Source organism: Helianthus annuus, chromosome 6 (genome assembly GCF_002127325.2).
Source record: "Helianthus annuus cultivar XRQ/B chromosome 6, HanXRQr2.0-SUNRISE, whole genome shotgun sequence".
In the NCBI taxonomy this organism is placed as follows: Eukaryota; Viridiplantae; Streptophyta; class Magnoliopsida; order Asterales; family Asteraceae; genus Helianthus; species Helianthus annuus.
The window spans coordinates 106226018-106298106 of NC_035438.2; the positions used below are offsets into that span (position 1 = coordinate 106226018).

Sequence of the window (72089 nt, forward strand, 5' to 3'; positions counted from 1 at the left end):
TACCAGGAGGGGTAAAATAGGAAGATCCAAACAAAGGTGCACATGCTAATCACATGCCATTTCCCCCCATCATATTTAAACTTAAACGACAATAACTTTTTATACGTGATTTTTTCGAAAAAAAATTATACCATAAAACTCAGCGTTTTTTATCTTTCCAATGAGTATACTATTGATATACTTTTCGAAAAAAAATTAACTGGGTTTTATGGCGTTTTTCTAAACTAGATGTTTTATGGCGTTTTAGACTAGGTATTTTCATGGCGTTTTTCTGAACTAGGTGTTTTTATGGCGTTTTAACTAGGTATTTTGTTTACACTTGTTCACACTATAAGTTACACTTTGGACACTGAAAATATAGTTTTTTTTGTTATGGTGTTTTAACTGGCTTGAAACTAATTAAATACTTGTGTTCACACTTGTTTACACTTGTTCACACTATAAGTTACACTTTGCACCCTGAAAATATAGCTTTTTTTGTTATGGCGTTTTAACTAGGAGCTGGCTTGAAACTAATTAAATACTTGTGTTCACACTTGTTTACACTTGTTCACACTATTAGTTACACTTTGGACCCTGAAAATATAGCTTGTTATGGCGTTTTAAATAGGAGCTGGCTCAAAAAGACTAATTAAATACTTGTGTTCACACTTGTTCACACTATAAGTTACACTTTAGACCTTGAAAAATAACAAAGAAAACAACTAATTAAATACTTGAGTTCACACTTGTTTACACTTGTTCACACTATAAGTTACACTTTGGACCCTGAAAATATAGTTTTTTTTATGGCGTTTTAACTAGGAGCTGGCTTAAAAAATGGATTTTTTGAGCTGTTGTAATTTATAGCTCAAAAAATAGCTTTTTTTATGGCGTTAAAAAAAAATGGTTTTTTTGAGCTGTTGTAAATTATAGCTCAAAAAAATAGCTTTTGAATGTTTTATGGCGTTCAAAAAATGTTTTTTTTTGAGCTGTTGTGTGACATATGTGCCTCCACGGCCATCAAACAAATACCAAATCAATGAAATATTGTATTTCATACTTGGGATTTGTATAAATATGTGTATCATTTGCACATATCAATTCTTGTTCGATTTCAAGCTCTAAATCGCTTTCTTGAAATTTATACGCGAACTGATGCGTAAACGTAATCGATTTAATGCGATAAACACTCCGGAAGAGTGACATAGGCTTAACATACCTTAAATAACCTTTACATAACTTAGAAGAAAGTTTTCGAAGGTTTGGTGTGTCGAAATCAAGTTTATTCGCTTACAGGGACTAATTTCGACAAACTGCAAAAGTATGCCGATTCGTACTGTAACGAACATTCCAGAACTTGATCATAAGTTAAAAATTCCCTAAATATCCTTTACATAGCTTATAAATAGGCTTTGAGGGGTTCGGTATGCTAAAATAAACTTTATTGATCAATAGGGACTAAAAGCGTCAAAAAGTGCATAAGTTTGCATTTTCGCGCATATTTTACGTATTGAATATATCCGGACATCCAAAAATTTATGTGATCATTAAAATATTTTATTTTAGTGATCAGCATGATAAAATTCCATTCGTCGCGTAATTTGGATCGTTTTTCGCATCCGTTCGTGTTTCGTCGTATTTAACCGAACAACGCAACCGTACGACCAAACGAACTGACAGCCGAGATGTTTTTGAGCATATTTTAAGTTCTCTATACCTTAACTTCATTTTAGAGCCTTGAAATGGGGTTAACGGGGCTTAAACGTGTCAAATATGCATCGAAAACCAAGTTTTAGGCTTGCAGGGGCTAAAACTGTAATTCTGTCAAACTTCTTAGGCGGCCCGCGTAAGCCTAAGCCCATTTCTTACGCGGGCCGCGAGAGCCCATCAGACAGAAACATTGAATCTGGCCTCCCAGCTTGTTTTTGATGGTTTTGTTCATGGTTTTTAGATACCATCTGCTGGATTTTGATAGTTTTACATGTTCCATTGGTTTCTAATACCATGTGCCCACTTGGATGGCCAAGATTGATCCCCCTTTTGCAAGAAACGATCCTAACGGTTTACCGAAAACTATAAATACCCAATCCCTCTTTCATTTCTGCTCACCCTTGATTAGGCGTAGTGGCGAGTCGTAGTTTCGTTCAAATGCGTATTTATGCTTATTTTGTAACCAAACTACTCTTGGGTATCAAAACACTTTGTTTTGATATCAAAACCTGTTTTCTAACTTAGTTAAGCATGTTTTAACATGTTTAGCTTGTCACTTTTAGTTTAGTGCTTGTCTAGAGTCGTAAGTCAAGTGGTCTAAACCACCGCTTAGACTTTCGAACTTGACCCATTTGGTCGATCATTAGGATCCGACCAAGCATGTTTAGTGACCATAGTTGTATAGGGAATAACCTTCCGAGGTTATACCTTATGGTCACATAGTTTAAGTAGTTGTATGATAGGTAGTTTATATGCCTTAGGAAAATGACCAAAATGCCCTTTTCATGCATAATTGGATTTTAAGCATATGTAACCTAAAATTTTGTCACTTAACTAATTATGCAACATATTTAAACATGTTTAGGTATATAATACTTGTCATAGGACTAGTTAGACGTCTTGAACGCGCGTTTTACGCGAACGACGCGTTAAAGTAGCGTAAGCTACCTTAATGGGTCGTAACGGGTCGAAAGCACTTAGGTTAGGTTTCGATTTAGTATGTAGGCTTTGTTAAACCATGTCATATTAGTTCCAATACTCATTTGGTTTACAAAACCTCATCCTATCCAATCTTTCGACTTAGGTCCGGTTTATTTATATAGTTATTAGGTTGCCAATTGATTCCATGCTCCCTCTAGCTTTGCTTAGTTGTTGTTCAAGACTTCTAAGCATTCTCAAGTGAGTACATAGTTCCCCTATTTTACTGTTTTCGATTGTTTTGGGGTGATTCATATGTGTTAAATGATTTCGATGTTTTAACAATGGTTTCGAAAATGATTAAAATGGTTTATATCAAATTAATAATGATTTCGATAAAGTGAATAAACTTGTTGGTTGTAATTACATAACGAATAACATTCATTAATTTTGGCCGAACCGACCAGTATTAGGTTATGGTACCATAGGATCTGACAAATCCCGTTATCAGACTGCACCCATGGTTATGTGTGGGTTAGGTAGGTAGCGACCGAATCTGTGATTGTTAACTTACCCTTTGGTGGTTTAAACCATTGCGAGTTTCGAGATTGTTGAGTCACGAAGGTTTGGATGTTATTAGCGAGACGACCAAAAGTAGTTTTCACAATTAAAACGAGAAAGATTTAAACGATTGAAACGGTTTTGACGAGTTAAATGAATTGGATAAACGATTGGTTTTTGGGTAGTGATTAGATAATGGGACGGGTGTGATGTGATAAAAGCATGGTAGATACGCCGCTGGTACATCTTATATATAAGTGTTTTTATCATATTACATTCCGTGGCCTTATTTAGTTCACTTGGTTAAACGATTTGAAAACGATGTCACATAATGATATTTTCGAAAGGATATAAACCATACGAGTTTTACTAACGAGTTTTTACGAGATGTTTTACAATTTGATTTAACTAAATAAATGTTTTGGGTTAAGAATCATGGCTACGAGATTTTATAAATTATAACCAACTTGATTTGAGTTGGTTAATTATGTCGCAATACTATACTTTTCAAAACAAGGTTTTTAATTAAGTATTGCAACATGTAAACTAGCCATGAATCCGACACTCTCATAAAACCTATGTGCTCGCCAGCATTTCCTTGCTGACTTTGTTTTTACATATGTTTTAGGTGTTGATTGCATGATGTTGATTGCTAGGACGCATGTTCATATAGGAACTGGACAAGGCCTTAGTGACTTAATAACGATGATAGACGATGTTTAATTTGTTTGTTTGGTTTAAGACAATGTAAATTACTTAATGAATCAATAAAACGAAACTTTTAATTACCATGGTTGTGAAAGGATGATTTTGTTGCAACACTCCCCGACGTTTTCGCCGCGGTTTCTGTCACACCCCGACCACGTAAAACAACAAAACGTGGCGGAAACGTCGGGGAGTGTTGTAACAGAATCATTATTTCACAACCATGGATTAAATAATTTCGTTTTTATTGAATTATTGAACTCATTGTTTTATTACAAATCAAATAAATACAAACATTGTCTTTCAAGTTTTAAAGTCACTTAGGCACGAGCCCATCCTATGTGTATCATGCATCAACAATCATCACAATGCAGCACCTGAAACATATGTAAAAATAGGTACGTCAGCATAAAAATGCCTGTGAGATACATAGGTTTTATTGAAAATAGGATTCATGACTTGTAAGTTTAGAAGAATGTTTAACAAAAATAGTCATGAACTTTTATAATGTTTTCTTTTATAAATCATATAATAAGTGATGCGAAAACAAATGATATAAAAGAAAGATGCATAAATAAATAATTAAGTAACATGAGTTTGTATAAAATATGTTTTGATAAAAAGGTTTGTAGTATACATGAAAATATACTTTGGTTTTAAGAAAGTCGAATAAGTAATATATCAAAATATATTTCGGTTCCAAAATGGTTAAACAGATAATATATTAAATATACTTTAGTCGTCAAAATAATCGTTTTCAGTAGTATATCAAAAGTGTATATTGGTTTTACAAATAATCTATTAAACTATGTTTTAGTAATTAACAAAATATATGTTGTTTTGTACAATATCACACATAACAGTATATCAAACTATACTTTTAGGAGTATAACAAAATATACAATAAAAATGTGATTTAAGAATTCAACCAAACCTTGGTGCATCAAAATACACCTTTGAGACTATAGAAATACCACAAAGGCAATCCCTATTTGGATAAAATATTGGTTTCTGACATTCCATAAACAACAGGAATGGGGTGTCAAATCCTATAGCTGCTATATCATACTACCAATCGGTCTGGTGAACGTATAAAACAAGTACAATCCAACAATTAATTTTATAATCTTTGAAAAATTAGTGTTTAAACCATAGACAATTATTCAGTTTGTCAAAAGATAAGTACTAACATGTATAATCAATTTATACTTTGAAATCATGAAAATAACAGGTAGGTACACATGTTTCACCCCAAAACATTTGAAAACAGTAAAAGAGGGGATTATGTACTCACTTAAGATTGCTTAGAAGTCTTGAATAACAACCAAGCAAAGCTAGAGGGATCACGGAATCAAACGGCACCTAATATAGATAACTATGTAAATAAACCGGACCTAAATCGGAAGATCGGATAGAATGAGGTTTCGTAAACCAAATGAGTATAGGAACTCATGTAATATGGTTAAACAAATCCTACATCCTAAAACGGAACCTATCCTAAGTGCTTATGACCCATTACGACCCGTTTAGGTAGCTTATGCCACTTTAACGCGTCGTTTGCGTAAAATAAGTTCGGACCGCCTAACTAGTCCTATGAAAAGTAATATATGCCTTAACATGTCTAATAATGTTGCCTAATCAGTTTAGATGTCAAAATTTATGTTACATATGCTTAAAATGAATTTATGCGTAAAAATGGCATTTTGGTCATTTACCTAAGGCATATAAACTACCTATCATACAACTATTTAAACGAAGTGACCATAAGGTATAACCTTGAAAGGTTATTCCCTATACAACTATGGTCACAAAACATGTTTGGTCGGATCCTAATGATCGACCAAACGGGTCGGGTTCGAAAGTCTAAGTGGTTGTTTAGACCGCTTATCTTACGACCCTATATAAGCATAAATCTAAAAGTGACGAGTTAAACATGTTAAAACATGTTTAACAAGGTTTGAAACCAGGTTTGGTATCAAAACAAAAGGTCTTGATACCTAAGAATAGTTTGGTTGCAAAATACGCAAGAACACGCATTTTGACCGAAACTATGACTCGTCACTACGCCTAAATAACGTGGTAATCAGTAGGTATAGTCACAAGAGACTATAACCATCGTGATTACGCTCACGTTATGAAGTTCAAACGAACTTCCGGTTGGCTATTTACTGGTCAAAGTAGAAAGTCAAACACTGTTTGACTTACCCGCTTAAAAACACATAAAAGAACGAAAGAAGCTTACAAAGGGTCCAAGCTAGGAAGAACTTGATCTAAATACTCAGGTATGAAGCATAAAGCTTCAACTTAGAGCATTAAATCAGATCAAGGTGTGAGGAAAATGGAATGAGAGCTTGGGTATTTATAGATTTCGGAGAACCGTTAGGATCGTTTCTCGTAAACCGAGCTTGAATCATGGCCTTCCATGTGGGCACATGGTTTTCAAAACCATGGGAATGTTGAAAAACCATCAAATAATAGCCCATAGTATCCAAAATCAGCCATTAAAACCTATCAAAACTTCAAAAATGGACCAGATTCAATGAATCTGATCTGAGTTTCTAGAAATGTCAAAATGGTTCCTGCATGTTTAAAAAGTCAGTTTTCAGCACGTTTAAGCCCCGTTAACCCCATTTTAAGGATCTAAAATGAAGTTAAAGTATAGGGAACTTGAAATGTGCTCAAAAATATCTCAGATGTCTGTTCTTTTGGTCGTACGGTTGCGTTGTTCGGGTAATTACGACGGAAATCGTAACGGACGCAAAAACGGTCCAAATTAAGCGACGAATGGAATTTTATCATGCCAATCACTAAAATAAAATATTTTAATGATTACATAAATTTTTGGATGTCCGGATATATTCAGAACGTAAGATATGCGCGAAAATGCAAACTTATGCACGTTTTGACGCTTTAAGTCCCTATTGATCAATAAAGTTTATTTTAGCATACCGAACACCTCAAAGCCTATTTCTAAGCTATGTAAAAGATATGTAGGGAATGTTTAACTTATGATCATATTCTGAAATGTTTGTTACAGTACGAATTGGCATACTTTCGCAGTTTGTCGAAATTAGTCCCTGTAAGCGAATAAACTTGATTTCGACACACCAAACCTTCCAAAACTTATTTATAAGTTATGTGTCACACCCTGGCTTTGCGGAAGCGTGGTTATTTTTGTGTGACTTCTTAATACCATAGCTTAACCATAACAAAGCTATATGAAATAAAACCATGCAAGATCATCCATAGGATTAAGTTTTAAAACAAACGTAACACAACATTGTCTTAACGGAAATTTCATCCTAACAACATAAACAGTGTTCAAAAGACACAAACCAACAAGAAATAAACACAGTTTAAGAACTGTGACTCGTCCAGGAAAAAAAGTCACATGCCTTAAACTCGGATGACCTCGAAACTAGTGCAGCGGGAAAACGTGTCATACCGCGCCAGATCCTTTAATTCCCTGAAATACATGTAAGTTGAAAAATCAACAATAATGTTGAGCGAGTTCATGTGTAAGTGAGTAAATAAACCTTCGTATGTATAAAAACCATGGTATGTAGCAAATAAGGAAAAAGAGATCACCAATGGTATGCAAGGCCATTGATATGTGTGAAGTGCAAGTAGGAAGACTCAAACCTAGCGGATTTATGCGTTGGGCACAAAGTCACCCCGAGGTCCGTACTGTTGGGCCTTGGGCTGGGCTCGCTACACCCAAGTAGATCTACCGCTCCTGTCCCTCGGTCCTACCCTGAGGATTAATGGCCTCAAGTTTCCGCCTACCCACTCACATGATCTAAGTAGTAAACCTCCTTTTTTTGGGTAAATGGTTACCTCGGTGAAATTTTATATCAACCAAATAATAAATACAGGGTGCATCGAGTCACCGATACACACTACTAGACTTGGCATACCAAGGCTAGGAAAAACAAAGCAACAAACCCTACAAGCGTCACAAGCAAAACAAAACGGAAATACAAGACAAAACACAGCCCTAAACAAACACGCACAAGAAACCCAAAGGAGCCTTCCTAGCCGGGTTGTTCTTCAAGATCAGCGACCTATCCAAAATCTTCTTTTGTTTCGGGTCTCTACCAAACCGGAACCCCATAATTCTAAGACCTACTTACGCTAACCATACCATGTATAAAGTATTCGTAAACATTGTAACATGTATTTCACCCCCGCAGTTTAGAAAACTGAAAATAGTTAAGAGAAAAGGGGGGACATGAACTCACAGTGGTGCGTCTCTACCAAGTATACCTCCTGATCAAGCAGCGGTGCGACGACCTACACGTACTAACTCTATTAGACGGACGGCCGTGCCTTAGCTTTATGGTTTAAGTTTTTGGGAAATTGTTAGACAACTATTTCGTGTTTACATTTTGTAAATACTTGGTAATTATTTTTCCTTCCCAAGGATGGGGGATTTAATACATGTGCGTTCGTATACTTCGGAATATATTATTAAGTCTCACTTAATATATATTTTACTTCTTACTCCAAAATATAAATATTCTTCCCAAAAATATTATATTTTAATACATGTGATTTTCCCAAAATAATACCTTGTCAAAAATACGCGTTCATAACTATTTTTCCGAAAATGCGTAAGTTACGTTTTAAAGATCGAGTGGTAATAATAATTACCGGTGTAACTTAAATAATTATTGCGAAGGCGTTCGTATTATTTTGGAGTCGTTAACACGGTAATATTATTTTTACCCTAAAAATAATATTTGTATATTTCACAAAATAATCATAAACATCACAAGTGTTGTTATGAAAATAGATATATACTAAATATATATTTATCAAGTTTTGTTTTGTGAAAATCCCACCTCCGATATTGTGTAACTAAAGTCGTGGCGAAATCTATAATTTGAAAACAAGTCAAAATGTATTTCTAACACTTGTAGTGAAAATATTTCTAAGCGTTAGGTTTTTGGAAAAATTTCGCCAGAGTCACCCCTGTAACTGGAGGTGGCCACGCTTTCAAGCGTATCATTTTCTTTTATAAATCAAACCAACAATTTTCTCATTCAATCAAAACAATGTTCAGAGCATCCTTAGTTAGTAAATATGTAAATCGCAAGAATCACATGAACTTGTAGTTTTTCCAAAACTATGAAGTAAATTCCATTACTTTTAGTGGATCTTTATATAAATCAATCCGGTTTCGTAAAAACCTCGCTTTTAAAGAAATTCTAACTTTACAACTTCTTGTAAAAATTGACAAAACTAGTTCTTTGTCGAAACTTAGTGTTACACAAGTGTTTACACGCTTGTGTGTTTTAAAAATCATTCTTGTTAGTGTAAGATCCGGTTTTAGAAAATAGATTTCTTTGACACTTGGTCTTTTGAAAATACCGCTTGTAGATCCGTAGATCTACTAGTTTTAAACACTATTTCATAAGTAAAATCGATTTTACACAAGTTCATGTTTGGTGTGTGGTAGAGTTTCATCACTTAACCCTTTTTACACTAAAACAAACTCTATGTCATGATCCATGATCATGACCAATCTGGGTTAAACGATGATCAGAGCTACCACATCATAGATCGGCACTAACTAGTTACACAAAACAAATCTTTCAAGATTTACACAACAATCTAGCTTTTAACCATCATTTTTAGCATTTTTAGTAGACTTTTTCATATCATTTTGTATGTTCATGAATTTTAACCGTCATATACCATTTTAACCACTTCAAAATAGATCGAGAGTGTGTTTTAAGCAACTTACTACTAGCTCGAGGCTAGGGAAGATTCTAGACGCAAAATGAGTGGATAAAAGCAATGAGATGAGGTCCTTCGCCTTCCGAATGCACCAAGCCTCCTCGTATGTGATCCTTAGCACTTGTAGTCACTTGGAATAGCAAGATCAAGATCGAATGATGGATGGTTGAAAGAGGGGTGTTCGGCCGTGAGTTTATAGAGAGGAGAGGGAGAGTTTTGTTGAGAGCTTAAGTGTGGGAATGTTATGTTGTGCCAAGTCTTGAACTTATAGACCATTCACAAGTTCATTAACCATTGGATGTAATGTCTCTTAGATATTAGACATAAGTGAATATAATAATCAAGATTAGGACAAGAGTGGGGTCACCTAGTGACCGATTCGGTTGGGGGGGGGGTAATCTAGTTAGTTTTCAACTATTTAGTTAGTATATAGTTAGGTTAGTTAAGTTAGTTTAGGGATTAACCCGGTTACTAGTGTGTTGTGCATTACAGTGGGTGTTAGGGTGTTCAGGGACCCTAACTGGCTCAGAAAAAGATAAACAATGTAAATGGCAATATTTTCATGTTCCGGGTAAAGTCCGGTTGTTCGGTTGGATAGTAATCCGTTAAAACGCTTAACAAAGCTTTAAAGTGTCGTTATTATTAATTTTAGTGACACAACTTATTCCCGACACTTTGGAAAGTGTCTAGTAATATTTTTCTCATGTTTTGGCACTTTATTAGTTAGCTAGAAGCTGAATTTTTAGTTAAAGTGCTGAATTTTTTACTTAGAGTACGTTTTAGGCACATCCTGTCACTATAACTTATTCCTAGAGACGCAGTTCTACAACCCTTGTATCTCTACACTCACTATTAGTGTAGTAAACTGTTTCTGGCTCATACAGGCCTTAGAGGCAGTGTCTGCCTGATGCTGGCTATATCAGCATGTTCAGTAGGTTATCCGTTCATTGTGCTACTGTGCTTTTGTGCATCATGTTTGTCACTAAGGTTCAGCATGTAAATAATGTAGTGACAGTAAATAAAGTATGATGCAGGTATGTGCATGTATCAGAAATCAAGTAGCAGTTTATCCACAAGTTCAAGTAAGCACAGTAATTAAGCAGTAATTAATTATTAATTAAGTCGTACGGACACCTGGTTTAGTGAGGGTTGTCACATTCTCCCCCCGTTAGAAAAATTTCGTTCCGAAATTTTAAGTTCTGCTTCTAGAAGCAGGGTTCTTGGGAAATAAGTGGGGGTGCTTCTCTTTCATCCGGTCCTCACGCTCCCAGGTGTATTCAGGACCATGTCTGGCATTCCAACGAACTTTGACGAGCTTGACACTGCTCCGGCGGGTCTTGTTCACCATAACCTCAACAGGTTCTTCAACGAAGTGGAGCGTGTCGTCAACATGAATTTCTTCGGTGGGAATGACAACGGTATCTTGCGTTGGACTTTTCTTCAGATTTGATACATGAAATGTATCGTGAACTCTATTCAGTTCAGCAGGTAAGTCCAGCTTGGATGCTACTAGCCCAATTCTTTCCAAAATTCTGAACGGACCAATATACCGCGGATTCAACTTTCCACGCTTCCCGAAGCGTGCCACACCCTTCCAGGGTGATACCTTCAATAATGCCATATCACCTACCTCAAACTCTAGAGGTTTTCTTCTTCTATCCGCATAACACTTTTGAAGATCACGAGCCGCCTTGATGCGATCTCGGATCTGTGCGATCTTATCTGTGGTTTCCTGGAGCATATCAGGACCAACCAATTGTCTATCACCTGCGTCAGACCAACAAAGCGGTGATCTGCACTTGCAGCCATAAAGAGCTTCAAATGGCGTGGCACCAGTACTGGTGTGGTAGCTGTTGTTGTATGAAAATTCGACCAATGGCAAATGTTTATCCCAGCTACCGCCCAAATCCATCACACATGCTCTCAGCATATCTTCCAAAGTCTGTATCGTTCGCTCGCTTTGTCCGTCGGTCTGTGGGTGAAATACAGTGCTCATATTCAATTGTGAGCCAAAAGCTTCTTGGAAGGATTGCCAAATCCTTGATACGAACCTTCCATCTCTATCAGAGATGATTGAGAGAGGTACTCCATGGCGTGTAACGATTTCTCTCATGTAAATTTCAGCCAACTTGCTCGTGTTATCCTTCTCTCTGATAGGTAAGAAATGCGCAGATTTCGTTAATCGGTCCACTATTACCCAAATAGTGTCATGACCTCTTGGCGTTCTTGGCAACCTTGTAATAAAATCCATGGAGATTTGTTCCCATTTCCACTTGGGAATCTCGGGTTGTTGCAGAAGTCCTGAAGGCTTCTGGTATTCTGCCTTCACTTTAGCGCACGTTAAACACTTGCTCACATAAACAGCAACATCGCCTTTCATCCTAGGCCACCAGTAGTAATCTTTAAGGTCTTGGTACATCTTATCCGCTCCTGGGTGGATAGAGTACCCCGATTTGTGAGCTTCATCGAAAATAACCTTCCTTAAGCCACCAAACAGGGGAACCCAAATCCTTTTCTCAAAACGTAACGTTTCTTCCTCGTTTGGCACCAATTGCTTCTCCATCCCACGGAGATATTCTTCTTCAAGGTTCCCTTCCTTGAGAGCTTCTTTCTGCGCGGCACGAATGCGCAAGGAAAGATCGGTTTGGATGATCATTTCCAAAGCTCTAACCCTTATGGGCTTGATCCTTTCTTTTCGACTTAGGGCATCGGCGACCACATTCGCCTTCCCTAGGTGATACTTTATCTCACAGTCGTAATCGTTCAACAACTTAACCCATCGTCTCTGTCTCATATTCAACTCCTTCTGGTTGAATATGTGTTGTAGGCTCTTGTGATCTGTGAAGATTGTACACTTCGTACCATATAGGTAGTGTCTCTAGATCTTTAATGCAAATATCACTGCGCCTAGTTCCAAGTCGTGCGTGGTATAGTTCTTTTTATGTACCTTCAGCTGGCATGATGCGTAAGCAATAACCTTCTGGCGTTGCATCAACACGCAACCCAATCCTTGACGCGAGGCGTCGCAATATACCACAAAATCCTCAGTACCTTCCGGTAGTGCTAAGATTGGCGCATTGCAAAGCTTATCCTTCAATATCTGGAATGCTTCTTATTGTTTGATTCCCCAATCAAACTTCTTATCTTTCTGTGTGAGGAGCGTCAATGGTTGAGCGATCTTTGAAAAATCCTCAATGAACCTTCGATAATAGCCAGCCAAACCCAAGAATTGTCGAATCTCGGTTGGCGTCTTTGGCGTTTCCCAATTCTTAATCGCTTCGATCTTGGTGGGATCCACATGGATTCCATCTCCATTTACCACATGTCCAAGGAATTGGACTTCGCGTAGCCAAAACTCGCACTTAGAGAATTTGGCATACAGCTGTTCCTTCTTCAGCAGCTCCAGAATACCTCTAAGATGCTATTCGTGCTCAGCCTTTGTCTTTGAATAAATCAAGATATCGTCGATAAACACAATCACGAACTTATCCAAATATGGCTTGCAAACTCTGTTCATCAAATCCATGAAAACTGCAGGCGCGTTTGTCAACCCAAACGGCATAACTAGGAACTCGTAGTGTCCATAACGAGTTCTGAAGGCTGTCTTCGGAATACTCTCCTCTTGTATCCTTAACTGATGGTAGCCTGATCGTAAATCGATCTTTGAATAAAAGCTTGAACCTTGCAGTTGGTCGAATAGATCATCGATCCTTGGCAGAGGGTATCTATTCTTGATCGTCAGCTTGTTCAACTCCCGGTAGTCAATGCATATTCGAAAACTACCGTCCTTCTTTTTGACAAACAAAACTGGAGCTCCCCAAGGCGAGAAGCTTGGTCGGATAAATCCCTTGTCTAACAACTCTTGAAGTTCTATCGACAATTCTTGCATCTCAGACGGGGCAAGTCTATAAGGTGCCTTAGCCACATGTGCAGCGCCTGGAACTAAATCGATGCGAAACTCTACTTGCCTCTGAGGCGGCAATCCAGGCAAGTCCTCTGGGAAGACTTCTGGATATTCCCTCACGACAGGGATGTCTTCGATCTTCGGTTCTGCAGCTTTCTTGTCTACAATGTGTGCCAGGAAGGCAGCACATCCCTTCTGTAAACACTTTCGCGCTTTGAGGCAGCTGATAATTCTTAACGGCGTATCACGCTTCTCTCCGTGAACCACAATTGTCTCACCATCTTCGGTTGGGATACGAACAACCTTTTCGTGACAAACTATCTCAGCCTTGTTGCCTGATAACCAATCCATTCCTACCACCACGTCGAAGCTTCCCAACTGGACTGGTAGTAGATCCAAAACAAACTCACGCTCTCCCAATTCGATTACACAGCCTCTGACAACTTCATTGGCTTCTACTAACTTCCCATTGGCCAATTCGATTGAGTACGGAATATCTAACTTACTAGCGGCTAAACCAAGCATATTCTTAAACTCTAATGATACGAAGCTATAATCGGCACCGGTATCAAATAAAACGGATGCATAGCGTTGGTTTACAGGGAACGTACCAGTAACGACATTGGGATCCTGGCGCGCTTCCCTTGCTTCGATATTGAAGACTCTTTCACGGGCTTGGTTCAACTCTGGGCAGTTTCTCTTATAGTGCCCAATATCACCACAGTTAAAGAATTCGGGTCTTTGTCCGTTTCCACCACCATTTCCAGCTTGATTATTCCTCTGGCTACGATTCACAGCGCCCGCTTGATTCGTGTTGTTACCTCGATTCCTATTAGCTCCATTGTTTCCTTGTGGGCGATTTCCGTTCCCACCCCGGTTATTGTTTCTGTTTCCAAATCCTCCTTGGCCTCCCTGGCCAACAGTGGCCCAACAAGAATCCTTCAAGTGGCCAGGTTTTCCACACTCTTCACACACTTTCAAACTACACCGGCCAGAATGGTGACGCTGGCAGGTGTTGCACTTGGGCTGAGTGCCCATATATCCCTTTCCTTTCTTTCCACTACCAGCTGTAACCTGAGCTGGCGCGCTTGACTCTCCTTTCTTAACAATCCCACTAGTGCCTTGCTTGAAGTTCGAGAACTTCCGTTTGTTACCTCCGGATGACTCGACGTGAGTCTCCTTGTCAGGGTTTGCAAGTTTTTCTAGTCTAATGGCTTCCGTAACGAGTTCCAAGCCCATCTTACTTGCAGCCATAGTTGTTGGTGGCGTAGATGTTGTCATTAAGCTCAGGACTTGAGGTGCCAGTTCCCAAATGAAATGTCCTAATTTCCTCAATTTTGGTTCCACCAAGTACGGAACGACTCGTGCCAAATCATGAAGTCTTTGCATGAATTCCAACATTTTCGGACCTTCCATTATCAGGCTCTGGAATTCACCTTCTAACCTCTGTGTTTCTGTTTGGGTGCAATACTTCTTACGCATTATTCCTTTCAACTCATCCCAAGTCAACGCGTATGCTATAGTTAGGCCCATTATTCGAACCTGAAGATTCCACCATAATCGAGCTCCATCTTGAAACAACTCAGAAACGTATGGGACTTGTTGTTCTAGCATACAACCACTCATTCGAAAGATGGATTCCATACTTTCAATCCATTTCACAAAAGCTATGGCACCCCCAGTGCCGTCTAACTTCGGAGGTTGTAGTTGAGGAAGCGCCAGTAGGAACAACCGTTATTTTCTGGGGTGCCTCTGCTAGGTTCGGAGCGTAGGGCCTCGTGCTGTGCTATAGCTGCAGCAATTATCTCTTGAAGTTCCGCCTCTGAGGTGGGCATGCGCATTTCGCGTCTTGGTGGCATCTTCTAAAAGATGTTTCACGTAGGTTAGGTTATAGCAGGTAAAATGTATGTATGTATTCAACATCATCAGCACATAATATCTCATGCTATAAATAAATCAGCCACATAACATCTCATGTCATAGAACATAAACAATAGATCAAACATCACGAGTGATGAGAATATTGCCACAATTGGAGACCACAATGTAAAACTTACACGTACACAACTGTATCATACAACACCAGTGACTTAGTAGGGGGCGACCCTAGACAAGTCGTGCGATCGCTGGACATGTTCAGGAATCTCTGGTTCGTCCATTACCAAATTCCCGAATTCCACCTCCAGCTTCTGAATACCAGCCCTAGCACAGTATTTCTTCTCAATCATTCCCTTGAGCTCATCCCAGCTCAGTGCATAAGCAGCATCTGTACCAAGGGTCTGAATCCGAAGATCCTACCATGAGAGTGTGCCATCTAGAAATGACCCCGAGGTAAAGGTAACACTCTGTTGGGGCGAACAGTTAGCCATTCTTAGAATGGAGTCAATCTTTTCGGACCAATGAACAATGCAACGGCGCCTCCTGTTCCGTCGAAGTTCAAAGGCTTGCAGTTCAGGAACTGCTTATAGGTGCGGTCAGTTGGGGGGGTTATTTCCAGTAGTGCCATCGCTGTGCTTAAAGCGGATGGCTTTATGTCGTGCAATTTCCTGTGAGATGCGTTTTCACAGCTCGACTTCTATCCTTGGCAACGTACTGGTGTTTGTGTCACGCCTGGGTGGCATTCTCTTCTGCCGAAGTGGCATGAAGCGGGTTAGACAACATTGCAATTGTCTATGAGATACCTAGCACCATAAGCCATCATGTAATCACCCAATTTCACATGTAAATATACTCAATGTATGAGTAAGGAAATAAATTCTGAGTCCTTCACATAGGTTTGCCAATTTGGCTCGTTGCTTGAAATAGAATGATCTCGAGGCTACATCGCCTTGGTCATTCGTGTTCGAGTTATTTCCTGCTACATTGGTTTTCATTAGCTTGACCCGCAGAGTCCACCAGGATTTCTGTGCACCACAAGTCGTTATTACGTGGGCCCCCGTAATAATAAATTGTCTTGCACAGTTATCCCAAATTTTCTCTCGTCCAAGCAGATGATCAATCAAGGAGCAACAGCAGGTGCATCGGCATGAACAGGGTCATGCTCAAGCAGTGGGCCAGGAGCGACTACCGGCTCAAGGGCCATGGCAGGCTCGGGATCAACGAACTCCATATCAAAACCTACATCGTCAGCGAATGCAGGGTCAACTGGGTCTACTGGATCAACCATGGGCTGATCCAAGTGGATGAACTCTATCTCCTGGTCTGGGTCGAATCCTGGGGGAAAGACAGGATCGGAATCCTCCTCAACATCGTGATCAAAAGCAAAGCTAGGAGCAGGGGCAACAGAGGATGCCCTGTCTGGGTCTGAACCGTGAGAGAAGTGCTGCGCACTCTGAGTGTGTGATGGTGCGGAGGCCACAGACTTAAAGGAGTCTGGAGCAGGTGAGTGAGCAGGTGACTCCTCAGCTGGAGCATCTGCGAGCAATAAAAGTCCTCCGTCGGCTATAAGGGCCTCGCCCTCATCATCGTCCTCTAGGAGCTCATCGTCAAACAGATCGACGTTGCCATCAGCGTTGTCGTCGAGAAGTAAATCGTAAGCGGGATAAACGGCCAAAGGTATGGGAGCAGGGATCTCCACTAGCGGTAGGTCCACGGCCAAAGGGCCATCAGCGAGCTCATCGGCACCATCAGGTAACGCGAAGGGCTGAAAGTCATCCTCGTCTATGCTAGTAACGTCGGATGTGTGAACCTCGCGCTCTGAAGACTCTAAGTCGTCTGATACAATAGGTCTAGGGCCCGTGGTGTCTGAATCACCAGTACCGGACGAGTCCATGGGTCTGTAACATAAACACAAATATGCACAAATAATCAGTCATACAATCAGGTAAACACATTAGTCGCCAATTAAGCAATCAAATAATTCTCCTAGTCCCACTAGCTTCCCAGCCTCCCAGCCTCTCAGACTGCTCTTCCTAGTCCCACTAGCCAAATTTTCCCAGTCTCTCAGACTGCTCTTCCTAGTCCCACTAGCCAACTACCTCGGTCTCTTAGACCGAGCCTCAGCCTCCCAGACTGAGCCTATAAATAATAAATAAAATGTGCTCAACATTTGTTTATAAAAACATTTTGGATCTGGACTTAAGTGGTATGCAGTGTAAAAATGTTTTCGTGAGAGCCCTAGTGATCATAGTCTAGACTCGAGAAGGAATCCTAGTTCGCTATGATCAGAGCTCTGATACCAAGCTATCACACCCTGGCTTTGCGGAAGCGTGGTTATTTTGGTGTGACTTCTTAATACCATAGCTTAACCATAACAAAGCTATATGAAATAAAACCATGCAAGATCATCCATAGCATTAAGTTTTAAAATAAACGTAACACAACATTGTCTTAACGGAAATTTCATCCTAACAACATAAACAGTGTTCAAAAGACACAACACCAACAAGAAATAAACACAATTTAAGAACTGTGACTCGTCCAGGAAAAAAAGTCACATCCCTTAAACTCGGATGACCTCGAAACTAGTGCAGCGGGAAAACGTGTCATACCGCGCCAGATCCTTTAATTCCCTGAAATACATGTAAGTTGAAAAATCAACAATAATGTTGAGCGAGTTCATGTGTAAGTGAGTAAATAAACCTTCGTATGTATAAAAACCCTGGTATGTAGCAAATAAGGAAAAAGAGATCACCAATGGTTTGCAAGGCCATTGATATGTGTGAAGTGCAAGTAGGAAGACTCAAACCTAGCGGATTTATGCGTTGGGCACAAAGTCACCCCGAGGTCCGTACTGTTGGGCCTGGGGCTGGGCTCGCTACACCCAAGTAGATCTACCGCTCCTGTCCCTCGGTCCTACCCTGAGGATTAATGGCCTCAAGTTTCCGCCTACCCACTCACATGATCTAAGTAGTAAACCTCCTTACGCTAACCATACCATGTATAAAGTATTCGTAAACATTGTAACATGTATTTCACCCCCGCAGTTTAGAAAACTGAAAACAGTTAAGAGAAAAGGGGGACATGAACTCACAGTGGTGCGTCTCTACCAAGTATACCTCCTGATCAAGCAGCGGTGCGACGACCTACACGTACTAACTCTATTAGACGGACGTCCGTGCCTTAGCTTTATGGTTTAAGTTTTTGGGAAATAGTTAGACAACTATTTCGTGTTTACATTTTGTAAATACTTGGTAATTATTTTTCCTTCCCAAGGATGGGGGATTTAATACATGTGCGTTCGTATACTTCGGAATATATTATTAAGTCTCACTTAATATATATTTTACTTCTTACTCCAAAATATAAATAGTCTTCCCAAAAATATTATATTTTAATACATGTGATTTTCCCAAAATAATACCTTGTCAAAAATACGCGTTCATAACTATTTTTCCGAAAATGCGTAAGTTACGTTTTAAAGATCGAGTGGTAATAATAATTACCGGTGTAACTTAAATAATTATTGCGAAGGCGTTCGTATTATTTTGGAGTCGTTAACATGGTAATATTATTTTTACCCTAAAAATAATATTTGTATATTTCACAAAATAATCATAAACATCACAAGTGTTGTTATGAAAATATATGTATATATATATATATATACTAAATATATATTTATCAAGTTTTGTTTTGTGAAAATCCCACCTCCGATATTGTGTAACTAAAGTCGTGGCGAAATCTATAATTTGAAAACAAGTCAAAATGTATTTCTAACACTTGTAGTGAAAATATTTCTAAGCGTTAGGTTTTTGGAAAAATTTCGCCAGAGTCTCCCTTGTAACTGGAGGTGGCCACGCTTTCAAGCGTATCATTTTCTTTTATAAATCAAACCAACAATTTTCTCATTCAATCAAAACAATGTTCAGAGCATCAAATTAGTCAGTAAATATGTAAATCGCAAGAATCACATGAACTTGTAGTTTTTCCAAAACTATGAAGTAAATTCCATTACTTTTAGTGGATCTTTATATAAATCAATCCGGTTTCGTAAAAACCTCGCTTTTAAAGAAATTCTATCTTTACAACTTCTTGTAAAAATTGACAAAACTAGTTCTTTGTCGAAACTTAGTGTTACACAAGTGTTTACACAAGTGTTTACACACTTGTGTGTTTTAAAAATCATTCTTGTTAGTGTAAGATCCGGTTTTAGAAAATAGATTTCTTTGACACTTGGTCTTTTGAAAATACCGCTTGTAGATCCGTAGATCTACTAGTTTTAAACACTATTTCATAAGTAAAATCGATTTTACACAAGTTCATGTTTGGTGTGTGGTAGAGTTTCATCACTTAACCCTTTTTACACTAAAACAAACTCTATGTCATGATCCATGATCATGACCAATCCGGGTTAAACGATGATCCGAGCTACCACATCATAGATCGGCACTAACTATTTACACAAAACAAATCTTACAAGATTTACACAACAATCTAGCTTTTAACCATCATTTTTAGCATTTTTAGTAGACTTTTTCATATCATTTTGTATGTTCATGAATTTTAACCGTCATATACCGTTTTAACCACTTCAAAAAAGATCGAGAGTGTGTTTTAAGCAACTTACTACTAGCTCGAGGCTAGGGAAGATTCTAGACGCAAAATAAGTGGATAAAAGCAATGAGATTAGGTCCTTCGCCTTCCGAATGCACCAAGCCTCCTCGTATGTGATCCTTAGCACTTGTAGTCACTTGGAATAGCAAGATCAAGATCGAATGATGGATGGTTGAAAGAGGGGTGTTCGGCCGTGAGTTTATAGAGAGGAGAGGGAGAGTTTTGTTGAGAGTTTAAGTGTGGGAATGTTATGTTGTGCCAAGTCTTGAACTTATAGACCATTCACAAGTTCATTAACCATTGGATGTAATGTCTCTTAGATATTAGACATAAGTGAATATAATAATCAAGATTAGGACAAGAGTGGGGTCACCTAGTGATCGATTCGGTTGGGGGGGGGGGTAATCTAGTTAGTTTTCAACTATCTAGTTAGTATATAGTTAGGTTAGTTAAGTTAGTTTAGGGATTAACCCGGTTACTAGTGTGTTGTGCATTACAGTGGGTGTTAGGGTGTTCAGGGACCCTAACTGGCTCAGAAAAAGATAAACAATGTAAATGGCAATATTTTCATGTTCCGGGTAAAGTCCGGTTGTTCGATTGGATAGTAATCCGTTAAAACGCTTAACAAAGCTTTAAAGTGTCGTTATTATTAATTTTAGTGACACAACTTATTCCCGACACTTTGGAAAGTGTCTAGTAATATTTTTCTCATGTTTTGGCACTTTATTAGTTAGCTAGAAGCTGAATTTTTAGTTAAAGTGCTGAATTTTGTACTTAGAGTGCGTTTTAGGCACATCCTGTCACTATAACTTATTCCTAGAGACGCAGTTCTACAACCCTTGTATCTCTACACTCACTATTAGTGTAGTAAACTGTTTCTGGCTCATACAGGCCTTAGAGGCAGTGTCTGCCTGATGCTGGCTATATCAGCATGTTAAGTAGGTTATCCGTTCATTGTGCTACTGTGCTTTTGTGCATCATGTTTGTCACTAAGGTTCAGCATGTAAATAATGTAGTGACAGTAAATAAAGTATGATGCAGGTATGTGCATGTATCAGAAATCAAGTAGCAGTTTATCCACAAGTTCAAGTAAGCACAGTAATTAAGCAGTAATTAATTATTAATTAAGTCGTACAGACACCTGGTTTAGTGAGGGTTGTCACATTATGTAAAGGTTATTTAAGATATGTTAAGCCTATGTCACTGTTCCGGAGTATTTGTTGCGTTAAACTGCTTATATTTACGCATCAGATCGCGTATAACCTTCTAGAAAGCGATTTAAAGCTCGAAATCGAACAAGAATTGATATGTGCAAACGATACACATATTTATACAAATCCTAAGTATGAAATACAATATTTCATTGGTTTGGTATTTGTATGATGGTTGAAGTGACATAGGTGTCACAGTTTCGTTGTTTTAACGCGGTCGGGGTGTGACATGTTGTAAATTATAGCTTAAAAAATAGCTTTTGTGTGTTTGGAGTTTTTTTGAATTGGGTGTTTTTATGGCATTTTATTTTGAACACCCAGTTCATGTGAGTGGGTTTTTTGACAATATTACCCCTTAGTGTATTTTAACATCAATGCCACATGTCACCACCAAAATCGTTCTGACTGTTCTCACACTTTTCACCGTTCTCTCTAAATCCTGACCCTATATATATATATAGGGTGGGGTTCTAGAGTGAACACTAGTGTATTTGTGAACTGAGTCAACAAATCATGACCATTGATTTACATCATCAAGTCGTAAAATACACTTGTGTATTGATAATCAAGGGCTAGGATTAGTTCACTAGTGTTCACAATCAAGGAGGTTGTTCACTAATAAACCTAGCCCTATATATATATATATATATATATATATATATATATATATATACTAGCCATTTACCCGCGCGATGCAGCGAGAGTGGCGATTTACAATAGGATACTCATTTAGCGTTAGTTTATCAGTCGTCTTGTGATATATTGTATAGTACCTAAGTTAGTTTTCTTATTCGTGATATGTTAGCACTCGTTTTTCTGTTAGTTTATCAATTCTTTGGCGATATACCTTTGTTCATTTTTTTTAGCTGTAGGTTCGGCGTGATCTATCTATGTCTCGAATGTTTTTGGAATTTTTGAAGTGAGTACGAAGAAAATTTAAGGTTGTTAGATACGTTTAGCCAATTTGTTAATTATGACTAACCATGTAAAATGGAAAACTTATTTTTTTTCTAAATACTTAAACGGGTTAATGGGTCAACCCGTTTTTTATACGGATCAAACCGAACTGTTTTTAAAACTGGTTAACCTGAACACAACCCCCTTTTCTAAACGTGTCGTGTAAGTCGACCAAAAACCTGTTTCGTTCGTGTCGTGTTCGGGTTGTGTCAAGCATTGTCGCCCCTAGTTACGGCTGATGTCTTTAGCACAAATAAATATATGGGTCACGTTCGTGTTTAACGATTCAACCCGCGATGATTGACACCCCTAAATTCTTATCAGCCTATTATAGTTGATAATCTGACTGACTTCTGCCACCCTAACACAATCTTTATCGTGTAGTTACTCTACTATTTCTTGGACAACCTCCCTGGATAAGGGTGTGCAACCAGACGTTGAATACGGCTACAAAGCTAAGAGCACAGTTGGGACTGTGTTCAACTTCTTTAGTGCGTTGGGTGACGTGGCATTTGCATATGCGGGCCACAACGTGGTGTTGGAAATTCAAGCCACAATTCCATCAACCCCCGAGAAGCCTTCAAAAGGTCCTATGTGGAAGGGAGTGATTGTTGCCTATACAGTTCTTGACTTGTGCTATTTCCCAGTTACTCTTATCGGATACTGGGTGTATGGAAATGGGGTCGATGAGAATATCCTTGTTACTTTAGAAAAGCCCACATGGCTAATTGCCATGGTGAATATGTTCGTTGTGGTTCATGTGTGTATATCTTTTTAAATGTTTACACTTGTATTTTTAATAAACTATGTAGACCGCAAAATGTATGATGCATTACTGCATCAGTTTTATAAAATGGTAAATTAATACTGTAATAACCGAGGTCGCAAGTAGTTCTATACTGAAAATTCCTATGCAATACACCAAGGAAAAACGGTTTAGTTGTTACAGTTACAACAATCATATATAGAATCAACTAATAAACGACCATTCAAATATGCAGAGAAATCAAAACCACATGAAAATGAATGTTTAATAACACCATTCTATAATTTCGTTTTTTTTTCTTTTCCTTTTTTGATTTTTTTCAGATACTGACAAGACTTAATAGCCAGAAATCATTCTATACAGGGGCGGACCCACATTGGTGCCACCGGGGTCCCCGGACCCCAATCTTTTTAAAAAAAATAGTAGATTCGGTATATTAAATTGTATATGGACCCCATAAATACAATTAGGTGGACACCATAGAAATAAAAAGAAAGCTAGTGTAGTGGTAAATCTCTCTCTTTTCCACCAAGAGGTCATGGGTTCAATCCTTGATAAGCCCATTTTTCTTTTTTTTTTTTTTTAAATCTAGTTCACCCGAAAATGGACCCCATTGAAATAAAATCCTGGGTCCGCCACTGATTCTATACATAAAAGATGATACTAATTATTCTAAAACACTCAATCGATTTCGCCTTCTTCCATGTCCATATTTACCTGATGACCTGGAACAACGGTTGGTGGTTAGAGCTCACCATCATCGTCTTCTTTGTGCTCATCATCCTGTTTCATGTACAGACCGAGCTGTTCCAAAGGATTGCTGGACCCAAAGTTAAAACTGCCTAAAACTGCCTAACGCGTCCAGTGACCCATGATCAGGGCTCGTTTCGTCAGCTGAAATTGGCAATTGCTCGGTCCTCGGCATTTCCAAGTCCTCAATAAACCGTGAAGTCTCGTCAATTTCAACTATTTTTTCAATCTGCAAAAATATAATCCAATTATGCTAAACAAAGTTACATGAGGAAACTTTCATTCCAAGTAGGCAAATAAAATATAATAACTTTATTATCCATTTTATTAAACGTAAACTTACTTAGCATCCAAACTAAGATATTATGTGGTTTAGTAATTTAATAAACATTAGTTTCATAGTTGCTATTAAATTATGATTGTTCATGGAATTATAAACATTCATTATGTAAAACACCATTTTCGTCCCTGAGGTTTCAACAGTTTGCAACTCTCGTCCAAAGGTTTGTTTCTCCGCATCTGGATCTAAAAGATTTGAAATCTTGCCATTTTCATCCCGCCCGTTAACTCCATCCATTTTCTCCGTTAAGTCAGGGGTATGTCTGTCTTTTCAATTAACATAAAGGGCAATTCAGTCATTTTCACTTTATGTACAAGTATTTACTTAAAGAGCAATTCGGTCTTTTTCACTTTATGTACGAAAATACCCCCAACTTAACAAAGAAAAATGAAAGGCGTTAACAAGCCGAATGAAAATGGCAAGATTTCAAACCTTTGGGATCCAGATTCGAACAAACCAACATTTGGACGAACCTCGCAAAACTGGCCAAAGCTCAGGGACGGAAATGGCATTTTACTCTAATGTTTTTATTCGATTATCAAGGTAAAGGTGGATACCTTCAATAACGCCTGACGAGCTGCTTCCCTCTCGAGGTCTCTCTTTCGCTTTGCCTCTAACGCAGCTTCTACTTCTGCCCGCCTTCTTGCGTTTTCGGCAGCCTCTGCTGCTTGCAACCAAGCTTTTTCTGGTATTATACCAAAACAATCCATAATTCAATCAACACCTTCACAAGCTCTTACGATATGTAACATTAACAAAAAGATAAAGTTTGATTGATATATAACCTTTCCGTTTCTGGTTTTCTACCTCCTCTTTCTCTCGACGCAGCTTCTCAGGATCCCCTATAATAGAAAAAATGTGATGGATTAGTGAGGTTGGGGTTGAAAATTCAAATAGATGATTTTGTGTCGAAACGGCTATAAATAATGTTCCATAACCAACCTCATTGAGTGTCTTTTCTCGAGCTTTAAATTTCGTATCAGCAAATCAGTTTTTTAAAACAGCAGCCCGGTACGACTTCCGAGGAGAAAACTGACCAGAATTTGGAGCACTATCTACTATATTACGCAAATGAACGGCGGTTAGCAAGAACCTTATGAACCAAAAACAATAATTTCACATATGATGCTCACCGTCATCTTTCTGGCTATCAGATTCAACAGAGTTTGATCAACAGAGTTTGGTTTCTGCTGAGACATATGTTCCACTTGGTCCAACCCGCTAACTGACTCTGAAAGTTATGCATAACAAACAACCATGAGTAACAAAGCAACCTGTGAAACATTTAAATAATTTCAATGCATGGAAGTAAAACGCAAAACCCACGATTATCAATTAAGTTACTTGTGACTGCTTTGTCCTCTAAGTCAGCATAAGCAAATATAAACTACAAATATTTGAATATTAGCAGAGCTATTTGTGATGAATTAATTAGTAAATTAATTCCAAAATAATATAACAAAAAAACTCACCTGTTTATCAGACGAATAGAAGCACCGAAGCCCCGTTCATTGACACCAATTTACTCAAGCGAATAAAAGCACCTGAGGTACCTATATGTGAAATATAAATACACACCCATCGACTTAACACATTTCTTCAATTAGATTACAAAAGTACATGACAAGATCTTGGCATAGAACATACTAATTAAGAATCACAAATTTAAACAACACCAATTCAATACACACACCCTTAATATATTCAGAATCTCAAAAATGCATATTAATCAACCATATATATATATAAACACACTACAAAATTGGTGTAAATGATGAATGTCATACCAAAACTAAAACCAAGGATGCTACGGAGTGTCTCCTTGCCACACTGAAGAAACTACAGGTAAACCTAACGCCTGATCGTTCCCAGCTGAAACCGTTGTCCCTAGCTCATCTTCTTTAAATGTAGATCTTGATTCCAAACCCTATGGAAGAATACAAAATCCTAGATCAAGAACAAACTGAGTTTTCTTAGTAGATGCAAAGTGTAATTTACCTCATTCAAGTGTAATTATGAAGTGCTATCAGAATATCCAAACTTAAGTGCAGAAATTGGGTTTCAAAAACCTAGATCTGCAACTTTAGATTGGTACGTAACAGTAAAACCCTATTAAACGTAGAAGCAGGAACCACTTAAGACCAAAGTATATTTCAAAATTAATAACACAAAGATGATTCAAGAAGATTATACAGAGAGGAGACATACCGGGGTGCCATCTTAGGGAGGATTCACAGTTGGGTGATGATGAAGAAAAGGGAAGACGGTCTCAAAGGATAATCGGTGTGTAGGAACAGTGGAAGGAGAGAGAATCAGAAGAGAAATGTGAGGCGATGTGGTGACAATTGCCTTCAAGTCTCTCTCTAACTCACTTTTTGGGATGTGTGTGAAAATTCAAAAATCCCGCTCAAGATTTCATGAATGTTTTGATTTAAAGGCGTTTTCAACATCTTAAGCTTCAAATACTTGTACCATGTGCTTTCAAGACTTGTAAAGTTGCAAATGACCATTTATGCCCTTTGGATATGCTTATATATATAGTATATATATATATATATATATATATATATATTGTAAAAAAGGTTATTGTGGGAAATATTGTGGAGGTGACATGTGTCCTAAATCTAAATTAATTCAAAAGGGTAAACAAGTAATTTATCATTGATTTAATTAATTCAAAACCTTCCATAACTGCCACTCTAATTTATAGGAATACGTTTTTTTAAAGATCTCTATAAAACATTACGACTAACACTGCAAACACCATTCAGCACGTATATAACACAATTCAATAATTATATAACACCATTCCATAAGTATATACCACCCTTCGATAAGTATATAACACCATTTTAAAGATCTCTATAAAAACACTACGAATAACACTGCAACTATGATTCAGCACGTATATAACACCATTCAATAATATATAACACCATTCAGTAAGTATATAACACCATTCGATAAGTATATAACACCATTTTAAATATCTCTATAAAAACACTACGAATAACACTATAAAATCACCATTCAACACATATATAACACCATTCAATAATTATAAAATACAATTCAATACGTATATATCACCATTCAATAATATATAACACTATTAAAGACACTGCAAAACACCATTCAATAGTTCATAACAATGTAATAAGTACATAACACTACAAAAAAGATATAACACTACACACTATAACACACTATGAATAATATATAACACCATATTACCCTTTATAACACTGTATAACACTACAACCCCGTAATGGTGGGCGTCTGAAACAGCAACGGCATGATGAAGAGTGGTCGGACTGGTGGCGGAGGTGCGACAACTTGAGTGGTTCTCGGTGGGAACCGATCGGAGCAGGTGGGTGGCTTGCGATGGTTGTTCGGTGATGTCCAGCAGGTCTGATTCGGAGATGTCGATGCTGCTGTATCGATGATGATGATGATGATTCGAGATTTAAACTGATGATGATGAATATTCGAGATGGATTACTGATGATGGTGATGATTCGAATTCTGGAAGAAGGAGGAGGAGGATTCGAATTCTGGAAGAAGAAAGAGAATTCATAATTTTAGGGAATTGATTTACAGTTTCCTATTTTCAGGTGGATATAAAACACACAATTGCCCATACAATTTTCAAATCAGTCCAAACTAATAAAAAACATTTTACAATCTGGTCCTTATTGATCTCAACCATTAGATGAAAAGATCTAATGGCTGAGATTCTTTCTTACCCTTCTCACACTTTTGGTATTTTTTACAGGAACCTCAATCTATATATATATATATATATATATATATATATATATATATATAGGCTAGGAGTTGGCTAGAAAGTCCAAATTTCCTAAAAAGTGTAGAAAGTCATAAAACACCACATTGTCAACCATAAAACACACCAAAAACCCACAAATAACAAAATGAAGATTAATAAAACATCATATATGTGGGTTGTGTTTTGTGTTTTGGATGATAAGGCTCTGATTATCGAATAACAAATATTATTGTGTTTTATGTTGATTAGCAAGTTGTGTTTTATATTCATAGTTCTACGATTGTGTGTTTTAAGTTTTTATGAACTATTATGGTTTGAATATGGTGTTTTAGTAATTTTCACTCTGTTATTTGTGGGTTTTAGGTGTGTTTTATTGCTGAAATTAGAGTGTTTTATGACTTTTTACACTTTTTAGGGAATTTGGACTTTCTGGCCGAACCCCACCCTATATATATATATATATATATATATATATATATATATATATAGATCCTAAGAGAAATCCACCCTATTTAAGAATTTTGAGAAACATTTTAGACCACACATTTCCCTAAGCTTTTCGTAATATACACATATGTATAGTTTAAAATTCACTATATACACATATGTATATTGTCAAATCTTGAATTATACACATATGTATATAGTGAATTTTAAACTATATATATGTGTATATTACGAAAAGCTTAGGAAAATGTATGGTTCAGAATCTTCTCAAGTTTCTCAATTAGCCTAGTGTTTCTCAAACGATCCTAACCCTATATATCTCTACTATATATAAAAGCATATTCGAAGGATGACTTACGGTAATTTGTCACTTTACTTAAAACACATTTAAAGCATGATGTACAAGTGTTTAAAGCATCAGAAATAAAATTGGACATCACTTTCCAGTTTTACCCTTCCACAAAAAAAAGACACATGATACCTAATCAGATTAGGGTTTATTTATTTCAAAACATTTCAACACCGCCGCTTCCTTACTCCTCTCTCTCTCTCTCTCTCTCTGGCGATTCACCAGATCTATGAAGTTCGATGAAGATTCTGATCTCCTGGTTTTGAGAACAACCCGTAGGCGCTCCAAATCAAGGTATAAATCTTGAATCTAAGTTGACGATAGACGTTGAATATGCCACCAGAAGCATCCGTGTTGAGTAGAAGATTATCAAGGCTCAGATTTTGGAAATTGTGGGTCAAAAGAGGTTTGTTTTGTTCCGGATGGTGTAATTGGTTGTTAGTTAGTTGAATGTTGTGATTGAATATGATGTTGTTTGTTTGATAACGTGCTTGGAAATAGTCTGGGTTTAGGTTTTGATAATATGGTGTTTCTAGGGTTTATAAGCACTAGCGTTTGTCTGGGTTGTTAAAGATTCGATATGTGTTTAAGATTTGATATAAAAATGTTGATATGGGTTGTTAATTTTGTTATAAAAATGATGAATTAGATCTGGGTTTCTGATCCGTAACTTTGTGTTATTTTTACGGCCAAGCTAGGGTTTAGGAAAGTGATGATGAAGTTAAATTCGGCGATGATGAAAATATCACACGTAACTGGAGTGTGTTGAAAACTACTCCTGAGCTTCGCAAATCAAAGGTAGCCTTTTTATATAATTTCTGATTTTATCTGACATTTGTATGTAAGTTAGTCTCTTTCTATTTTTCGAAATACTAGGGGTGGCTGTTGTGGGTGGGTGGGGTGATGGGGGGGGGGGGTTGGTTAAGGGTCAAAATATGTTTTGAGTCAAAAAGCATCTGATCGGTTTGAGAGGGCTGTTAACCTCCTTTTTTATTTTTTTCTTTTGAAGTTTATAAATAATTTACGTGTTAATATGATTACATAATTATATTATTACCTAACTAATCTAATAGTCTTTGGCGATGCGAATGACACAAGTATTAAACATGAATACAACTCTTTTAACTACTTTATATCACATGTCACAACTCCTTTACTGTAACGATTGGTGATGGATTTGTGTTAATAGGGTGAAAAGGTTATAAAAGCTATGGACTCTCTACATGGTCTTAATCATAAGCCCTTTTGTTATATTCTTGAATACAAGACCAATTTACGGGGTTTTTGTTTACTAATATTGGAATTTAATTTCTATGCAGGGTCACCATTGGAGTCTGGACCCACAACACCCCTGCCAGATAGAAAGATATTGTTGTTCATTCTTGATAGGCTTCAAAAGTGAGTCTTTTTTTTGCTTTTGCTTTTAGTATTTCTTGATTTAGAGAGTTTTATTTATGATTATTTACTTATTTAAATTGTTCTGCAGGAAGGATACTCATGTCGTTTTCTCTAAACCTGTTGATCCGAATGAGGTGCATTGTTTCGATAGTTTCCAAGTGTCATACTCATACCGTTTTCTTTGAACCTTTTTATATGTATATTTTTGGATATACATATTATAGGTTGTATCGACATCTTATGTATCCATCCGAATCAATCGTTTTCGAGTAAAAATGGAGTTGCAGGAAGCGATTTGATTCCAGTTTTCGTCGCTTTTGTTATCGATCTCACTATAAGTCTGGATCTGACTGAAGATCTGTTTTTAAAGCTTATTTGTTGCTTGTTTAGCTCTTGAATATCAGTAAATGCTTGCAATTACGTTTCGATAGATACTTGTATATATTGTTTGCGTGTTTGACTTGAATCTAGCGGTTTTAGATGCGATTTATTCGGTTGTGGTTTTTGTATGCTTGTTTAGATTAATGTGAATGTTTTTTTGTTTCTAAAATTATTTAGATCATTATGTTTTTTGATGTTGCCTTTTATCTATTTATATGTGGATCAGTTAAACTGTAGAGGATTTGATAGAAGAAATTGAACGGATCGATCTGTTGTTATATGTGATTCGTTCAGTTTGCTAAAATTGATTATTAGATAAAAAGGTTATGTTATAAAAGTTTATTTAACTCTCTGCAAGTTAATATTTATGTAAATGTTTTAATAGATCACATGAAAGATGTATATAAACCATAATTTTTTTTACCTATCTGTTGTTGGTATTGGATCTTTAGATAGTATAAAATAATTATGATATCTTTGTCTAATTATCACTTTTGTGAATGTGTAGTGGGATTGAAGTGAAGAAGCCTCAACAACATATTATAAAGCTAACAAAATGTTCATGAGTCCGTTAACTGTGGACACAGAAGATTCTTTTTCGAGTTTACTTGAATACGCCGCTAATTATCACCCATGTCTCCCAGGTTCAGTCAACAGATGTCACTATCAGGAAACAGTGGTTAACACTCTTCAGTTACGTGGCCCTAGCCGAATGTCCCGACACTTCATCTTCCAGGAAGTAATCTACAATCGAGTCGGCTTAGATCTTCTCTTAGCGCCAGGGATATCCCATTAGAGGATTTGAGCTTGTTGCAGGATTATAAATCTCAACAACTGCTACACGACTTTACCTGTTATTCACAAACTCGACCTGGTTCACTCTCGTTGAACCGTTCAGCTCGGTCTAAAACACTTGCTCCTGCAAATCTTGAAGATCTGTTTGTAGCGGAGCTTGCTTCTTCTCCAAGATATTCCGATCCGGCAGCATCTCCTGGCGTCTTTTCACCATCGCACAAATCAACGGTTCTCAACTAGTTCCAACAGCAGCAAAGCATGCTTTCTCCTATCAATACCAACGTGTTTTCACCGAAAAACGTTGACCATATGTTGCAAGCTTCTTTTGGCGTTTCATCACCGGGGAGAATGTCGCCGCGAAGCATGGATCCGATATCTCCAACGGGTGCTCGGCTTTCCGCTTTTGCACAACGTGAAAAACATCAATAGCTACGCAGTCTCAGTTCTAGGGATCTTGGAGCAAATCTTGGTACAAACAGTCCTTTTAGTGTCGGATCACATGTGAATAACACTTCGTCTTCTTAGTCAAAATGGGGATCTCCAACTGGGAAGGCTGACTGGTCGGTCAACGGAGACGGAACCTGGTCAAGTACAATTATATCATTATATATCATACGGCGGACTATGTGGTGGGATCATTGAGGTAAGTTCCATGAACCACATGCGGGATGTAAACTCATGATCTTTATTCTTTACGGTTCAAAAGCTCGTGTCTTTATTCTGCGTATGCTAAAATACAATATTTATGGGTAGTTTTTTCAACTGGTTCAAGTTATTTTATCTATTGGTAGATGAGTCAAATAAATCACATGTATTTCATCTTTGGAAATTGAAGCTTGATGAAAACGTTGCAAATATTTGGACGGAGTTTGGTACGAATGGAAAAGATCAAATAAAGGTTCTCTTAATATCAATTATGTTATTTCTTGTCTTCTTAACTGATGTATGTTATAGTTAACCCAGTAGAACAATCATTAGTCATGACTAAGGATTTTTTATTTAATTGATTTTTCATATTTGAAACCAGTTAAGTATTACCATTGAGCATTAAGCACATAACATCTGAAACCACGAGCTTTGGCTCTCCATAATTATATCCGCAGCTTTAAGCTTTTTATTAAGAGCCAAAACTCGTGGATCTGGAAATGTTTAGTCACTTAATTAGTTCTGTATCGGTAGTAAAAAGGTTAGAATTTATTTTCAATGAGAAAAAACATAATTAACTAATTACTTTTCCTGATATGATCCCACAGGTTAATCATGTACATCATTCAGCTGGTTTACACAATGCTCCGCCACTGAAGAAGGCCGTAACTGACCCTCACGTTCTACTACACTGCCACCATCGTCGACTCAGCAAAATCGGAAACTACATCCCCGTACATAGCCCTAAACTTACCAACCTAAGTCATATGTTTCCCGCCGCATCGCGCAGGTAAACGACTACTATATATATATATATATATAGGAGAAAGATTCGTTAGGAACCACCCTTTATTGCGAGAACCGCGAGAACCAATGTGAACACAACCAAAAATACCTAAAAATAGCTAAAAAACACACACAAAATTGTTTTTTTAAATATTTTTTAGCTAAAAATCGCTAATTTTCGTTACCAAAAAAAATTATTACCATACATTACTGTGGCTTTAACCATCTTAATGCACATGTGCGTAAACAACAAGCAATACGAACTGGAACTCCAAACATTGATTACCATATCACCCATCCAACATACCAATTGCTAAAATACCAACTGCTTAATATATCAACTGTTATAACAACTATTGTCAACCAACAAGTATTAGTAACACAATAAGCTAGTTCAACCACAATTAACCAAAACTATAACCGACATCATAATGGTACCAACTTGTTACCTTCACAACACAACCATCTAACATGCCAAACCAAACAAAGCACACCAAAGTACCAGTTTAATGTTCATAGATCACCAATTAACCAGAAATACTACGTGTCCTGACAGTTAATAAACTGAATTATTAACTAATACCCTCAAACTTTATCCCCATTCTTCCATTTGCTAAGAATGTTCCAACATTTTTCTTGTTTCGCCCCCTCCAGCATGTTAGTGTCTTTGGCATAAAATATGGTATATAGTATATGTAATGTATTTGATGCACATGTGAATACACAACATAACTGATGTAATTTGTTGTGATGATTACAGCACAAATATTTTTGAAACCTCACGTAGAATGACAACACGAGCATATTTGATAAACACTTTGGAGGATGGGCAATGGATTTCACAAAACGTGATAGACTGTTGGGCGGCTATTTTGAATTATGATGAGAAAAAAAAAACAATACAGTAGGGAAAAGGCGATTATGGTGTTATACGACAACTAACGTAAGTGTGTTATAATTCATGTTTAACAATCATATTTAGGATAGTTATACTTGTGTGTGACATGTATTAATGTAATGTGCAGCCGGAGTTTATGTTGAAAACAAAACAGACAGAAAAAAAAGCGTTTACAACATTAACTTCACACTTGAAGGAGGTTGTGGAGTGTGACATTAAAATGCTGGAGTTAAAAAATTTAACATCATAATAATACCAATGATCGAAAGAAAGCATTTTTATCTAATATTCTTTGATTTAGAGAACGCGAAGGTCGAAGTTATTGATAATATTGTGAGTAACAGCGGGTTTTACAGAATGTCAGAAGGAACGAAATTTAAAGAAACTGGAACGCCATGTAAAGTGGTATGTCTATATTTTTATACTAAATGTTATATATGTAGTAACATTTGGTATTATTATTTTTTGTTTTTTTGTAGAAAAATTACATGGTTGGGTATTTGAAGGTTGTTGCACGCATGGCAGCCGCAACGTTGACAAAGAAAAAATTGGAATGGGAAACGAGTGATAATTTCAACGATTGTGGTGTGTTTGCTATGAGGCACATGGAGATGTACAAAGGGAGTGATGTCGAGTTTGAATGCGGTTTTAGTACGCGAAAAATATTCAAGACATGCAATTGCAAAACTTGAGGATGAAGATTGCAACAAAACTGATATTATCAGAGGCAAACGTGTACGAGAGAACGGTTATGTACCTCGCAAGCAAACGTGTACAAGAGAACGATTATGTACCTCGCAAGAAACGCAACACAAAGTTTGAGAGATGAAAGAATGCGAAAAATGTTGGAAAAAGAGGGGGCGAAACAAGAAAAATGTTGGAACATTCTTAGCAAATGGAAGAATGGGGATAAAGTTTGAGGGTATTAGTTAATAATTCAGTTTATTAACTGTCAGGACACGTAGTATTTCTACACGTAGTATTTCTGGTTAATTGGTGATCTATGAACATTAAACTGGTACTTTGGTTTGTTTTGTTTGGTTTGGTTTGGCATGTTAGATGGTTGTGTTGTGAAGGTAACAAGTTGGTACCGTTATGATGTCGGTTATAGTTTTGGTTAATTGTGATTGGAACTAGCTTATTGTGTTACTAATACTTGTTGGTTGACAACAGTTGTTATAACAGTTGGTATTTTAGCAATTGGTATGTTGGATGTGTGATATGGTAATCAATGTTTGGAGTTCCAGTTCGTATTTCTTGTTGTTTATGCACATGTGCATTAAGATGGTTAAAGTCACAGTAATGTATGGTAATAATTGTTAAATGCATATCATTAGTTATATATTTATATGTTTGTTAAAATGTGCTATGTTATGTTGATTAATAAATTAAATGTTGTGTATGCACATGTGCATACATTATCTGCATAAAGTGATATAAGTTAAATGATGTGTATGCACATGTGCATACACTATGTGCATAAAGTGATATAACTTACAGATTATAGGATAAGTTTATATAATGTATTACAATTGGGTATATTTATATGTAAGGTATAACAAATGGTTTTATATTCATATTAGTAACAGGTATAGTGTTAAACATTAAACAATATTATATAAATAAACAAATGGATTAAAATGGTAGATACAACTTGTAAATACACATGCACATGTGCACATGGTAAGTTAAGCACTAATATCAATATTGTAAGTTAAATGGGTAGTAATAAAATTACATTATGTTAAGTGGGTAATAATTGATAACAAAATAAGATGCTGGCAATGATGAGTACATTAAAAAAACACATTGATAGTTATAATTAGATAAGTTCATTAATAAACATAACCAAAACAAACATTGATAGTCATAATTAGATAAGTTCGATAATCATAAGTTGTAATATATAATATATCAATCTAGAATCACGAGTTGGGTTTGATGGTTTGTGATGTCTGATTGAACGCCTAAGGGTTTGATCAGGTATATGTATATAGTATATACTACGTGTCCTGACAGTTAATAAACAGAATTATTAACTAATACCCTCAAACTTTATCCCCATTCTTCCATTTGCTAAGAATGTTCCAACATTTTTCTTGTTTCGCCCCCTCTTTTTCCAACATTTTTCGCATTCTTTCATCTCTCAAACTTTGTGTTGCGTTTCTTGCGAGGTACATAATCGTTCTCTTGTACACGTTTGCTTGCGAGGTACATAACCGTTCTTTTGTACACGTTTGCCTCTGTTTGCCTCTGATAATATCAGTTTTGTTGCAATCTTCATCCTCAAGTTTTGCAATTGCATGTCTTGAATATTTTTCGCGTACTAAAACCGCATTCAAACTCGACATCACTCCCTTTGTACATCTCCATGTGCCTCATAGCAAACACACCACAATCGTTGAAATTATCACTCGTTTCCCATTCCAATTTTTTCTTTGTCAACGTTACGGCTGCCATGCGTGCAACAACCTTCAAATACCCAACCATGTAATTTTTCTACAAAAAAACAAAAAATAATAATACCAAATGTTACTACATATATAACATTTAGTATAAAAATATAGACATACCACTTTACATGGCGTTCCAGTTTCTTTAAATTTCGTTCCTTCTGACATTCTGTAAAACCCGCTGTTACTCACAATATTATCAATAACTTCGACCTTCGCGTTCTCTAAATCAAAGCATATTAGATAAAAATGCTTTCTTTCGATCATTGGTATTATTATGATGTTAAATTTTTTAACTCCAGCATTTTAATGTCACACTCCACAACCTCCTTCAAGTGTGAAGTTAATGTTGTAAACGCTTTTTTTTTCTGTCTGTTTTGTTTTCAACATAAACTCCGGCTGCACATTACATTAATACATGTCACACACAAGTATAACTATCCTAAATATGATTGTTAAACATGAATTATAACACACTTACGTTAGTTGTCGTATAACACCATAATCGCCTTTTCCCTACTGTATTGTTTTTTTTTCTCATCATAATTCAAAATAGCCGCCCAACAGTCTATCACGTTTTGTGAAATCCATTGCCCATCCTCCAAAGTGTTTATCAAATATGCTCGTGTTGTCATTCTACGTGAGGTTTCAAAAATATTTGTGCTGTAATCATCACAACAAATTACATCAGTTATGTTGTGTATTCACATGTGCATCAAATACATTACATATACTATATACCATATTTTATGCCAAAGACACTAACACTAAACGAATTATGTGTTTTAACCTTGGACGAACTATTGCTCCGCGCGCTCACGTAGGAAGAACTCACTGCCTTTTTCTTTTTATCCACATGTCTATATTCAAACTTGGGCTTTTGATTATTAACCTGAAAACCACTCTTCTTTCCATTCTTCTTTGTCTTGACTTCAGTATAACCATCCTCATCTACTTTTGGATTGTTTGTAGGAGGTTTCACTGTCGATCGAATGCATTTTGGACACTCCCCAGAAACATGCCCAAAAACACAGCAGTGGGCACATCTCGGAGGTTCCCATTCATACTCCACCCGAATAGTCTCAGTAACATATTTGTTCCCAACTAAATCAGGAATAGCCATGGTAAGAGCCTCTTTCAACTCGTGATCAGCTGATATTTCAATGAGAGCCCTAGCATAGTTGCTCCTTCCCCAAGCTTCATTACACATATCACTAGTATACGAATCCAGGCGCACAGGGGATCCAATTTTTGATGCCAGCATGCTTAAACCATCATCAGAATAAGCACTAGCGGAACATCATGCAATTTAACCCAAACTGCAACCTTTTTAAACTCTTCTTTTTTAAGGATGTTTGTAGGAGACCAAATGTTGAGAAACATAGGTTTGTTACGGATCATCCAAGATCCCCCTTCAAGAATAGTATCCATACTCTTTCTATCTTCAAACTTGAAGAAAAAGAAACCATTTGAATTCATCATAGTTTTCTGAAGACCATATTTCTTCCAATTTGTTCTGACAAAATATTCAACTACTGGATATGCAATCCTATCCCCCAGGAAATACCCATAAAGAGTGTTAGCTAACCTGTTATTAACCTGGCGAACCGAATCAATTGGAAGCACTACATCCACTCCATCCATTGATACATCTGATTTTAGAGGTCGAAAATTGACTTTAGGAACTTGATCAGCCGCATCATTGGCCTTCCTATTGTTTTCATCTTCATTCCGATTCTGAATTGACTCACCACCCCGCTTAATATCACCCTGCTCGACCTGTTCATTTAGGACCACATCCGCATAAGATTGGACATGAGCCTTATCATCCTGATTCTGATTTTGAACTCGAGTAGGACTAATATCATTCACCGGTAACACAAATGCTACCTTTCTCTTGTCAAAGACTTTAGCATAATTCTGATTGGGAGAATCAGAACAGCCAATAACATGTTCAGTATCATTAAGTGGCAGCATAAAACATACCTTCTTGCTCGGCATTTCAGAAACCCTAGCCGCCAAAAGTGATGCTTGTCTTGGCTCAAATGTTTTACCATCTATAGTCATGTTAGTGTCTTTGGCATAAAATATGGTATATAGTATATGTAATGTATTTGATGCACATGTGCATACACAACATAACTGAAGTAATTTATTGTGATGATTACAACACACATATTTTTGAAACTCACATGGAATGACAACACGAGCATATTTGATAAACACTTTGGAGGATGGGCAATGGATTTCACACAACGTGATAGACTGTTGGGCGGCTATTTTGAATTATGATGAGAAAAAAAACAATACAGTAGGGAAAAGGCGATTATGGTGTTATACGACAACTATCGTAAGTGTGTTATATAATTCATGTTTAACAATCATATTTAGGATAGTTATACTTGTGTGTGACATGTATTAATGTAATGTGCAGCCGGAGTTTATGTTGAAAACAAAACAGACAGAAAAAAAGCGTTTACAACATTAACTTCACACTTGAAGGAGGTTGTGGCGTGTGACATTAAAATGTTGGAGTTAAAAGAATTTAACATCATAACAATACCAATGATAACAACGGGTTTTACAGAATGTCAGCAGGAACGAAATTTAAAGAAACTGAAATGCCATGTAAAGTGGTGGGTCTATATTTTATATTAAATGTTATATATGTAAATAAGGATATATGAATATGATATGTAGTAACATTTGGTATTATTATTTTTTGTTTTTTTTTTGTAGAAAAATTACATGGTTGGGTATTTGAAGGCTGTTGAACATCCAAGTGCGGCACGTATGGCAACCGCAACTTTGACAAAGAAAAAATTGGAATGGGCAACGAGTGATAACTTCAACGATTGTGGTGTGCTTGTTATGAGGCACATGGAGATGTACATAGGGAGTGATGTCGAGTTTGAATGCGATTTCAGTACGCGAAAAAATATTCAAGACATGCAATTGCAAAACTTGAGGATGAACATTGCAACAAATAGTTGTTCAGATTCACGCCTAATAGTTGTTCATTCAGGTACAGGCGGTTTTTGCATGGAGACGGGGTATTCAGATGCACCATAATCAGAAGAATTATACTCATCGATGTCATCATTGGTGTCATCATCATCGGTGTCATCGAGATCAACATCAGTATCATCAGAACCGGAATCAGACGGGACGGGTAGTCCAGCGGCGATAGCAGCAGCACGTTTAGCTGCTCGTGCAGCAAGTTTGGCAGCCTTGATTTTCTCGCAATTGCGTGAACCATGGTCAAAATACATATTTATTGCATTTATTGCATAAACGGGCGGCTGTTTTGTCGTTTACCAGCTTTCTTTCGCTTATCTTTAATTTTTTTTACCACCGGGGCCAATCCGTTGTTTTTTGGTCCCACAACCTTTGTTTCTAATACCTTGAGGATGATGGACACTTGTGCTTAGATTTGCTAGTATGTTTAATATGTCACTGATGTTTGCAGTTTTTTGGATGGAACGAGGCTGAGGCTCACACGGGAACGATTTGAATATGCGGTTCCTGATGTGTTTGATTTCAGAAGATAATGCACGTAGATGATCAGGATTGCGTCTGAGTCGGTTTGTGCATTGGGTGATTAAATCCATTATTTCATTGTTGATGATAGCAAACTCGCTGCTGTCCAATGAGTACATGTTAGATATGCTATGCACAACTGACGGGAGCGCATCTCGTTTCCAACGTGGAATGATGTAGTGGGACGGTATTCGTTAAATTTGGTTGTAACGGAATATACAGAATACATGTCGACATAGGTATCCAATACGAGTGAACCCAAGACATGTACAACTTACTGTTTGTTCAGGTACATTGAGTGACACCTGCACATGTGCACAACATATATTGTAAATAGTATGTATACATGAAGGGTAATATGCATAGGTGAATAGGTTATTATGTATAATAAAATAATTGATTCAAATACACTGTTTGATACATGCACATGTGCATAACAAAAATAATCAGACAAACAGTTATAATAGTTATATTGAGGGTAATATGCACTAATGGTATATTGAGGGTATCATGCACAAATACATTGGTTGATACATGCACATGTGCATAACAAAATAATCAGACAAACAATTATAATAGTTATATTGATGGTAATATGCACTAATGGTAATATTTAAAACATATTAAAACATATTGGGTAGTTATGTTGTGTATATTGAATATTAAAACATATTGGATAGTAAGGAGATACCTCGAATTCATTGACATATGACATGTTTTGTTTGCAGTGACGAACAGTGTAATTTTTTATATCGGTCGTTCCAGGACGTTCAATTGTGTAACTTTTTATATCGGTCATTCCAGGACGTTCAATTGGCATGCGATGGAACATGCCCATGTATATTTCTTTTCGAACTTCAAGAAACATGGACCATGTGTATGTTTCGGACGCGTGTGCTTCTATAAGAAGACCGGTAGACAAGCGAGGGTTCGACATGTCGCTTTTAAATTCAAGATCTCGTTGTGTGTGCCACTGAGCATCAAGACTGGTATCGAAACACCTAAGAAATTGAACTAATGTGTTAGTTTCTGATGAGTTAACTTTAAAACGCGCGTTTGAGCTCTTGCATCTTGATGTAGTCTTCATCAAACAACACATCGGTATCTCTCTTAAATAACACGGGACCCATTCATGCCGTATAGCAAACATCTCACATAGCCAAGGATGATTGTTTAGATGATATTCATCCATTAATACATGCCATCTTTCTTCGAATGTTTGTGGTGTGATGAATAAATTCCACACCAATTTATGTATTAATGAACGAAGGGTGGTATTATCAAGGATGTCATTTGAAATCTGTAAATAAAGATATGTGAATAATAATATTTGGAATTAGTTAATCATATTATATGGTTTAATTGGAATTGTGTTAATATTAAAATATGGCGTTTACCTTGGATAGAAGTTTTCTCATTATGTGCCACATGCATAAACGATGGATAGAGTTTGTGAAAACGGTTGATACAGCTTGTTTCATTGATGCATCTTGGTTAGTGAGAATAAATATTGGTTGTTTCTTGTGTGCAGCCAGGAAGGTGTTCAATAACCATGTATATGACTCTATAGTCTCATCATATAACATGCCAGCGCCAAAGATAACACATTTCTTGTGATGATCAACTCCGGTGAATGGCACAAAAATCATTTTGTACCTGTAAATAAAACATATTATATTAAAAAATTAATAATAATTGCACATGTTGGAAAGTAGAGTATCTTACTTGTTAGTGTCATACGTAGCGTCAAATGCGCATACATCACCAAAAGCCTCGTAATTTCGTAAAGATGTGAAATCAGCCCAAAAGAATGATCGTAACTCGTTATCAACTATGACACAATCAAAATAGAAGTCTTTAAGATTGGTAACTCGGTATTTCATGATATGTAAGACAATGTTTGCATCGCATCCACCAACGAATAAACGTATATCTCTAGAGCAATTTTTGAAATCTTCTACCGTGCCACGAACATTATGAGGCCCGCCTTTAAGTGATACTTGGATGTTATGTGCAACATTTGGGCCGATTTTGTTAAGGCTAACTTTGTGGATTAACTGTTGTTCTTCAAATCCGAGTTTCCTATTTTGTTTTAACATGTTGGCGTTATCGCTACCAATCATGCAATGGTTGTGCGAGGCGATGAAATCGTATATTTTGTATTGTTCGGTGAAACGATCATAACTCACTTTGATACGCGCACGACACCCGGAAACTGTGTATCGGCCTCATCGATGTTGTTTCTTAGATGTATCATACATGGTTGGAGCATTCTTGGATGGATCATTGCGGTCAGATTCTGTGATCCGTGGTTGTCCTTCTTTTGAACATAATATATATCTATGAGTGCGGATGTTCATAGCACGATTGTCATGACATTTTTTTGTTCTTTGATGTGCCAATACGAGTAGAAAATCCGGATTTTGTAGCATACGTATTGTACATCATGACAATATCTTCCCAATGGGTAAATGTACTGTTTATAACAGGAAGGTATTCAACATCAACTTCAGGTATCCAATATGGGGTGCCGTTAGGTGTAGCATCTAGGCAGCCGTAATTGTTCCTGTGAAAAATAATTAATAAATGAAAAAATGGTCAACATAATGCACGGATGAATATTAGAATTGTAATCAAAATGCACATGTGCATTGTTAGTTAATGTACGATCTCATAAGTTATTTTTAACCATAATACACATGTGCATAAATTTGCAATGTAACATAATTTGTAATATGATGCAGTTAAAAATATGCACATGTGCATATAATATTGAGTAATCATTATTTACAACATAAAATAATTGTGAACATGCTGCAAACGAGTATATCATTGAACGAATCACAATTTACATAAACAATTTACATAAAATGAATATAGAATACCTTTCGTCTCAAACCGAATGAATTATAAGTGTTGATGTTCTGTGTTTGTAGGTGTTGTACCAGTCGATGTAGTGTCAAATGATAACGAGTGTTCAGATATATTAGCAGTCCCAGATGATAATACAACATTGTCTGATGTAGACATGGAATCAAGTGTCTGTATTTCAAAGCCATGAAGGGTGTGCCGACTTTCAACTGTTGTAGACACAAGCTTGCGACTTTCAATTGGATTGACGACAGAAATGGGATTGACATCAGATGGAACGCCAAAATTAGCATCGGATGTATGTCGATGATATGCAGAAGTTGTTGTATGATGATGATCAGATGCGTTAGGTTCAACTTCAACACGAGATGAGTCAGACGAAGCCATATGTAGCCATAATCAGTATCCCCAACGCCGTAATCAGTATCCCCAATGAATCCGCCGTAAAATGTGGATGTCGCCGCCATGAAATTGGAGAGATCAGTCGCCGTCGTAGATCGCCGTCATCAATGTATGCAAGATCTCGAATGAAACCCTAGTTTGTAAAAGATGATCGTGAACAGGGTGTGAAAAAAACAGGAGCGCGTGTTTTTTTATTAGATGTCATTTATTTACAACTTTGCCACGCGTTCACATTGGCTCTCGCAATAAAGGGTGGTTCCTAACGGGTCCTTATCCTATATATATATATATATATATATATATATATATATATATATATATATATATATATATATATAGTGGAGGGTTCAAATGAGAAGAATTTTTTTGTAAGAAGAAAAAAGAAGAAGTTTCAACCAATAAGAATACTTCATTTTACTTTATTTAATATTTGCATTTAATTGGTTGTGGTTTTGGTTTTTTGTGTTGAACTCGTTAGTGGTATGCCACTAAGAGAACTAGAGGGTATTCTCAGCCTTCTACTTGTTTATTTATGATATTTATAAAATCACCGCGGTAACCCTTTACCCAAAAAAATATTTGCATTTAATTTTAATATAAGGGTAAATTGGTAAACTTACATAAATCATTAATTTGTATTCTTCCCCTTTAATAACTAACTAAATTAAATTTGTAACTCCTTTTTAAAATATATACTTTTCTCAAATTAAAAAAATAACTTAATTTAAAGTGTAGAATAAATTACTAATTGTGTAGGATAAATTACGAGTTGTGTAGGATATATTTTGAGGTGTGTAGGATAAATTTCGACTGTGTAGGATAAAATTCTATAATGTGTAGGGAATATGTAGGAAAATTTTGATACGTGTAGGTTTTGTAGATTAAATGTAGGATAATTAATGATTTGTTGACTAATTAATTAAAGAGAGGAAAATTAATAATATGAGTTATAAATGAAATAGTATTTTACTAATATACCCTTTCTTCTTTTTTTCTCATAATAAAATTCTTCTCAAATGAACCTTCCCCTATATATATATATGGGGCCGCTAAAATGAAAACCACCTCTAGTTGTAAGAACCGAGAGAAACACTTTTCAGCCACTAGATCTTTAAGATGGATGGTTGAGATTAAAAATACTTAAAATTAATATTAAATACTTTTTGTCTTATTATGTTTTTAATATTTTAATCCAAAAGGGCAGTTTAGTAAAATTACTCTTTTTTGTCTTTTTGTCTTTATTGTTTTTATTACTTTTTTGCTATTATTATATTACTTGTTTTTTTAAATAGAATTTTTTTTTATTAAAAACCATTTTAACTTCAAATTTTTTAACAAAACAAATTTTTTTTGCGCGCCGGTTTTTGCACGCCGTTTTTACGCCCTGCTTTTTCACGCGTCGTTTTTTAGTGCTTCGTTTTTTCACGCCGTTTTTACGCCCGACTTTTCCACAAGTCGTTTTTTAACGGGCCATTTTTTACGCCCAGTTTTTTACGTCCCGTTTTTTTTACGCGGCGTTTTTATGCCCCCCCCCCCCCCCCCCCCCCGTATTCACGCCCATTCTTTAGGCACCGTTTTATCACACGGTTTTTTACGTTTTACAATTTACGTAAAATAAGTTTTACGTTAAAAAGTCTTTACATAAGAGTTTACGTTTTACGTTAAAAAGTTTACGTTTTACGTTAAAAAAATTATGTTTTACACTTTACGTTAAAAAGGTTTTACGATTTACGCTTTACGTTAAAAAGTTTACGTTTTACGATTTACGTTAAAAAGTTTACGTTTTACGCTTTACGTTAAAAACTTTACGTTTTACGTTACAAAAATTTACGCTTTACATTAAAAAGTTTGCGGTTTTAATTTTTTTTTTACAAAAAACTTTTTACAAAAAAACAAAAACTTTTTACGGTTTTAAACCTTTTTATAAAAAACAAAAAAAATTACGCCCCGTTTCCCCATTTTTTTACGCCCCGTTTAACGGAAAACGGACAGAGTTTCCCCTGTTTTGGAACGATCCTGACAACTAAAGTGTCGATATATTTTCAAAACACAAACAATAAGTTTTCAATAATACAAACAAAACAATATATATAAAATTTTCATCAAAATGCCAAACGTAACAAGTCACTAAAGTGTCGGTTCGATCTCGGTTCGTGTTAACTATAAAAATATATATGTTATGTAATAAAAATCCACGTTGTTAAAATGTTACCGGGTCTCGTGTTGACTGATTTTGACCGCAGTTGACCTAGCTTGACCGTTTGACCAGTGTCTTACCACCATTTGGTCGCACAGTTGCATTCGTGGTGAAAGGTAAACTTGAGACATTCTTTTGATGACCCGTTTCTTCTGAATATGATACGTTTGGATATGAAGTTTTTGAATGAACATGTTGAGACGATTCTTGACCCCGAGCTTTGTTTTGTGTTCCTAAATCTGGAGATATGACTTCATTCCGTCGTCGTCCCATATCTAAACATCTCCGCCGCATACGATGTAACATCTAAACGATTTATAACAACATATATAAGTAAACCTTAACAATTTACAAACCATAGGATCGTCTGAAAGCCGAAAACAAATAGAATTAAGTTATCAATTGATTGTGAGAGAATGAGTAATGTACCTTTTGTGTGACCTGCCATTCTGTAGCGACTGCCATGAGAGCAACATAAAACATCTTCGTCAATAGAAAAACATTTTGGGGTCAGTCAAGAAATTATTCAAACACTTGGTGCGCAACTATTAAGAAACCGTGTAAACTGCAAACAGCTATTCAATCAGTAAAAAAATACACGAAAGAAAGCTCTCGACTGAGATCAAAATTACCTAAAATCACATGAACGTATCCAGAGTTTCCGTCGATCTCCGCCATTTGCATCACCGCAACTCCGCCATAGAGTAGGTTTGGGTAGTATAGGGCTTCTTTTTGGTCAGGCCAAATGCAATTGGTCAAAATAACACTTCATCTACAGCAGATCAAGCATAACCTTTCCATAGCAATAAATATAAAATCTACAATAATACACTTCATGTCTAAACATCATCTCCATTGCTACAATTCAAATAGCAATAAATATAATATCTACAATAATACACTTCATGTCTTTTGTATGTATAGAAACTTACCCAGCACATGGACGGCCATCACTGGCATCTAAACATTTCACTGTCCCTGCTGTCATATACTCCTCTGGTTGGCAGAAAAAGTTACCGGAAAATAGTAAGAAACCAATTTGTTCTCGTTCACCTATGAAACTTGCTTGTTCTCTTGTGTGTATTGCGATTCTATGATGTATACCGGTTGAATTTGGATCGAAAGCTAGATGTGATGGAGAGGGGCTGTAGGTGCGGGGTGTGGTTGTAGGAGAAACGAGGGGCCGCCGGAGAAGAAGGGGCGTCGCCGTAGTAGGAAGGGGATCGCCGGAGTAGGAGGTGTTCGCCGGAAAAAGGAGGGGTCGCCCTATACTCTGATGAAGATGATGAAGAATTAGGGATGGGTTTTCAAAAGTGAGGAGAGAGACAAAATCTGACATTTTAAAAGGTAGGAGAGAGAAATATCTGGCATTTTAAATGTGGAGAGAGGTAGGGATTTGATATTTGGGGTAAATGACCAAACTACCCTTTAGGGTGGCAGAATCTAATTGGTTGAGAGTGGTTCTCACGGTTCTTACAACTGGGGATGGTTTTCATTTTAGCGGCTCCCTATATATATATATATATATATATATATATATATATATATATATATATATATATATATAGGGAGGGGCTCATGCGAGAACTCTATTTATTGTGAGAACCGCGAGAACCAATGTGAACACAACCTAAAATAGCTAAAATAGCTAACGGGTCCTTAATTTTTTTTGTCTTCGAAAAGTAGCGATTTTTATATAAAAAATATTAAAAAAAATTTGTGTGATTTTTAGCTATTTTTAGGCATTTTTGGTTGTGTTCACATTGGTTCTCGCGGTTCTCGCAATAAGAGGTGGTTCTCGCATGATCTTCTCCCTATATATATATAGGGGAGCGCTAAAATGAAAACCACCTCCAGTTGTAAGAACCGCGAGAACCACTTTCAACCAATCAGATTATGCCAACATAAAGGGTATTTTGGTCATTTACCCCAACTGTCAAATCTCCTTTCTCTCTCCATTTATTGCAACTAGATATTTTAAAACCTCTCACCTCTTTCTCTCTCTTCAAAAATATAACCCCTGCTCTTTCACTCCTGCAAACCCTAACCCAAACACCTCTCTCTCCATCAAGATCCTCCCCTCACCCCTCCGATGAACAGGCAGCCGACAACCCCCTACCCTCGTCTTTCTGATCGGCGATCTCCGGCAATCGGGTTCCTCCTGCGAACCAGACACACACACACCCTCGTCTTTCTGATCGACGATCTCCCCCTCTTGTTTTCAGTCCGGCAACCACAAGGAGGAGCCGGCTTCGGCCGTTTTTTTCCTGTCGTTTGATGATGATAATGATACAGATGATGTTGATGATGAATATGACGGCGGACCGCGGCGGCGATAGCTCCTGCCGACACCTTTTTCCGGTGGCGGTGGTGTCTCCGGTGAGCCGTCTCATCTCATATTTTCTTTATTTATTCTTTTCTTTTTCTCCTTTCTCCGGTTGATGTTGTTTCAGACGGGGTTGGAGTATTCCGGTAATAATCTGATGTTCTCCCTCTCTCATCTCTCATCAGATATACTCTCTCTCTCATCTCTCATCAGATCAATGTTGGTCTTTTGATTTTTGCGGCCGTGTGGGGGTGAACAGTGGGGGTGAAGGACTTTTTATGGTGGGGGGTGCGGTGATTGTTGTTTGTGGGTGGGGGGAGGTGGGTTGGTTGAAGGGTGTTTGTGGTGGTTGTTTTTTTGGGTGGGGTTTCATACAATCTGTGATGGTTGGTATAATGTTTCATACAATCTGTGGTGGTTGTTTTGATGGGTGGGGTTTCATACAATATGTGGTGGTTTGTTTTGATGGATCCTGTGTAATGTTTTGATTTTGAATTTTTTGAAGTGTGGTTTGTTGCAGGTTGGGAATCAACTATGTGTTGATATTGAATTTTTGAACTGTGGGTTTTGGGTGGCGATGTTGCAAAAAAAAAAAAAAAAACTAGATTTTGATGACGATGGCGCGACAACGATGGTGGAGGGTGTTTTTGAACCTGCAACCCCACTTTGCAGCCTTTTAATTATCGGAAAATCTGAGCCAAACCCCGTTTTTTTTCGAGTTACACTTTGTTTTGATGTTGTTGGTTTTTTATATTCTTTTCCCCAGTCGACGACGATAACAATCTATCTGAGACACCTACCGAGTTTGCGATTTCTGGGTGCGTTCGTTTTGCGTAAAAAAGTTTTTGTGTAAAAAAGTTTTTGTGATAAAAATAGTTAAATCGTATACTTTTTAACGTAAAAACGTAAAAAGTTTAACGTAAAACGTAAAATGTTTTACGACGTAAAACGTAAAAAGTAAAACGTAAAAAGTTTAACGTAAACCGTAAAAAGTTTAACGTAAAACGTAAAAAGGTTAACGTAAAAATGTAAAACGTAAAAACGTAAAACGTAAAAACGTAAAACGTAAAAACGTAAAACGTAAGACGTAAAACGTAAAAATTTTAACGTCAAACGTAAAACGTAAAAAGTTTAACGTAAAACGTAAAAAGTTTAAAAAATCTGAATTTGAAAATGCTTTTAATAAAAAAATTATGTTTGAAAAATAAAAACTAATATAATAATACAAAAAAGTAATAAAAAACAATAAAGACAAAAAGTCAAAATAGAGTAATTTTTCTAAACTACCCTTTTAGATTAAAATATTAAAGACATAATAAGACAAAAAGAATTTAATATTACATTTAACTTCTTTCAGTCTCATCCATACATTTTGAAGATCTAATGGCGAGAAAGTGGTTCTCGCGGTTCTTACAACTGGAGGTGGTTTTCATTTTAGCGCTCCCCGCGTAAAACAAACCGCGGCGGAAACATCGGGGAGTGGAGCGACAAAATTATTGTTTCAACAACCATGGTAATTAAAGTTTTGTATTATTAAGATTAAAGTTTACATTGTCTTGGAGTTCAAACTAAATACAACATAATTAACTGTCTTTTAAGTCACTAAGGCCCAAGTCCGCCTAAGTGAAGCACAAACATCATCATGCGTTAGCACCTGAAACACATGTAAAATAGGTACGTCAGCATAAAAATGCCTGTAAGATACATAGGTTTTGTTTATGCAGGATTCATGACTCGTAGTGAAAAGAAGTGTTTACAAAAATGTAGTCATGAACCTTGTAAAATGTTTTCCTTTATGAAATCATATGAAAATCGATATGAAAATCAAATGATAATGAAAGGACAATGCATGGTTAAACGAATAACCAAGTAAAAGTAAATTTGTATAAAATATGTAAATTGTAAAACAATGTCGTGTTCTTGTAAAAATGTTTCATGTCCTTGTCAAAGTGGTTTAGTCGCAACAATGTATAATACAATAAAAGCACTTATATAAAGGAAGTACCAGTGGCGTATCCACCATGCTTTTATCATATAACACATAGCCCCGTTACATAAGTCACTTATCAATAACCAATCAAAATGTCTTGTTCAATGTCAAAATGTTTATGTGTAAACCATGTTCAATGTCATGTGTGAAATGTATCATGTATAACCAAATAAAATGCATAGCAAGTAGAAAGTATCTACTCAAACTATGTGATAATGTCAATGTGAGAACAAATGTCATGTATGGTGAATAACTAGCAATTACTCAACCCCATAGGAAAATGTACAAAACAAAGTGTTTGAATAAACCTCAGTTTAATTCAAATGTTATGTTTTGCAGAAAACAATGCCTTATGATTACAAACATTTATGTAGTAATGTTAATCGCATACATTCAAGCCTTGCGACTGTGGCGACAAACCCTTAAACAAATTAAAGGTTCATCTAAGTTATGTATATCGGATTCTGTCATACCCAACTTCCAAACAAACCTCGGAAGTCGGTAACGGGATTTGTCAAGTCCTATGGTACCATTACAAACTACCGAGCGGCGTGATCAATGTTAATGAATGTATTATTGTCCTGATTAAACATACCAAATGTCATAACCAATGTAGCATGTGAAAACCATGTACTAGGTATGCTAAGTAAACATACATAGTAGAAATGTTCATGTAAAACAATGTGCTAGCATGCTCAGTAAACATACATAGTAGAAATGTCATGTAAATCATTGTGTACATATGTTAAGTAAACATATGTAACAAATGTGTAATAAATCAATGTGCTAGCATGCTTAACATACATAGCAAAACATGGTTAAAAGCATGTACTAGATATGTACTAGGTGAAACTAGCATGTTTATGTCATAAAAGCAATGAAAAAACACATAAGTAACAAGTATGTACATGTGTATCACCCCAAAGTATTTGAAAGCGGTAAAAGAGGAGAACTATGTACTCACTTGGGATTGCTTAGTAGTCTTGAGAATAAGACCAATTTAAGCTCCAAGGATCACGGGATCAACAAGGCACCTAATGTAGGTAACTATGTTATAATCGGATCCTAAATCGGGAGATAGGATAGAATGAGGTTCTATAAATCAAATGAGTATTTGAACTCATATGGTATGATTTAATAAAGCTAACATTCTGATTTGGAAGTCTACCTAAGTGCTTTTGACCCGTTTCGACCCATTATGGTAGTATAAGCTACTATAATGCGTCGTTTGCGTAAAGCTAAGGTCGGATGGTTATCTATGAGCTATGTCAAGTCTTACCTGACCAAATATGCCTAAACATGTTACTAAATCAGATTATATGTCAAAAACATGTTCACATATGCAAAATACGGATTTATGCTTCAAAAGGGCGTTTTGGTCATTTCCTATGGGCATACAAGCTACTTAACAAATAACTAACTAATCCTATATGATCATAAGGTATAACCTCAGAGGTTATTCCCTATGAAACTATGATCACTAAACAAGCTTGGTCGGATCCTAATGATCGACCAAACGGGTCGGGTTCGAAAGTTTAAGCGGTTGTTTAGACCGCTTAACTTACGACCCTAAACAAGCACTAAACTAATAGTGACGTGTTAAACATGTTTAACTAACTTAGAAAACTGATGTCTTGTCATGATGTATAGTAGACTAGGTTATGGGGTGTGATAGGTTTTTGGTTTTTGTTTGTTTTACATATATGGGGCATGTCCTGTATATGAACTAGTGTGGAACACATCCTCACTACTTGTACTTATTTGCGGTTGCATTTTAATAGATTCACCGGGGTAACCCTTTACCCAAAAAAACTTAGAAAACTGATTTGGTATCAAAACAAAGTGTTCTGATGCCTAAAAGTAGTTCTGTTGCAAAATGCGTGCTAAAACGCATTTTGACCGAAACTTTGACTCGTCACTACACCTAATTAACGTGGTAATCAGTAGGTATAATCGCTAAGGATTATAACCATCGTGATTACAATCACGTTACAAAGTTCAAACGAACTTTGTGTTGACCATTGACTGGTCAAAGCTGAAAGTCAAACATTGTTTGACTTTCATGCTAGAAAAGCGATAAAAGCACGGAAGAAGCTTACAAAGGGTCCAAGCTAGGGAGAACTTGATCTTAAAATTCTCAGGTATGAAGTTAATAACTTCAACTTAGAGAAAATCAGATCAAGGGTGAATTAAATGGGTTGAAAGCTTGGCTATTTATACTTATCATGAGTTCACAAGATCACTCCATGTGTTTGTGTAACTTCCAAGCATAAAATCTCACCCATACTGTGTTATGAGCAGATAATATGCCTTGGAGAGGTGTTAACTTGGCCATTACACAAAGAACTTACAAGAACAGCCCCTGAATTATCTATCTGTTGCTGAAAAATAACTTTCTGGAACTGGGCATTCTTACGCCACCCGCGTAAGATTGGGGACAGGGCTTACGCGGCCCGTGTACTACTTGCAGATCAATAACAGTTTCAATGTTGACAGCTTAGGTCCCTACACTTGATTAAGCTCATTTCTGGCACATTTGACCCCCGTTAAGCCATTTTCAAGGCTCTACAAGGTCATTAAAGTTTAGAGGACTCAAAATATGCTTGGAAAAGTCCCGGATGTCGGTTCGTTTTGTCGTACGACCGCGTTATTCGTCTAATTACGACGAAATTCGAACGGACGCGAAAACGATCCAAATTAAGCGACGAATGGAATTTTTGCATGCCGATCACTAAAATAAAAATATTTTAGTGTCTACAAAAATTTTGGATGTCCATATGTGGTCAGAATGTAAGATATGCGCGTAAATGCAAACTTACGCCGTTTTTGACACTTTTAGTCCCTGTAAGATCAAATAAGCATATTTTCGCACACCGAACCTATCAAAGCTTAGTTCTAAGCTATGTTTAGGTTATTATGGTATGTTTAGCTTATGATCAAGTTCCGGACTGTATGTTGCTGTCACACCCCCAAAATCCACCTGCGGAGTATCACCGCTTGGGAGCGTGACTGACCAGGATCAAGCCATCAATCATATCGAACATAGCATTTAATAACAAAAGTAGATAATATAATTCAACAAGACATGATTGATGTTCAAAACCAAACATCTGTTAAGTAGCGGAAGCATGTAAGTAAACCCAACATAATTAATAATGTAATGTCATAAGTGTTTAAAGAAACAATCACGATCCAAGCCCACAACGACCTGCTCCTCCCTGTGCAAGCTCCATATACCTAACGACCTGCAAGGCATGTAACAGAGGATCAACAACTAGTTGAGCGAGTTCACAGAAAGTAAATGCGTAATAGTAAGTTTGTTTGTGACAGGTGGCTCTACTGGGCCGTTAGTACGTTCTATTGGTGGGGGCTTCCCATGTTGTATAACCACTAGACTATTCGTAACCATAAGTATCCTTCACAACCGAGGATAGTAATAAGTATAGGTATCCTTCACATCCGAGGATAGTAATTTAGTATAAGTATCCTTCACAACCGAGGATAGTAGTATGTATAAGTATCCTTCACAACCGAGGATAGTAGTAAGTATAAGTCTACGTAGATCGTGAGTATGTGTCCTGCACAACCGAGGACAGTGAATAGCATAAGTATGTGTCCTGCACAACCGAGGACAGTGATATGGTAGTCTAGTATTAGTGTCAGTACGAATCTATCCAACCTTATTCATTCAATCCCATTCACAAGCCCTTGGGAATCCCATGCCTTAGTAAGGGTGTGAACTCACCTTGATTTGCTCGGTATGCTATGCTCTAGGGTTTAACAATTGTCTAAGTCCGTTACACACGACCTAGTATACATTGCACATACTTGACGTAAGTATATAAATTCAATTAGGGTTTACAAGTCTTGGTGTTCAATCGACTGTGTGTGATAATTGACTACATACTGATCTGACATGGTTTGCACATAAATACAGTAATATACAGCAATTGCAGCAACTTGTGGTATCATATCATGCAGAACAAAGCACAGTTAACACTTAGCAGTTAACAGGGTTAATTAGCTTGGTTTAACAGGGATTCATATACTTTTTATACATAACGCAGTCGACATGCATGTTTAATAGGGTTATCCGGCTTAACAGATCCAATAATAACTAACACACAGCTCATGACTTCATTTTGATTATTACACAAAGTCGGACCAATGCCATAACACTTAAAAGGTCGGACAAAGGGTTCCTTTGATTAAAAGTCGGACTAGGGTGGTGGGGGTTTCTATGCTTGAAACTCGGACCCCTTTATAACATAATAAAGGTCGGACATGGTTTCATGAAGCTCGGACCACCCTTGAGGGTGTCAAAACTCGGTCAGGCTATCCCCTAATAGAAACTCGGACCTTTGATGGGTAAAAAAGTCGGATATGAGGTTGGGGGGGTTAAAACTCGGGCAAGGTTATGAACCTTTAAAACTCGGACTCCCCACAACAAGAACTCAGACGTTTGCACTTCATAACAAGCTCGGACAGGTGATCTTGTATATGAAATATATGAAGTTCGGACCAAGACCTTTGGAGCCAAAACTCGGACTAGACTAGGACTCAAAAGTCGGGCCATATCACATGTTTTAAAGTCAGATCTAAAAGATAAACATTATTCGGACCATGAGTAATGTTATAAGAACTCGGACAATGTTTGCTTTTTAAGAACTCGGACATATAACATCACAAAACTCAGACTATCCTGAACATCATATAAAATTCGGACTGTAACATATTTCACAAACTCAGACTATTATTGTCTTATAATCTTCGGACCTTAAAACTCAGACAACATTCATTAGAAACTCGGACTCTACAAATTCATTCACAGAACTCTGAGAAACAATCCAATCATTCGTTTTTGCATCATAACAGTTACGTTTTTCTTGGTTTCTAACCCTAATATCATACATAGTGACGGCAGAATCATAATCAATCCACTTATGCTCAACAGTAATCAACCTATAATCATACAACTAATCATCATCATCAATAATTCAGAATCAATCAAAATCACAGCCTATCACATGAAGAACTAGGGTTTTAACATCAATCAATCAATCACAATTAACATCAAACAATGATTAAACAATTACCTTGATTGATTCTAGATGGATTGGAAGATCAAACTTGTTGCAAAAGACTTGTGAATCCAAGTATGATGAGGAGATGGTTGTGGAGAGGATTAGAGAATGTGAGGGTACGTGTTTTGGTTTCTTGTGAATGATTAGTGAAAGGAAATAGGGTTAACAATGATTAGAGTTTCACTAATTGCCCTATGAATCCCTAAGTATCATATTTTACACATGTACACCATCTCCTAACAATTTCATAGTTTCACCACCAAGTTTACATATTTGACAAGTTTATCACAATTAACACATAACGATGCAAAATCACACAACACACTTCATTGTATCAAAACATATACAATTCCATAACAACTAATTGTGAAATCAATCAACTAAATAATACAAGAACGTGCAATAAATGCGAAATAGAAATCTTGGAAATTCGAGTTGTCACATTATCCCCAACTTAAAAGAAATTTCGTCCCGAAATTTGGTACGCACTCACTGAGGAAGCTAGGTAAGCTGTATCGTTCACTGGTTTTCCTGGGGTGTCACATCATCCCCCCGTTGATTTGGAATTTCGTCCCGAAATTCCGCAGTAGTAGCTTCAGTCTCAGTAGTGGTTGCACGGTTTTCAAATAACTGGGGGTACTTTTCTTTCATTTGGTCTTCGCGTTCCCAGGTGTACTCTAGGCCACGTCGGGAGTTCCAACGAACTCGAACAAGAGGGATTCTCTTGTGTTTGAGGACCTTAACATCCCGGTCCGTGATTTCAACTGGCTCCTCGACGAACTGCAACCGCTCGTCGATAGTGAGTTCCTTAAAAGGAACTATGAGGGTCTCATCTGATAGGCATTTCTTCAGATTCGACACGTGAAATACATTGTGAACTGCACCGAGTTCAGCTGGTAGGTTCAGTCTGTAGGCTACTGGGCCTATTCTTTCAGTGATTTCGAACGGTCCAACATACCGTGGATTGAGTTTGCCTCGTTTACCAAATCGAACCACACCCTTCCAGGGTGAGACTTTAAGTAAAACCCGGTCCCCGACCTGAAATTCCAATGGCCTCTTACGCTTATTCGCGTAGGCTTTCTGACGGTCGCGTGCTGCCGCCATGCGTTGTCGTATCTGTGCAATCTTTTCTGTGGCGTCCACTACAATCTCTGGACCCGTAATCTGACTATCCCCCACCTCTGCCCAACAGAGAGGTGACCGGCATTTACGTCCGTACAATGCCTCGAATGGAGCGGCTTGAATGCTGGTGTGATAACTGTTATTATATGAAAACTCCACTAACGGGAGGTGCTTTTCCCAGCCGTTGCCGAAATCGATAACACATGCCCGAAGCATGTCTTCAAGAGTTTGGATCGTTCGCTTAGACTGCCCATCCGTCTGAGGATGATACGCTGTACTCATGTCTAGACGAGAGCCAAAGGCTTTGTGCATCGCTTGCCATAGTTCTGAAGTGAATCGTGCATCCCGATCCGAAATGATGGAGGTGGGCACCCCGTGCCTTGAAACAACTTCTTTAAGATAGATGTCTGCGAGAGTGGAGAACTTATCCGTTTCCTTAATAGCCAGGAAGTGTGCAGACTTGGTGAGTCGATCCACGATCACCCATATGGTATCATTCCCACGCTGGGATCTAGGTAAGCCCGTAACGAAATCCATGGAAATTTCTTCCCATTTCCACTGTGGTATCCTGGGTTGTTGCAGTAGACCTGCGGGTTTCTGATATTCAACCTTGACTCTCGCACAGGTCAAGCACTTGCCAACATAGGTGGCGATGTGGGCTTTCATACTTGGCCACCAGTATGTTGTTTTAATATCGTGGTACATTTTATCCGATCCTGGGTGTACCGAGTAGCGAGACTTGTGCGCTTCGTCCATCACAAGCTCCCGTAGACCGCCATAAAGTGGGACCCAAATACGCCCCGTTACATAGTAGGCGCCGTCTTCCTTTTGTTCCATGTGTTGCCTTGAGCCGCGTAAGGCTTCGGCCATGACATTCTCGGGTTTTAAAGCTTCTATCTGAGCGGCTCGTATCTGTGCAGGAAGACTGGACTGAATAGTAAGCTGTAGCACTCGCACGCGCTTCGGTAAGGTGTCTTTCCGACTAAGAGCGTCAGCCACAACATTGGCTTTGCCTGGATGGTACTTGATGGCGCATTCGTAATCATTAAGCAGCTCGACCCATCGACGTTGACGCATATTCAATTCCTTCTGCTTGAAGATATGCTCGAGACTCCTGTGATCGGTGTAAATTGTGCACTTGGTACCGTACAGGTAGTGTCGCCATATCTTAAGTGCGAAAACAACAGCTCCCAGTTCCAAATCGTGTGTCGTGTAGTTCCGTTCATGAACCTTGAGTTAACGAGAGGCATAGGCAATAACTTTATCCCGCTGCATCAATACACAACCAAGCCCCTGTATCGATGCGTCACAATAAACCACGAAGTCATCCGTGCCCTCGGGCAGTGAGAGGATAGGTGCGCTGCATAGTCTATCCTTTAGGTACTGAAAAGCAGTTTCCTGCGTATCACCCCATCTGTAAACGACACCTTTCTGTGTCAGCATAGTAAGCGGCTGCGCGATCTTGGAGAAGTCTTTGATAAACCGCCTGTAGTATCCCGCCAAACCCAAGAATTGGCGTATTTCTGTTGGTGTACGCGGTGCAGGCCAGTTCCTGATCGAATCTACCTTGGATGGATCGACATGGATCCCATCCCTGTTCACCACATGGCCTAAGAAGTGGACTTCACGAAGCCAGAAGTCGCATTTTGAAAACTTTGCGTACAGTTGCTCCTTTCGAAGAAGTTCCAAGATAAGACGTAAGTGCTGCTCGTGATCCTCCTGACTCTTGGAGTAGATCAGAATGTCGTCGATGAAGACAATGACGAACTTGTCAAGATAAGGTTTGCACACCCTGTTCATAAGATCCATGAAGACTGCAGGCGCGTTCGTAAGCCCGAATGGCATGACAAGAAACTCGTAGTGGCCGTAGCGAGTTCTGAATGCAGTTTTAGAGACGTCCTCATCTCGGACTCTCAGCTGATGGTAACCTGACCTCAAGTCTATCTTGGAGTAATAACACGACCCTTGCAACTGGTCGAATAAGTCGTCAATGCGTGGAAGAGGATAACGGTTCTTCACCGTCACCTTGTTGAGTTCACGGTAGTCGATGCACATTCTGAACGTACCGTCTTTCTTCTTCACAAATAACACTGGAGCTCCCCAAGGCGAGGAGCTTGGACGAATAAAGCCCTTTTCCAAGAGCTCTTGTAGCTGCTTAGACAGTTCTTCCAGTTCGGTTGGAGCTAAACGATACGGTGCGCGGGCTATTGGTGCTGCTCCAGGTGCCAACTCAATCTGAAACTCGACTTGACGATGAGGCGGTAAACCGGGTAAATCTTCATGAAACACCTGAGGAAAGTCACGCACAACTGGAATATCCTCCAGCTTCTTTTCCTTTGTTGATGCGTCAGTGACAAGTGCCAGAATTGCAGTGTGACCCTTTCGTAAACATTTCTGCGCCTTCAAGAAAGAAATGATGCCAACCACAGCACCACTCTTGTCGCCCTGAACTTCGAAAGGTTCTTGACTAGAACGAGGAATACGAATGACCTTTTCCTTGCATAAAATCTCTGCGTGATGCTGGGATAACCAGTCCATACCGATGACGACGTCGAAACTACCCAAAACTATGGGTATAAGATCAATCGAGAAGGTCTGACCAGCTAGTACAATACTACAACCCTTGATTACATGAGCAGCTTCTACACTTTTACCATTTGCTAGTTCTACGACATGTTTGGTGTTTAGGGGTGTTGGTGTACGTTTTAACAATTTACTCATTTTCAAGGACATATAACTCGTATCCGTACCCGAATCAAACAAAACAGTAACATAAATATCGTCGAGAAGAAACTTACCCATAACGACGTTGGGATCATTTCTGGCATCACCCTGCCCCAACACAAACACACGACCCCTTGCTTCATTGCCATTGTTGTTCCCACCATTGTTGTTGTTGTTGCCGTTACCCTGATTGTTGTTATGATTGTTGTTGTTGTTCTGGTTCCTGTTCAGCTGAGGGCAGTGCCTTTTGAAGTGACCCTCTGCACCGCAATGAAAACACCCTTTGTTGCCCTGCTGCTGATTCTGCTGTGCTTGTGGCTGCTGCTGATTCTGGTTCGCAGGTCGAGGGCTTCTACAATCTTTGGCCTCATGACCCATCTTGAGGCATCTTTGACAGCGACCCTTATTACACTGGCCACTGTGGTGTTTGTTGCAGGTGTTACACTTCGGGAGGTTTCCTCGATATCCTCCCTGTCTGTGGCTGCCTGAGGAGTGCTGACTGGGACTCTGGTAACTGTCTGTCTTTCGTTGCTGAGCTTGTGACTGCACTGAAGCTGATCCCTTGCTAGAATCCCCATCCCATTTTCTCTTGTTTTCACTGGGAGTAGCAAGTGTAGTAGAGGCAGTAGCGGTAGCAGTAGCGTTGATACGCTTTGGCAGTCTGTTCTGATCCACTGCCTGATCTGTGATGCGGTGAGCGAGGCGCTGAATAGCCTGAATGTTGTCAAGATTAGCCGATGTTACGTGGCTCTGGATTTCTGGCGCCAAACCCTTGAGATACAACTCAATACGCTTGTATGGAGGGTCTACCGTGGTTGGACACAGCACAGCCAACTCGTTTGACCGTTTAGTATATGCTTCAATCTCTGACCCAGTCATCTTCAAATGATAAAACTCATCCTCCAGCTTGTGGATGTCTTCCCGAGTACAGTACTCACGTTTAATCAGTTCCTTGAAGTCATTCCAAGGGGTGGCGTTAGCAGCTGCCAACCCTAGGATCTGCACTTGCGCGTTCCACCAAGTCAACGCGATCCCTTCCAAAGTACCAGTGGCATAATTAACCCTGCGAGCCTCAGGGCATTCACACATCTCGAACACAGACTCGAGCTTTTCAAACCAGTGGAGGAGCCCAACCGCTCCTTCGGTGCCGCTGAACGTGCTAGGGCGACAATCCATGAAATTCTTGAAAGTGCAGACAGGCTGCTACGCATGTTGACCTATTGGGTACGAATAGGACAAGGTTAAATGCGAGAATTAATGTAGGATCTAAAGATCCTAGTGAGTGTCTATACTGCAGGGTATACTACCTGCTTGAGCAGCTGCAAGTGCCGCAGCAACTTGAGCTTGAACAAGAGCCTCTAGCTAGGCTTGAGTCATGTTAATACGTCCGGCCATTGATCTTCACATCAAAAGCAACATAGGTGAGAGAGGTTCGCGAGTAGTGCGATGACAGAAGAGTGTAAGCACATAGGTGTTCTTAAGCAATAACAAGTAGTGAGCAAAGTAATGTAAGCATACTACGAGCAAAGTTCTATGCAAATTCTAGCATGTAGGCAATAAACATAAACCTTATTACCTAGGATGTTGAGTCTTGCACGTGGAGCGAAGCGTCGTTGTGGATCGTTGAGAGCACTGTTCTGGTTATAGTCTGGTTTTAATAAAAACGTTTTCCCATATTAAAACCAAGTTCTCTATAACCAATGGCTCTGATACCAATCTGTCACACCCCCAAAATCCACCTGCGGAGTATCACCGCTTGGGAGCGTGACTGACCAGGATCAAGCCATCAATCATATCGAACATAGCATTTAATAACAAAAGTAGATAATATAATTCAACAAGACATGATTGATGTTCAAAACCAAACATCTGTTAAGTAGCGGAAGCATGTAAGTAAACCCAACATAATTAATAATGTAATGTCATAAGTGTTTAAAGAAACAATCACGATCCAAGCCCACAACGACCTGCTCCTCCCTGTGCAAGCTCCATATACCTAACGACCTGCAAGGCATGTAACAGAGGATCAACAACTAGTTGAGCGAGTTCACAGAAAGTAAATGCGTAATAGTAAGTTTGTTTGTGACAGGTGGCTCTACTGGGCCGTTAGTACGTTCTATTGGTGGGGGCTTCCCATGTTGTATAACCACTAGACTATTCGTAACCATAAGTATCCTTCACAACCGAGGATAGTAATAAGTATAGGTATCCTTCACATCCGAGGATAGTAATTTAGTATAAGTATCCTTCACAACCGAGGATAGTAGTATGTATAAGTAGCCTTCACAACCGAGGATAGTAGTAAGTATAAGTCTACGTAGATCGTGAGTATGTGTCCTGCACAACCGAGGACAGTGAATAGCATAAGTATGTGTCTTGCACAACCGAGGACAGTGATATGGTAGTCTAGTATTAGTGTCAGTACGAATCTATCCAACCTTATTCATTCAATCCCATTCACAAGCCCTTGGGAATCCCATGCCTTAGTAAGGGTGTGAACTCACCTTGATTTGCTCGGTATGCTATGCTCTAGGGTTTAACAATTGTCTAAGTCCGTTACACACGACCTAGTATACATTGCACATACTTGACGTAAGTATATAAATTCAATTAGGGTTTACAAGTCTTGGTGTTCAATCGACTGTGTGTGATAATTGACTACATACTGATCTGACATGGTTTGCACATAAATACAGTAATATACAGCAATTGCAGCAACTTGTGGTATCATATCATGCAGAACAAAGCACAGTTAACACTTAGCAGTTAACAGGGTTAATTAGCTTGGTTTAACAGGGATTCATATACTTTTTATACATAACGCAGTCGACATGCATGTTTAATAGGGTTATCCGGCTTAACAGATCCAATAATAACTAACACACAGCTCATGACTTCATTTTGATTATTACACAAAGTCGGACCAATGCCATAACACTTAAAAGGTCGGACAAAGGGTTCCTTTGATTAAAAGTCGGACTAGGGTGGTGGGGGTTTCTATGCTTGAAACTCGGACCCCTTTATAACATAATAAAGGTCGGACATGGTTTCATGAAGCTCGGACCACCCTTGAGGGTGTCAAAACTCGGTCAGGCTATCCCCTAATAGAAACTCGGACCTTTGATGGGTAAAAAAGTCGGATATGAGGTTGGGGGGGTTAAAACTCGGGCAAGGTTATGAACCTTTAAAACTCGGACTCCCCACAACAAGAACTCAGACGTTTGCACTTCATAACAAGCTCGGACAGGTGATCTTGTATATGAAATATATGAAGTTCGGACCAAGACCTTTGGAGCCAAAACTCGGACTAGACTAGGACTCAAAAGTCGGGCCATATCACATGTTTTAAAGTCAGATCTAAAAGATAAACATTATTCGGACCATGAGTAATGTTATAAGAACTCGGACAATGTTTGCTTTTTAAGAACTCGGACATATAACATCACAAAACTCAGACTATCCTGAACATCATATAAAATTCGGACTGTAACATATTTCACAAACTCAGACTATTATTGTCTTATAATCTTCGGACCTTAAAACTCAGACAACATTCATTAGAAACTCGGACTCTACAAATTCATTCACAGAACTCTGAGAAACAATTCAATCATTCGTTTTTGCATCATAACAGTTACGTTTTTCTTGGTTTCTAACCCTAATATCATACATAGTGACGGCAGAATCATAATCAATCCACTTATGCTCCACAGTAATCAACCTATAATCATACAACTAATCATCATCATCAATAATTCAGAATCAATCAAAATCACAGCCTATCACATGAAGAACTAGGGTTTTAACATCAATCAATCAATCACAATTAACATGAAACAATGATTAAACAATTACCTTGATTGATTCTAGATGGATTGGAAGATCAAACTTGTTACAAAAGACTTGTGAATCCAAGAATGATGAGGAGATGGTTGTGGAGAGGATTAGAGAATGTGAGGGTACGTGTTTTGGTTTCTTGTGAATGATTAGTGAAAGGAAATAGGGTTAACAATGATTAGAGTTTCACTAATTACCCTATGAATCCCTAAGTATCATATTTTACACATGTACACCATCTCCTAACAATTTCATAGTTTCACCACCAAGTTTACATATTTGACAAGTTTATCACAATTAACACATAACGATGCAAAATCACACAACACACTCCATTGTATCAAAACATATACAATTCCATAACAACTAATTGTGAAATCAATCAACTAAATAATACAAGAACGTGCAATAAATGCGAAATAGAAATCTTGGAAATTCGAGTTGTCACAGTTGCCTTACGGAACGGCAGACTTTTGCAAGTTGACGAAAATAGTCCCTATGAGCGAATAAACTTGTTTTTGCCATACCAAACCCTTTAAAACTTATTTCTAAGTTATGGAAAGGATATTTAAGGTATGTTAAGCTTATGTTTCTGTTCCGGAGTGTTTGTAAACGTTAAACTGATTACGTTTACGCATCAGTTTGCGTATAACTTTCTAGAAAGCGATATAGAGTTTAAAATCAATCAAAAATCAAAACGCGTAAAATGCCAAACATAAATAACAAACATTGGGATCAAAATACATTGTTTTATTAATATTGAATTGTTCAGAGTTTGTACAATGATTACACAAGCACAGATGTCACAGTTTCCTCTACTTTAGGAAATTTCGTCTCGAAATTTATACAAGCATATTTCGCTTTCATCTTATCTTCACGTTCCCAAGTAAATTCTGGGCCACGTCTAGATTCCCAGCGAACTTTGACAATAGGTATGCGCTTGTGTTTGAGCTTTTTGACTTCACAGTCCATGATTTCCACAGGTTTCTCAACGAAGTGCATCGTGTTATCAACACGAATTTCATCAAGTGGTATGTGGAGGTTCTCATCAGCTAAACACTTTTTGAGATTGGACACGTGGAAAGTTGGATGAACATGTCCAAGTTCAGGAGGTAGCTCAAGTCTGTAGGCTACTTTTCCGATTCTTTCAACGATCTTGAATGGTCCAACATAGCGTGGTGCAAGTTTTCCTTTCTTTCCAAATCTATTCACGCCTTTCCAAGGGGATACCTTGAGTAGGACGTGATCATCGACTTGAAATTCTAAGGGCTTGCGTCGTCGATCCGCGTAACTCTTTTGACGGCTTCTAGCTGTCTGAAGGTTATCACAAATCTTCTTGACCTTATGTGTAGTCTCTAGAACGAGTTCAGGTCCAGTAAGCTGAGCTTCACCTATCTCATTCTAGCAGACCGGTGAACGACATTTTCGACCGTATAAAGCTTCGAAAGGAGCCATATTGATGCTAGAGTGATAACTATTGTTGTAGGAGAATTCGATCAATGGTAGATGCGAATCCCAACTACCACCAAAATCAATCACAAAAGCTCTAAGCATATCCTCCAGTGTCTGGATTGTTCTCTCAGATTGACCATCCGTTTGCAAATGATATGCTGTGCTCAAATTAAGTTGGGTACCCATGGCAGATTGCATGGTTCTCCAAAAGTGAGACGAGAATCGAGCATCTCTATTAGATATAATGTTCAACGGAACACCATGTCGAGATACAATCTCATCAACATAGATTTTAGCAAGCTTGTCAGCAGATAGATCCTCACGGATCGGCAAGAAATGTGCTGACTTAGTAAGACGATCAACAACTACCCAACTTGCATCATGACCTCTTTTAGTGCGCGGCAGCTTGGTAATGAGATCCATAGCAATGTTTTCCCATTTCCAAACTGGTATCTCTGGTTGCTCCAATAATCCAAAGGGATGTTGATGTTCTGCCTTAACCTTAAGACAAGTAAGGCATTTGGAAACATATAAGGCAATGTCTTTCTTCATACCCGACCACCAATACTGGGTTCGAAGATCCTTATACATCTTATCTGCACCAGGATGAATAGAATAATGAGACTTATGAGCTTCATCCATTAGCAAGGTGCGAATATTGTTTATAGTTGGGACCCACAAACGGCCCATGAAATAGAATATCCCAAAGTCCTTCAGTTCAAGCTCAGGCTTAATGTGACACGGTAATTCCTTAATCATCAAGCCTTGTGTAACACAAGTATGTTGAGCCAGAGAAATGCGGGTTTGAATATCAGATCGAACCTGAACACAGTGAAGCTTGACACGTTCCTTACGACTCAATGCGTCAGCCACAACATTTGCCTTACCAGGATGGTAGCGAATTTCACAGTCGTAGTCGTTTAGAAGTTCAACCCAACGTCGTTGCCTCATGTTTAGTTCTTTCTGATTGAAGATTGTGACAACTCGAGTTTCTGACTTTCACTTTCGCATTAAATGCGCGTTGACTTTGACTGTTTAGTTGTTTGGATTGTGGACTTGAAATTGTACGCGATGTATTTTAATGAAACGTATTGTCGTTTTGTCATATGTGATTACTTGCTGTGGTAGAATATAATATTAGATTTATTATTAAAAACACTTGGTCTAAAAACACTTAGTCTAGATCACGAAGCATGGCACACAGTTCGAAGGATCTCGAAACATATCCTTCGACTCGAAGGATCAGCTTCCGGTTCGAAGGATCTCGAAACATATCCTTCGACCAAAGACTCCATCCTTCGACATCTTTCGGCCCAGCCTTTCTAATGGGCTTGGCCCATTTCTGTAATACGTTTAAATACGTGATGCATGTAACCGGCAGTTAGTTTCTAAAAACCCTAATACCTTTCCCTCTCTCTCGAAGTCTTGGAGTCGGCTGAAAGTTCTTGTGCACCCGAAACCCCACTAGTTTCAATCCCCTAATCCGGTTAGTGTTTCACTATCATCGTTGATGACATGATGTTATTATTATTACATGCTTTGATTAAGAACGACTCGAATTGATTGTATGTTGAATGATATGAATCGTATAAAGATGATCTTGTAGTTGTATGGCATGACAATAAGTTTAAATCGATTCAATGGTGCTTGTTATGTTACTGTGACGATGTATGCTCCGGATTGATAACTTGTTGATATATTAGTGAAATCGGGTTATTATGAAATCAGTTTACATGAGGTTGTTATGTCTTGATAGTAATCCGAATGAATATGGTTATTGTTCATGATTTCGGTTAGGGTTTTTGAGATTGAATATATGAAATGTGCTTGTTAATGATGATGACGGCTGTAGATGATTAGGGTTTCTGTTTCTGTAATTGACTGCATGATATCCGTAACTGATTGTGATCAAACGTAACTGTTAATTGTCGAAAGATATTGCTACTCGAAACATAGTTGTGGTCGAAAGATGCTTGTTAGTCGAACCATAGTAGTGTTGACCGAAGGATAGCTTTGACCGAACCATAGTAGCTATGACCGAAAGATATTAGTAGGTCGAAACATAGTTGTGACCGAAAGATAGGTTGGTCGAAAGATGACATATGGTTCGAAGCATAACAATTGGCCCGAAAGACAACTGTTATAACTTATATGCCGAAAGATAAGAGTGGATCGAAAGATATATGGTTAAAAAAAAACTACTTTGAATGATGGAATGTATGCTTGATCTATTTGACATGCCATGCTTGGTGATGAATGTTAACATTTGTATGATACGTGTTGTGCCGATATGCAAATTGACTGTTATGTGAACATTAGATTGCATGCGTATCATTGTGAACATGAACTGATTTGTTATACGTGCATACGATAGGACTTGATTAATTACTTGTGAGTGCATACCCTAGCATACCGAGCAAACCAAGGTGAGTTCACACTCTTACCAAGGCATGGGATTCCCGGGGTGTTGGGAATGGGATTGAAAGGTTGATTAGATACTCTATTGACACAATGACTAGACTACCACATCACTATCCTCGGTTGTGAAGGATACCTACAGTTACGAGTAGTCTAGTGGTTAAGTAACGTGGAACACCACCACAAGTAACGTGGAACACCACCACAAGTAACGTGGAACACCACCACAAGTAACGTGGAACACCACCACAAGTAACGTGGAACACCACCACAAGTAACGTGGAACACCACCACCATTAAAACATGAAATCGGCCCAGTAGAGCCACCTGTTACAAACGAACTTACTTTTACGCATTACTTTTCCTGTGAACTCGCTCAACTAGTTTGTTGATCATTCTGTTACATGCCTTGCAGATCGTTAGGTACTTGGAGCTCGCACTGGAGAAGCGGGTCGTTGTGGACAAGGGTCGTGGCTTTTCTCTTGAACTATTATGATACTTAAAACTGTTAACTACTACTGGTTTATTTACTATGCTTCCGCTACATTTTGAAACGATGATTTGTTTGATCACCTTTTGTATTGAATGGATGGTTTTCAGTTATTTTACTTGATATTAAATGCATGTTCAATATGATTGGTGGCTTGATCCTGGTCAGTCACGCTCCCAAGCGGTGATACTCCGCGTGTGGATTTTGGGGGTGTGACAGATTGGTATCAGAGCCATTGGTTATAGAGAACTTGGTTTTAATATGGAAAAACGTTTTTATTAAAACCAGACTATAACCAGAACAGTGCTCTCAACGATCCACAACGACGCTTCGCTCCACGTGCAAGACTCAACTTCTTAGGTAATAAGGTTTATGTTTATTGCCTACATGCTAGAATTTGCTTAGAACTTTGCTCGTAGTATGCTTACATTACCTTGCCCACAACTTGTCATTGCATGAGAATACTTATGTGCTTACACTCTTCTGTCATCGCACTATTCGCGAACCTTTCTCACTTATGTTGCCTTTGATGTGAAGATCAATGGCCGCACGAATTACCATGACTCAAGCCCAGCTAGAGGCTCTCGTTGCTGCGGCAGTTGCAGCCGCCCAAGCAGGTAGTATACCCTGCAGTATAGACACTAGGATCTTTAGATCCTACATTAATTCTCGTACTTAACTTTGCCCTATTCGTACACAATAGGTCAACCCGCTCAGCAACAACCTGGGTGCACCTTCAAGAATTTCATGGACTGTCGTCCTAGCTCGTTCAGTGGCACGGAGGGGGCAGTTGGACTCCTCCACTGGTTTGAAAAGCTCGAGTCGGTTTTTGAAATGTGTGAATGCCCTGAGGCTCGCAGAGTGAAGTTCGCCACTGGCACACTTGAAGGGATTGCGCTCACTTGGTGGAACGCACAAGTGCAGATCTTAGGGTTGGCAGCTGCTAACGCCACACCCTGGAATGAATTCAAAGAACTGATCAAGAGGGAATACTGCACTAGAGAAGACATTCACAAGTTGGAGGATGAGTTGTACAACTTGAAGATGGTGGGTTCAGAGATTGAAGCTTACACCAAGAGGTCGAACGAGTTGGCTGTGCTATGTCCAACCATGGTAGACCCACCATACAAGCGCATTGAGTTGTATCTCAAGGGGCTTGTACCAGAGATTCAGAGCCACGTTACCTCGGCTAACCTCAACAACATCCAGGAAATCCAGCGTCTCGCTCATCGCATCACCGATCAGGCAGTGGATCAGAATAAACTGCCTAAGCGTGTCAGTGCTACTGCTACCGCTACTGCTTCTACTACACTTGCTACTCCCAGTGAAAGTAAGAGAAAATGGGATGGGGATTCTAGCAAGGGGTCAGCTTCAGCACAGTCGCAAGCTCAACAGCGAAAGACAGACAGTTACCAGAGTCCAAGTCAGCACTCCTCGGGCAGCCACAAACAAGGAGGGTATCGAGGAAACCTTCCAAAGTGTAACACCTGCAACAAACATCACAGTGGTCAGTGTAATAAGGTTCGTTGTCAAAGATGCCTCAAGATGGGTCATGAGGCCAAAGACTGTAGGAGTCCACGGCCTGCAAATCAGAACCAGCAACTCCCACCGCCAGCTCCACAGAACCAGCAGCAGCAACCACAGCGTGGAAACCGGGGATGTTTCCAGTGTGGGGCAGAAGGACACTACAAACGCGATTGCCCTCAGTTGAACCAAAATCAGAACCACAACAATAACCAGGGCAACGGGAACAACGACAACAACGGGGGAAACAACAATAACAATGGCAACGAGGCAAGAGGTCGAGTTTTCATGCTAGGAGGAGGAGACGCAATGAACGCTAATTGAACTTATAACTTCTTTTTGGGTTTTTCATTATTATGTTTCCGCTATTCGAACAAAGTTTGGTTTGAACATCAAATGTCTTGGGTTTTATGAATTATTTTAACTACTATATTTTATGTTTGATGTGATGGATGGTTTGATATTATTGAACACACCTGCCGTATTTACGGACTTTACGAACAGGGTGTGCAAACCTTATCTTGACAAATTCGTCATTGTTTTCATCGACGACATTTTGATCTACTCCAAGAGTCAGGAGGAGCACGAGCAGCACTTACGCCTTATCTTGGAACTTCTTCGAAAGGAGCAACTGTACGCAAAGTTTTCAAAATGCGACTTCTGGCTTCGTGAAGTCCACTTCTTAGGCCATGTGGTGAACAAGGATGGGATTCATGTCAATCCATCCAAGGTTGATTCGATCAGAAACTGGCCAGCACCACGTACACCGACAGAAATACGCCAATTCTTGGGTTTGGCGGGTTACTACAGGCGATTTATTAAAGACTTCTCAAAGATCGCGCAACCACTTACTATGTTAACACAGAAAGGTGTCGTTTACAGATGGGGTAATACACAGGAGACCGCTTTTCAGTACTTAAAGGATAGGCTTTGCAGCGCACCTATTCTCTCATTGCCAGAAGGCACGGAAGATTTCGTGGTCTATTGTGACGCATCGATACAGGGGCTTGGTTGTGTATTGATGCAGCGGGATAAAGTTATTGCCTACGCTTCGCGACAACTCAAAGTTCATGAACGGAATTATACGACGCACGATTTAGAGCTGGGAGCTGTTGTTTTCGCGCTTAAGATATGGCGACACTACCTGTACGGTACCAGGTGCACAATTTACACCGATCACAGGAGTCTCGAGCATATTCTTAAGCAAAAGGATTTGAACATGCGTCAACGGAGATGGGTTGAACTTCTGAACGACTACGAATGCGCCATCAAGTATCATCCAGGCAAGGCCAATGTTGTGGCTGATGCCCTCAGTCGGAAAGACACTCTACCTAAGCGCGTGCGAGCGCTACAGCTTACTATTCAGTCCAGTCTTCCTGCACAGATACGAGCTGCTCAGTTAGAAGCACTGAAACCCGAAAACGTCAAAGCTGAAGCCTTACGCGGCTCAAGGCAACGCATGGAACAAAAGGAAGACGGCGTCTACTATGTAACGGGGCGTATTTGGGTCCCACTTTATGGCGGTTTACGCGAACTTGTAATGGATGAAGCTCACAAGTCTCGCTATTCGGTACATCCAGGGTCGGATAAAATGTACCACGACATCAGTACTACCTATTGGTGGCCTAGTATGAAGGCCCACATCGCCACCTATGTTGGCAAATGCTTAACCTGTGCGAGAGTCAAGGTTGAATATCAGAAACCAGCTGGTCTACTTCAGCAGCCCAAGATACCGCAGTGGAAATGGGAAGAAATTTCCATGGATTTCGTTACGGGCTTACCAAGATCCCAGCGTGGGAATGACACTATTTGGGTAATCGTTGATCGACTCACAAAGTCTGCTCACTTCTTGGCTATCAAAGAAACGGATAAGTTTTCTACCCTAGCAGACGTCTATCTTAAAGAAGTTGTTTCGAGGCACGGAGTGCCCACTTCTATTATTTCGGATCGCGATGCACGATTCACGTCAGAGCTTTGGCAAGCGATGCACAAATCTTTCGGCTCACGTTTAGACATGAGCACAGCATATCATCCTCAGACGGATGGGCAGTCTGAGCGAACTATCCAAACTCTAGAAGACATGCTTCGAGCGTGTGTCATCGATTTCGGCAACGGCTGGGAAAAACACCTCCCTTTAGTGGAGTTTTCATACAATAACAGTTACCACACCAGCATTCAAGCCGCTCCATTTGAGGCATTGTACGGACGTAAATGCCGGTCACCTCTCTGTTGGGCAGAGGTGGGGGATAGTCAAATTACGGGTCCAGAGATTGTTGTGGACGCCACAGAAAAGATTGCGCAGATACGACAACGCATGGCGGCAGCACGCGACCGTCAGAAAGCCTACGCGGACAAGCGTAGAAAGCCATTGGAATTTGAGGTCGGGGACCGGGTTTTATTGAAAGTTTCACCCTGGAAGGGTGTGGTTCGATTTGGTAAACGAGGCAAACTGAATCCGCGGTACGTCGGACCATTCGAAATCTTAGAAAAGATTGGCAAAGTAGCCTACAGATTAAACCTACCTCCTGAACTCGGTGCAGTTCACAATGTATTTCACGTGTCGAATCTGAAGAAATGCGTATCAGATGAGACCCTTATAGTTCCTTTTAAGGAACTCACTATCGACGAGCGGTTGCAGTTCGTCGAGGAACCTGTTGAAATCACGGACCGGGATGTTAAGGTCCTCAAACACAAGAGAATCCCTCTTGTTCGAGTTCGTTGGAACTCCCAGCGTGGCCCAGAGTATACCTGGGAACGCGAAGATCAGATGAAAGAAAAGTATCCCCAGTTATTCGAAACCAATGCATCCACTTCTGAGGCTGAAGCTACTACTACTGAATTTCGGGACGAAATTCCAAATCAACGGGGGGATGATGTGACACCCCAGGAAAACCAGTGAACGATGTAACTTGCCTAGCTTCCTCAGTGAGTGCGTACCAAATTTCGGGACGAAATTTCTTTTAAGTTGGGGATAATGTGACAACTCGAGTTTCTGACTTTCACTTTCGCATTAAATGCGCGTTGACTTTGACTGTTTAGTTGTTTGGATTGTGGACTTGAAATTGTACGCGATGTATTTTAATGAAACGTATTGTCGTTTTGTCATATGTGATTACTTGCTGTGGTAGAATATAATATTAGATTTATTATTAAAAACACTTGGTCTAAAAACACTTAGTCTAGATCACGAAGCATGGCACACAGTTCGAAGGATCTCGAAACATATCCTTCGACTCGAAGGATCAGCTTCCGGTTCGAAGGATCTCGAAACATATCCTTCGACCAAAGACTCCATCCTTCGACATCTTTCGGCCCAGCCTTTCTAATGGGCTTGGCCCATTTCTGTAATACGTTTAAATACGTGATGCATGTAACCGGCAGTTAGTTTCTAAAAACCCTAATACCTTTCCCTCTCTCTCGAAGTCTTGGAGTCGGCTGAAAGTTCTTGTGCACCCGAAACCCCACTAGTTTCAATCCCCTAATCCGGTTAGTGTTTCACTATCATCGTTGATGACATGATGTTATTATTATTACATGCTTTGATTAAGAACGACTCGAATTGATTGTATGTTGAATGATATGAATCGTATAAAGATGATCTTGTAGTTGTATGGCATGACAATAAGTTTAAATCGATTCAATGGTGCTTGTTATGTTACTGTGACGATGTATGCTCCGGATTGATAACTTGTTGATATATTAGTGAAATCGGGTTATTATGAAATCAGTTTACATGAGGTTGTTATGTCTTGATAGTAATCCGAATGAATATGGTTATTGTTCATGATTTCGGTTAGGGTTTTTGAGATTGAATATATGAAATGTGCTTGTTAATGATGATGACGGCTGTAGATGATTAGGGTTTCTGTTTCTGTAATTGACTGCATGATATCCGTAACTGATTGTGATCAAACGTAACTGTTAATTGTCGAAAGATATTGCTACTCGAAACATAGTTGTGGTCGAAAGATGCTTGTTAGTCGAACCATAGTAGTGTTGACCGAAGGATAGCTTTGACCGAACCATAGTAGCTATGACCGAAAGATATTAGTAGGTCGAAACATAGTTGTGACCGAAAGATAGGTTGGTCGAAAGATGACATATGGTTCGAAGCATAACAATTGGCCCGAAA

At 38.4% G+C, this 72089-nt stretch overlaps 3 protein-coding genes and 2 long non-coding RNA genes across 14 annotated transcripts; 2 read left to right on the forward strand and 3 right to left on the reverse strand.

Moving 5' to 3' along the window:
- The first annotated feature begins 22258 nt into the window (after nucleotides 1-22258).
- Nucleotides 22259-22963, forward strand: LOC110944958 (lysine histidine transporter 1-like). The gene is made up of 2 exons (XM_022186601.1): nucleotides 22259-22347; nucleotides 22570-22963. Exons 1-2 carry the CDS (start codon nucleotides 22259-22261, stop codon nucleotides 22961-22963), a joined length of 483 nt encoding a protein of 160 aa, XP_022042293.1.
- Nucleotides 22964-23783: 820 nt separating this feature from the next.
- LOC110944957 (transcription factor GTE8-like) lies at nucleotides 23784-24751 on the reverse strand. Its single transcript, XM_022186600.1, has 2 exons — nucleotides 24599-24751; nucleotides 23784-23930 (listed from the first exon to the last, which is right to left on the reverse strand). Exons 1-2 carry the CDS (start codon nucleotides 24749-24751, stop codon nucleotides 23784-23786), a joined length of 300 nt encoding a protein of 99 aa, XP_022042292.1.
- A 284-nt stretch (nucleotides 24752-25035) lies between these two features.
- On the reverse strand, nucleotides 25036-25606 carry LOC110864138. The gene is made up of 4 exons (XR_002549660.2): nucleotides 25514-25606; nucleotides 25368-25428; nucleotides 25175-25272; nucleotides 25036-25099 (listed from the first exon to the last, which is right to left on the reverse strand). It is a non-coding gene; the product is annotated as an uncharacterized LOC110864138 (long non-coding RNA).
- Nucleotides 25607-28776: 3170 nt separating this feature from the next.
- Nucleotides 28777-34727, forward strand: LOC110865801. 10 transcript variants are annotated; one of them, XR_004861148.1, is made up of 10 exons: nucleotides 28777-29030; nucleotides 29323-29422; nucleotides 29944-30022; nucleotides 30111-30156; nucleotides 30912-31947; nucleotides 32034-32096; nucleotides 32452-32633; nucleotides 33390-33572; nucleotides 33655-33932; nucleotides 34007-34727. XR_004861148.1 is itself a non-coding variant. In XM_022115125.1 (2 exons), the coding sequence occupies exons 1-2, from the start codon at nucleotides 33786-33788 to the stop codon at nucleotides 34217-34219; spliced, it is 360 nt and encodes a 119-aa protein (XP_021970817.1). In that variant the 5' UTR covers nucleotides 33579-33785; the 3' UTR covers nucleotides 34220-34727. The 10 variants fall into 10 exon arrangements, 1 of the variants encoding a protein (XP_021970817.1); XR_002550976.2 differs by having other exon boundaries at nucleotides 28778-29030; nucleotides 30912-31841; XR_002550978.2 differs by having other exon boundaries at nucleotides 28778-29030; nucleotides 30912-31841; nucleotides 34034-34727.
- An 846-nt stretch (nucleotides 34728-35573) lies between these two features.
- LOC110865800 lies at nucleotides 35574-36740 on the reverse strand. Its single transcript, XR_004861149.1, has 3 exons — nucleotides 36462-36740; nucleotides 36101-36204; nucleotides 35574-35999 (listed from the first exon to the last, which is right to left on the reverse strand). It is a non-coding gene; the product is annotated as an uncharacterized LOC110865800 (long non-coding RNA).
- Nucleotides 36741-72089: the final 35349 nt, after the last annotated feature.

Coding starts and splice junctions, on each gene's coding strand:
- LOC110944958 (XM_022186601.1), top strand. CDS start 22,259: ATGGGTCAACCCGTTTTTTATACGGATCAAACCGAACTGTTTTTAAAA. Junction 22,348..22,569: donor CCCTTTTCTAAACGTGTCGT/GTAAGTCGACCA, acceptor TTTATCGTGTAG/TTACTCTACTATTTCTTGGA.
- LOC110944957 (XM_022186600.1), bottom strand. CDS start 24,751: ATGGATTGTTTTGGTATAATACCAGAAAAAGCTTGGTTGCAAGCAGCA. Junction 23,931..24,598: donor CTCGTCAGGCGTTATTGAAG/GTATCCACCTTT, acceptor ATATTTTTGCAG/ATTGAAAAAATAGTTGAAAT.
- LOC110865801 (XM_022115125.1), top strand. CDS start 33,786: ATGATCGAAAGAAAGCATTTTTATCTAATATTCTTTGATTTAGAGAAC. Junction 33,933..34,006: donor CTGGAACGCCATGTAAAGTG/GTATGTCTATAT, acceptor GTTTTTTTGTAG/AAAAATTACATGGTTGGGTA.